Below are 72,089 nucleotides of genomic sequence, written 5' to 3' on the forward strand. Positions count from 1 at the left end.
TGCGCAGGGAATGTGAGAAGTAATAGGGGTGTAATGTGTGTAGTGTGACTGCACAGTGTGCCTGTAATGGTATAAACACACTATGTACACAGGGAATGTGAGAAGTAATAGGGGTGTAATGTGTGTAGTGTGACTGCACAGTGTGCCTGTAATGGTATAAGCACACTATGTGCACAGAGAATGTGAGAAGTAATAGGGGTGTAATGTGTGTAGTGTGACTGCACAGTGTGCCTGTAATGGCATAAGCACACTATGTGCACAGGGAATGTGAGAAGTAATAGGGGTGTAATGAGTGTAATGTGACTGCACAGTGTGCCTGTAATGGTATAAACACACTATGTACACAGGGAATGTGAGAAGTAATAGGGGTGTAATGTGTGTAGTGTGACTGCACAGTGTGCCTGTAATGGTATAAGCACACTATGTGCACAGGGAATGTGAGAAGTAATAGGGGTGTAATGTGTGTAGTGTGACTGCACAGTGTGCCTGTAATGGCATAAGCACACTATGTGCACAGGGAATGTGAGAAGTAATAGGGGTGTAATGTGTGTAGTGTGACTGCACAGTGTGCCTGTAATGGTATAAACACACTATGTACACAGGGAATGTGAGAAGTAATAGGGGTGTAATGTGTGTAGTGTGACTGCACAGTGTGCCTGTAATGGTATAAGCACACTATGTGCACAGGGAATGTGAGAAGTAATAGGGGTGTAAAGTGTGTAGTGTGACTGCACAGTGTGCCTGTAATGGTATAAGCACACTATGTACACAGGGAATGTGAGAAGTAATAGGGGTGTAATGTGTGTAGTGGGACTGCACAGTGTGCCTGTAATGGTATAAGCACACTATGTACACAGGGAATGTGAGAAGTAATAGGGGTGTAATGTGTGTAGTGTGACTGCACAGTGTGCCTGTAATGGTATAAGCACACTATGTGCACAGGGAATGTGAGAAGTAATAGGGGTGTAATGTGTGTAGTGTGACTGCACAGTGTGCCTGTAATGGTATAAACACACTATGTACACAGGGAATGTGAGAAGTAATAGGGGTGTAATGTGTGTAGTGTGACTGCACAGTGTGCCTGTAATGGCATAAGCACACTATGTGCACAGGGAATGTGAGAAGTAATAGGGGTGTAATGTGTGTAGTGTGACTGCACAGTGTGCCTGTAATGGTATAAGCACACTATGTGCACAGGGAATGTGAGAAGTAATAGGGGTGTAATGTGTGTAGTGTGACTGCACAGTGTGCCTGTAATGGTATAAGCACACTATGTGCACAGGGAATGTGAGAAGTAATAGGGGTGTAAAGTGTGTAGTGTGACTGCACAGTGTGCCTGTAATGGTATAAGCACACTATGTGCACAGAGAATGTGAGAAGTAATAGGGGTGTAATGTGTGTAGTGTGACTGCACAGTGTGCCTGTAATGGTATAAACACACTATGTACACAGGGAATGTGAGAAGTAATAGGGGTGTAATGTGTGTAGTGTGACTGCACAGTGTGCCTGTAATGGTATAAGCACACTATGTGCACAGGGAATGTGAGAAGTAATAGGGGTGTAATGTGTGTAGTGTGACTGCACAGTGTGCCTGTAATGGTATAAGCACACTATGTGCACAGAGAATGTGAGAAGTAATAGGGGTGTAATGTGTGTAGTGTGACTGCACAGTGTGCCTGTAATGGTATAAGCACACTATGTGCACAGGGAATGTGAGAAGTAATAGGGGTGTAAAGTGTGTAGTGTGACTGCACAGTGTGCCTGTAATGGTATAAGCACACTATGTGCACAGGGAATGTGAGAAGTAATAGGGGTGTAATGTGTGTAGTGTGACTGCACAGTGTGCCTGTAATGGCATAAGCATACTATGTGCACAGGGAATGTGAGAAGTAATAGGGGTGTAATGTGTGTAGTGTGACTGCACAGTGTGCCTGTAATGGTATAAGCACACTATGTGCACAGGGAATGTGAGAAGTAATAGGGGTGTAATGTGTGTAGTGTGACTGCACAGTGTGCCTGTAATGGTATAAGCACACTATGTGCACAGAGAATATGAGAAGTAATAGGGGTGTAATGTGTGTAGTGTGACTGCACAGTGTGCCTGTAATGGTATAAGCACACTATGTGCGCAGGGAATGTGAGAAGTAATAGGGGTGTAATGTGTGTAGTGTGACTGCACAGTGTGCCTGTAATGGCATAAGCACACTATGTGCACAGGGAATGTGAGAAGTAATAGGGGTGTAATGTGTGTAGTGTGACTGCACAGTGTGCCTGTAATGGTATAAACACACTATGTACACAGGGAATGTGAGAAGTAATAGGGGTGTAATGTGTGTAGTGTGACTGCACAGTGTGCCTGTAATGGTATAAACACACTATGTACACAGGGAATGTGAGAAGTAATAGGGGTGTAATGTGTGTAGTGTGACTGCACAGTGTGCCTGTAATGGTATAAGCACACTATGTGCACAGAGAATGTGAGAAGTAATAGGGGTGTAATGTGTGTAGTGGGACTGCACAGTGTGCCTGTAATGGTATAAGCACACTATGTACACAGGGAATGTGAGAAGTAATAGGGGTGTAATGTGTGTAGTGGGACTGCACAGTGTGCCTGTAATGGTATAAGCACACTATGTACACAGGGAATGTGAGAAGTAATAGGGGTGTAATGTGTGTAGTGTGACTGCACAGTGTGCCTGTAATGGTATAAGCACACTATGTGCACAGGGAATGTGAGAAGTAATAGGGGTGTAATGTGTGTAGTGTGACTGCACAGTGTGCCTGTAATGGTATAAGCACACTATGTGCACAGGGAATGTGAGAAGTAATAGGGGTGTAATGTGTGTAGTGTGACTGCACAGTGTGCCTGTAATGGTATAAGCACACTATGTGCACAGGGAATGTGAGAAGTAATAGGGGTGTAATGTGTGTAGTGTGACTGCACAGTGTGCCTGTAATGGTATAAACACACTATGTACACAGGGAATGTGAGAAGTAATAGGGGTGTAATGTGTGTAGTGTGACTGCACAGTGTGCCTGTAATGGTATAAGCACACTATGTGCACAGAGAATGTGAGAAGTAATAGGGGTGTAATGTGTGTAGTGTGACTGCACAGTGTGCCTGTAATGGTATAAGCACACTATGTACACAGGGAATGTGAGAAGTAATAGGAGTGTAATGTGTGTAGTGGGACTGCACAGTGTGCCTGTAATGGTATAAGCACACTATGTACACAGGGAATGTGAGAAGTAATAGGGGTGTAATGTGTGTAGTGTGACTGCACAGTGTGCCTGTAATGGTATAAGCACACTATGTGCACAGGGAATGTGAGAAGTAATAGGGGTGTAATGTGTGTAGTGTGACTGCACAGTGTGCCTGTAATGGTATAAGCACACTATGTGCACAGGGAATGTGAGAAGTAATAGGGGTGTAATGTGTGTAGTGTGACTGCACAGTGTGCCTGTAATGGTATAAGCACACTATGTGCACAGAGAATGTGAGAAGTAATAGGGGTGTAATGTGTGTAGTGTGACTGCACAGTGTGCCTGTAATGGTATAAGCACACTATGTGCACAGGGAATGTGAGAAGTAATAGGGGTTTGATGTGTGTATTGTGACTGCACAGTATGCCTGTAATGAGGTATAAACACACTATGTACACAGGGAATGTGACATATAATAGGTTGTGATGTGTGTAATGTGACTGCACAGTATGCCTGTAATGAGGTATAAACACACTATGTACACAGGGAATGTGACATATAATAGGTTGTGATGTGTGTAATGTGACTGCACAGTATGCCTGTAATGAGGTATAAACACACTATGTACACAGGGAATGTGACATATAATAGGTTGTGATGTGTGTAATGTGACTGCACAGTATGCCTGTAATGAGGTATAAACACACTATGGCTTGGTGCACACCAAAAAACGCTAGCAGATCCGCAAAATGCTAGCAGATTTTGAAACGCTTTTTCTTATTTTTATGTAGCGTTTCAGCTAGCATTTTGCGGTTTTGGGAAGCGTTTTTGGTGTATTAGATTTCATGTATTGTTACAGTAAAGCTGCTACTGAACAGCTACTGTAACAAAAAACGCCTGGCAAACCGCTCTGAAGTGCCGTTTTTCAGAGCGGTTTGCGTTTTTCCTATACTTAACATTGAGGCAGAAACGCATCCGCAATCCAAAATCTGCAGCAGCCCGGGAGTATGCGTTTCTGCAAAACGCCTCCCGCTCTGGTGTGCACCAGCCCATTGAAATACATTACCCAAGCGGATCCGCACCCGCAAGCGGATCGCAAACCGCAGCCGAAACGCTCTGGTGTGCACTAGGCCTATGTGCACAGGGAATGTGAGTAGCGCTGACCTAATTGGACTCTGCACTATTGGATGTAGCGAGCCACTGTGCCTGCGTCCTTGTTCCCGCTGACATCGCCGGGAGCTTCATGCCTCATTACAGGCACACCGGGTTGATGATGTCATCAAGCCGGGACCCAGAATCTAGCGGCTGTGTGAGGCTGGATGCCAGGGAGAGAGGAAGCGGGGAGAGCTGCTCTTCACTGGAGCTGGGAAGGTGAGTAATGCCTTTTACCTGTCCTGGGGACGGACACCTATCTATACTGGGGGCACCCATGCCTGGCTATCTTAACGGGAGACCTATAAATTATTCTGATGCTGGTCTTCAAGTGATTAAAATACATGTAAACCCATATAAATAAAAACACGTTTCTTCCTGAGCAAAATGAGCCATATATTACTTTTTTTCCCATGTTGCTGTCACTTACAGTTTGTAGTAGAAATCTGACAGAAATTAAATAAATAAGATGGACTCATCTCTCTCCTGGTGGACTCTGAATTCTTCCATCACGCAATACTTTTTGTAATGCCCTGGGAAGATGGATTCTCCTTTGTCCAAGTCTTTTATGTAATGCACTAATAAGGTGACCTCTACTCTGTCCTACAACCACTTATCTTCCTGTAGTGCCCTTACAAAGGAGAGGACTTTAACCTAGTATAGTTGTCTGCAGTGTTTAGGGTGAGTAGGGTCTCCTTTACTCTACAATATATTTCTTTAGTATCAACATTCACCCCTTCTGCTATACATTGGTGAAGGAAAATATGTCCCTGTTACTGTTGCCAGGTCTCTGTCATGCCACCTTCATGTCTTTTCTTATAACAGATAGTTGTCCTCAAGGATCTCACCTTGTTGCCTCTACTTCTCCAGATCTTGTGCATAGTACTTCCTGGGAGGGAAGGCTGGACTCCTAGTGGATGGGGAAAGCAAGGGGCAGACTGTAGCCTTCTACAAATAATATTTTGTTTGGTATGAGTCCTGTAAAAGATGGTATCACGTACATCATCACTATGATATGTGTCCTTTTATGGAACTTGTGATAATGAATGTGGGGCCGCTATAAAGGTGAATGGGCGAGGGAGTGGTTTGGGATTGGGCAATGTGATGCCTGCTGTTGTATTGTATTTTTAAAGAAAAAACGAATACAACTTACATGTTGAAAAAAAGAATATCTCCCTATTTTCCACAAAACCATCACTAAAGTGAGATGGACACATTTACATCCTAATGATCCAACAACTAAACGTCAGCAAAGGAACTTGGTGTATACAGTCCAGAAAGTGCAAAGATTTGTAAGATCTCCTGAATAATCCTATGGCGTAACATAGGAGGTGTAACTGCAGTTTATCTACTCATCAAAGAGAAGGGATAATCTTTTTAGGTGCAATTTTTGGACAGAGCTGAAAACTTGTTTGCATAGAGTAAAAGAGGTTACGTCAAACTAGCACAACCATCCCTAAATAACAGAGGTGGTCTCCAGAACCATATAGCATCAACATGCAGTGATGTTTATTTTGCACTCTTAGATATTTTAAGAACAATGCACTCCTTCATCCAGGCTCTTGAAAACAAATTGAATAGATACATTCATACATACATACAACATTAACCCTCAACAGCACCACTCGAATTGGAAATGCACTGTAATAATTTACGTTCAATCCCATTTTGGATAGATCAAAAAAATAACGGTATACACCATTACACATGCAATTAGAAAAAAGGCCACAAGATGGCAGTGTAAAACTGCATTACTAATAAACGGTTCCTGAAGACCTTCCATAATCCGGATGATAATTGGGAACTCAAGGAGGAAAGTCTATTTGGAACGCTAACAGTGGAAGTTATTCATTTTTGGCAAACAATGAAACAAACAGTGGAAATTCCTTCACTAGTGGACACTGGGCTTGTAGTCAGCAGACAGTTCTTCTCTGGGTATGCAGCAGTAGTAAAGACTTCAATTCCCACAATTCAAAATAATAGCCAGGCAGCACTAGAGGAACGTAGAGATTCTCTACATGAAGCTAGAGGGACAAGAATCAGGCAGAGAATGGTACTACTATCATTTATTGTACATATTATTTAACGCACTGTATTAGTTATATATATAGAGAGAAGATGCCAGAAAAGATATGGGTAGGCTCTGAGAGCAGATACATAGTACTATTTACTGCAGACATTTTTTGTCATTTATATTATTTCTATTATATTGTTGTCAGTAGGCATGAGCCTGTCTCCCTACATAGGACAATTAGGTACTGCTTATATAGGCTGTGTTATGAAAGGGAGGCTGACATATTATTTCCTTTTAAACAATGCAGATTGCCTGGCTATGCTGCTGATCCATTGCCTCTAATACTTTCAGCCATAGACTCTGAACAAGCATGCAGATTAGATGCTCTGACTGAAGTCTGATTGGAAGCTTAAAGGGTTACGCCACACTATAAGTGCTTTTCTGAGCACTTGTGATTGATTAGTGCTTTGTAAGTGTTTTTTTAAAGAATCGTTCCCTTTCATTAAAATTGTGGTAAAAAATGTTATGATCGCCGCAATTTGTACTCGAATTTTACCGCGATTTTAATGAACGTGAATGGGAGCAATTTTTAAAAAGCGATCAGAAAGGGCTAATCAATCACAAGAGCTCAGAAAAGTGCTTATAATGTTGCTGAGCCCAAAGGGCAACTGTAATGAGAGGTATATGTAGGCTGCCAAATGTACTTACTTTTAGGCAAAACCAGTTGCTTGGCAGTCCTGATCCTCTGCCTCTAATACTTTTAGCCATAGACCCTGAACAAGCATATGCAGATCAGACGTTTCTGAAATTATTGTCAGATCTTACAACATTAGCCACATGCTTGTTTCTGGTGTGATTCAGACATTACTGCAGCCAAATAGTTCAGCAGGGCTGCCAGGCAACTGGTATTGTTTAAAAAGCAGATAAATATGGTAGCCTACATATGTCTCTCACCTCTGGTTTCTTTGAAGTTAGAGCAAGATCAGCTGAATTTGACACTCTGCCTGAACAAGGTGTTTTGTATAGGCATATACAGTACATGATTATCCATTTAGGGCACTTTTTTCCCTTCAGTTACACTTTAAGAAAACACACCAAAGTACTTACCTCAGTAGTGGGAAGCCTCCCCTCCAGTGAACCAGCGCTGGGACCACTGGAACCTCATTGACAAGGGATTTGTTTAGCTATGCTTGCGGGCGCGCTCCTGTCTGTGAACAATTGCGGCTGCACTTGTTTCGGATGGCTGACGTCTGGGCAGAAACAATGAGCTGCTCAGGCTTGGCGGAAATATACTCTGTGCTACTGCGCAAGCACAAGGCATCTAGTGCCTGCGTAGTGCGGCCATGCTTGTTCACAGATATGAGTGCAGATAACTTACAGAGGGTCCAGCGCTGGATCGGTGGTCTCAAGGAGGATGAGGTAAGTATCAGACTTTTTCTTCTGTGGATTTCAGTTAGACGTAAGAAGAAACAAAGTACAAAAACTATACTTACCAACACGGTGTATAGGCTCTCCTGTCATCTTGGCCTCCCCTCCCTGTTCCTGCTGTAACCTCTCTTCACAACTCCAGTGGGGGCATGCACAGTGCATCCCTAAGCCCGCTTTGTATGCCGTCCCACAAGGCTGTTGCAAGGAGCATGTGCAGCTTCCATTCTTTCCGAGCTGTGTATGCCGGGGACACTCTCGGCCATGGCTGCAGTGCACAGTCATTTTGGAGCACGATACACAAGGGCTCGCTTAGTGGACTGCGCATGCACCGGCTGCCAACTGGTCCCAGTTGGAGCTCCAAACTGGGGCTACAGTTGCAAGACCAAGATGAGCGTGAACAAAGTAACGTATAACTATATCTTTTATACTTTGTTCCACCTCATGTACACTTTAATCACTGCCTTTGTAGCTCTGCATGTTTCACTTTGAAAAATACCTTGCGTACCTCTCAGCTGCTAACTAGAATTAATGGGGGAGATTTATCAACGCATCATCGACAATTTTTTCTTCTTAATCTTTTCTAACCAGTGGGGAGAACAGATCTGCATGGTAATAAGAAGCTTCTTATATCCTAGGTAAAAGTGGCAATTTAGCATGAATTTCTAGAGCTGCACTAAAGTTAAGAAAAGTGCAAATCCATCCCTAAACTGGCACAGATTAAGAAGTGCTTGATAGCAGTTCTACAGGTGTAGAACTGCAGGCTACACATGATTGCAGAGTGCAGGCTAGACACGATTTGTGAGGAGCTCCTCCCCTCTGCTGAATTCCTCCTCAAAGCCTGCTTCTATCAATACAGCAGATGTATTGGTTACCTCAGCAACAGCAATTCCCTTCACACACTGCACTGCTTGAGAGACCTTCCTATGTCCTCCTATTTTACAACAGTTTTAGAAGGAATCTGCACTGTCTAAAGATTTTTTAAGATGCCTGAGACAGTTCATGGATTTCTAAAAACCTACCAATGTTTTGTCTCAGACACTCTTGATACATGTCACCCAATGTTTTGCTTCAGTTCTAGATATAATACTGACACAAAGTAAAATTCAACTTGTTGATAAAAAAGCATGCCCCCTATTCAGATTAACATATTATAACTGTATTGACAAATATCATTTAAACGACAACAAAACTTGTAAAGCGCTTTTCTTCCATAAGACCCAAAGCGCATAAGCTTGTCTCGAATCAGTACAGAGATGCGGTTTGTGATGAGTTACAGGGGAAAAAGTTACATGATCATAAATGGCACACTACACAGGTGGCTTTTCAGTTTCTATTTACCCGTATATACTCGAATATGAGTCAACCTCATGTTTAAGTCGACCCAAATATTTGACCCTCTTAAAAGCGGACCTGAACGCAGAACTTCTTCTCTGTTCTAAAAGGTACGCAACGGCAAAATAGCCTTTAACTACTTAAAGCGAGGGTTCAAGGTAAAATAAAAATACTAATCCACTTACCTGGGGCTTCCTCCAGCCCGTTGCAGGCAGGACGTGCCCTTGACGCCGCTCCGCAGGCTCCCGGTCTCCTCCGGTGGCTCACCCGACCTGGCCAGGCCGGCTTCCAGGTCGGGCTCTTCTGCGCTCCAATGTGCGCCTCACACCGTCGCACTGGCGTCATCGGACGTCCTCTAGGCTCTACTGCGCAGGCGCAGAACTACTGCTATCCACTACGTCAGTGCGCCCGCGTGAGACGCACTTTGGAGCGCAGGAGAGCCCGACCTGGAACCCGGCCTGGCCAGGTCGGGTGCGCTAGTGGAGAAGACCGGTAGCCCCTGGAGCAGTGTCGAGGGCACGTCCTGCCTGCCACGGGCTGGGGGGAAGCCCCAGGTAAGTGGATTTGTATTTTTAGGTTTTTTTGTGTTGTCCGTGGATATTCCCTTTAAAGAAAAACATTTCTTTGTTACAGCTGATACAAATCGTATAATAAATCTGCAGTGTTTCTACTTCCTGCTTTCATGGAAGCAGACATATTGTTAACATCCTGTGCTTTCAAATTAGCTTACCTGCCGAAACAGCCAGCTGACACAGGGGAGAGATCAAATTAAAATTTGTGATTATACACCAATGAGAGGGAATTAGACTGGCTAAGGCCTGGTTCACATTAGCGTTCGCTGTCCGGATTCGCCTGATCGGATCCGGACCGTATACTGTACAAAAGGAACGTACGTTCCGCATAGCAATGCAAAGTCTATGCGGACGTTCACATGCGTCCATTCCGTACAGAACGGAGCCGGATCGGATCCGGACTCCGGACACTTTTCCAACATGCGCTATTTTTCGGGTCCGGATCATCCGGCCCACGCACCCGGACCGGAGCCTGACTGCACCATCCGGAAATAGAAACCAATGGGAAACGGAAAGCACAGAAAACACTGGCTACAAACACCTGACATTCTACCCCACTTCCTATGCGTATTCTAGCGGCCATTTTGGATGGGGACATGGGCCAAGCATTTCTAGAGTGGAGCAGCAGTGACTAACGTGCTGGAGCTGTTTGGCAGTATGTCGGAGGTGGAGGTGAGGCCTAAACAGCGGAGGACCTGATTCTACAGGTGCACCTTCTGCTGACCTTACAGACCCCAACAATTATATAGTTTTATTTATAACTTTTACCAAACGGATCCGGATCGCAGCCGTATACATACCTGATGCAACCGGATCCGGTCCGGTCATTCGGTCCGTTTGGCACAGAAACGCAATTGTGAATGGGGCCTAAACTCTATGAATACATACAGGGTGCATTTCTCTATGTTTTCCATCTGTCCTGTGCAAGAGTTCAGATCCACTTTAAGCTGACATTTTGATGACTCAAGTATAAGTCGACTCAGGAAAGTGTGCCATTAAAGGCTTAAGGGGTTTATTCTCTAAACAGCAGTAATATTACCGTGCTCACATTGCGCACAGAAATATTACCCTAACTTCTGCCTGCGAGTTACGCGATTAGCGTGACTAATGGTACACAAGTAGCGAGACTGTTGCTACAGTAACGCATGCTTCTAATGAGACAGTTACCATTAGTAACATGTATTAATGTAGCAACAGTCGCATTACTTGAGTACAACGGGTCATGCTAATTGTGCAACTGGCAGTACTTGCAGGTGGAAGTTAGGGCGGTATTCCTGTGCGCTGTTTGTGGTTGGTAACATTACCGCTGTTTAGAGAATCAACCCTTATTGATTGTGCTTCATGCACATTGCATCTTATGCTTTTTTGCATAATTAGGACTATTTTGCACTCCGCCCTACACACCACCAGAGCTGTGTCTGTGATTACTGTACTGAGATTTTTACAAGCAGTCATGTAGAATTTACTTGCACAATGCACCTTATTGCATTCAGGGCCCATTTCCACTATCGCGAATTCGCATGCGTTTTTCGCATGCAAATTCGCATAGCAATACAAGTGAATGGGACTGTTTCCACTTGTCAGGATTCTTTTGCGTTTTTCTGTGCAGAAAAAATTCACATGGCAGAGCCATCAGAATTCGCATACCGCATACCGCTATGCGAATCGCATACAATGCATTTAATAGGAAATTCGCATGCGGTTTGGGTATGCGGATTTCACCAGCACTGCCATGGTTAAATTCGCATACATCGTCATCGATGCGAATTCGCAGGAAAAGTCGCATGAAAATCCGCATGGACCCGCATGTGAAATTCGCATCCGCATGCGAATTTTTACCACGGCCATTCGCACCGCACAAGTGGAAATGCAGCCTCAACCTTTTTTGTCCTTCTTTCTTGTGACAGTTCAAGCACTTTTTTTGCAAACATAATATATATTTGTGCATAATCTACTTTTGATTTATCACCTCACATCATTTTTGCACAAAGCAGCTTTTATCCAATTATTATTGTAAATGTATTCACTATAGTTCATTGCTGCTTTCTAGGCTAATATATCTGTTATAAGGGGACAGCCTTTTCTTACCTTACATCAGGGGTCTCAAACTCAATTTACCTGGGGGGCCGCAGGAGGCAAAGTCAGGATGAGGCTGGGCCGCATAAGGAATTTCACAATCGCGGCGCACCGCCACCTCTGCCCGCCCCTCTCACTCTTCCTTCACAGAGAGGGGCGGGCAGAGGGGCGATCCGTGTGGCGATTGACGTCAGGAGGGGCAGAGCTGAAGCTGAAAGCTCTGCCCCTTCCAGGAAATGGACGGGCGATTTGGGGGCTCTGCAGCCCTCGTTTAGCGGCAGGGATGCGGCGGATTACTTGGGAGCACTGAAGCAAACTATAAGGAAGCTTTTGCTGGCGAGGGCCACAAAATATTGTATCGAGGGCTGCAAATGGCCCGCGGGCCGCGAGTTTGAGACCCCTGCCTTACATGGTACACATATGGGGAGATTTTAGTGTTTTTAATGTTTTTATTTTTCTGATGGACATTTCCATAATAAATCATTTTGGTTGTAAATGTATTTTGTTGTTTATGCATTTTTGTTTTTGGGCAACTTTTCTGTCTTTATTGATATGCATGACTGCCTATAGATATGACTATGATCATATTGTATTTTTTGCTCTATTTGTTTTTTGACAATAGCATTTTTTCTGTAACCTAATTGGAATATCATCTTGTAGTGGACCTGAACTGTTTCACAGGACAGAAGGAAAACACAGAGAAATCCACTTTGTATGTATTTAGAGAGTTCAGCCTGTCTAACCTCCTTTATCTGTGACTAATCACACATGTAATTTGATCTCTCAGCTGTATCAGCTGGCTGCCTTGTCAGAGCAGCTAATTTGTAAACACAGGATGTTAAGCCTATGTCTGCTTCCATGAAAGCAGGTAGTAGACACAATGTCCTCATGCCCACCGCTCACTCCGTTCACCTCTCTCCCCCTCCATTCTGGAGGCTTCGTATCGCCTTGCCCCCCGCAGTGTCACCCGAGGAATCGAGTCCCAGTCCCTGTCGGTTGACAGACCTCTTATGTGTGTATAATACTTTAGATTTAGTAAGATTGTACAATCAATATTGAGTCACTGATGGGCACCTCTAGGTCTGCATTCAATCCATCACCACACAGTTAATACATATTCTGATGTAACTTGACATTTTGTGTTTTTTTCCCCTTTGAATAGTGATGTATTTTCATTCTAACATCTATAGAGACCTGTGAGACTTAATGGCAAAAAGCTTAAAGAAGTGAGCGTTCCCTAGACCAGGGCTTTTCAACCTTTTCAGAAATCGTACCACTTTTATTGCATGAAATTTTTCAAGTACCACCTGTGATTTCGCAAGATGTTAACAACTCAATAAGTAAAAAAAAAACCAATAAAATATGTACATTTAATAATAATAATGCTATTATTATTATTATATATTGAAGCGCCAACATACTACGCAGTGCTGGACATTAGTTTAGGTTACAGACAGTATTTAGGGGTGACATACAGCAATATGACAATACATGAATACAAGAAAGACCAGATCACACAGCACAGTATGAGTACAAGGTAAACCATTCAATGAATATCTATATAAAGCTGCCAGCCCCCATCATAGTGTGAATAAATTGTTTATCCAAGCAGGAGACAGGGCAGAGAACTTCTAATCTTGTTGCTTGCTGTGCAGAGCAGTCACCCATCAGTGACTCCACTCCTAGCACTGCATATGCAAGATCTGATAAAGTGACATTGGAAGTAAAAATAAATAATAATCTATGTGTCATTACTAACTTCCTTCTGTCTATTAAAGGGGATCAGAAAAAAAGGCAAACATTGAAAATGTTCCTTTAACAGTATGTGTTGAGGATGTGGGAGGAATCTGCAGTGCACAGAGGAAACCCACACAGACACAGGGAGAACATACAAACTCTGTGCAGATAAAGCCCTGGCTGGGATTCAAACTGGGGACCACCAAATTTAACTGTTTTCCATCCATACACATATATACGTACATGCATGCATGGTTTTGCTACACCAAGTGCTGGATACTGTATATGCTGTACCAAGGTAAAACATTTTTTAAAAAAAAGCAACTTATTAAAGTACTTCTGTGCTAGCTAGTGACTATTTCAGATAATATCAAATAAACAAATTATGTAGCAAGAAGGGCTGTCTTTGCAATCTTACAATCTGAAGGGATATAAATATGCAGAACACACACACACTTGCATAGCTGTGAATTGTTTTGGGACACCCGGGCTAAGTGCTGGTTCCAGGGAAAAACCCAGGATTCCTAAGGGGGGGATACCTGAAAGGTCTCTCTCAGCAAGTTGTGCACTACTACGCATGTGCTTGCGCAGCATTTGCCAGCAAAATACACAGGGTGCCACCTTAGTAGAGGTATTCATCTTCCATACAGCCCTATATACATTATCCCCAATACACATTATCTTTTCACAGTGCATCTGCCCTTAAACTTTATACCGCAGTGCACTGACCACACTGTAGATTCTAAAGCCCTGATCTAGAACTAGGTCACAGGATAAGAATTGTTTCTATGAACATGGTGAAACACTGATCATGGTTGCCTTTTGGTTGTGCCTTGGAATCAGGTCCAACCAGGAATATAATTATGCATTTTTTAAATTTTTCCAAATATACTATATATAGAAATATACAGGGGCGTAGGAATAGGCCCTGCAGCCCCTGCAGTGACGTCAGCCGCTAGAGGGAGAAGTCTCCGATGGAACGCACGGAAGCAGGTATGTATCTGCCCGCCGCTCGCTGCCCACCACAGCCCCACAGACACTTACGAGCTGGAGGGGAGCGCAGAGGGGAGAGCCCCGAGGTGAGGGAGAGGGGGGAACTACCCCTCTCCCCGCCGACTGTGGGCAAGGCTTTCCCCTCATGCTGCCACCCCTCCAGCACCCACAAAACGGCCGCGAGCGGGCCCCGGGGGGGGGGGGGGGGCCGCTCAGAAAATCTGCAGGGGGGCCCGGTGGGGCCTAGTTACGCCCCTGGAAATATAGAACTTGTTCTCCAATCTCCATTACCTTGCAGCCTTCCTTGTTGTCGGGGCACTCACGAACGGCACGTACGAACCCCTCCTGCTGCACAATATGGCAAATAACCAGCCAGAGAAAGGAAGGAACACTCCTGGAGACCCTGCTGCTCTCCTCCTATTTCCCTCACTTTTCCTTATCTCCCCTCGACCACCCTGGCAGACACTTTATTTTTCATCTCCCTTCCCCCCAGGGGAGGACTGGGACCTTTTGGCCTGGGGGGAAAACACAAACTAGAAGCCTGTTATGAAAGCATCAGCCCAAATGACGTCACACACGCACCCCACATCGTATATGCCAGTAGTCACGTGGGGTGCCAATGTGGAAATACAGCAAGAAAATTCAAGGGATAGTGTGACAGGTAAAGTACAGACTCGGATGGAGAATAGTATTTAACGTCACCGGGGAGTTTAGTGGCAGCAGGGAGAGCCGTCATTCGGCTCACCCTGCGCCCAGCTCACTGGCGGCGTAAAAATACTTATGCAGAGAAGGGGAGAAACAGTGAGGAGAGAGGGGGGAAAAGCTGAAAAAGAGAGAAGCAGATATTTGCCTCACCAGAATTGCACTTTTATTTAGCTTTCCTGTATGACAAGAAGACACAGTCAGCACTAGGGGAAATGGGAGAAACAAAGGTGAATGAGGGAGGGCTGTGCACACCAACAGTGCTTCTGAGCATTTTTCAAATCACCAGTGATTTGAAAAGAGATTGGCTAATGTTACACTATGAGGGTGTTCTCACAGCAGCATTGTTATTTTTATCAAAATCACAAACACACTGCATGTAACATTTTTTGGAGCGATTCATTCAAAAATCGCTCTGAAAATCGCTTCACAAAATCGCACTCGCAAATTGCTAGTGATTGCTATTGCGATTTTGGCGTTGCACTAGCCCAGAAAGAGGAGGAGTGTAGGGAGACTGAGAATAGTCTGAGATGGAGCAGAGCTGTATTGCAGTCCCACATTACACAGAGGCTACTTGCCTATAATATGACTCCTGTCCCTGCCAGCCTCTCACACAAGCTACAAGTAGCCCTCCTGGAGTCTAGGGACTGTCAAAAACTTTTCAATCTGTTTAACACCTTATCCACACATGCAGTCATTATAACATTGGGAAGAGACCAGACAGATTTTTTCCCACAGACCCTCCAGGCAAACTCTGTATCATGCTGTGTAGATTTACCAGCTTGCTCTCTCATTGCTCTGTAATTGCACTTTTATTAGCTAGACTAGTGCTTTACATCCCAAATCCAAATCCAAAAAAGCTTTATTGGCAGGACCAAATACATTTAGCATTGCCAAAGCAAAATAGAACATTAACGTGGGGGGGGGGGGGGGGGGGGATTGTGGGAATAAGGGAAGGACATGGGTATACAGTCCATAGGAGGATGTACGGGATGGTATGGGGGGGATGGGGTATATAGTCCATAGGGGAGGGGGGTATAGGCATACAGTCCATAGGGGAGGGGAGTATGGGGTTATACAGTCCATGTGTTATCATGTTCCTCTCAGTTGGTGGCAGGCCGTGACATATCGGGCAGCTATTTGCACAGTTTCTTCCTCTTCCCCCAGTATGATATAGAGTTTCCTCTCCTCATCTGTGGAGGTGAAATCTGCAATGTGTGCGGAGAGTCTTTGGAAATGGGCGGTCCTCAACGGTGTATATTTGCTGCAGTGTAGCAGGAAGTGGGCCTCATCCTCCAGGACCCCCTGGTCACATTGCCTGCACAGTCTCTCCTCCCGGGGCTTCCATGTCTGTCTGTGTCGTCCTGTCTCTATCTCCAGGTTGTGGGCACTCAGACGGTACAGGCTCAAGGCCTGTCTATCTTTGTGGTGGTGTAGCCTCTCCAGATATGGGGCCATTGTGTACTCCCTCTGTAGTGATTGGTAGATAGTGAGTTTCTGGGAGTTCTTTATGTCACTTCTCCATTCCTCTATGTATCGGTCCTTGCAGCTTTCTATCATTCCTTTTTACATTGTCTTAAACAAAAACAAACCTAATTACACCAGGCACTGGACCAGCCCTAAATCACTTTTTCTTTTGATCTCCCCTCCAGCTCACACTTCATTTTAATCTCACCAGAGCATACCGCGTACCACCTGGCCAGTAAGAAAGTACCACCTCTGGTACGCGTACCACAGGTTGAAAAGCACTGCCCTAGACCACATATAATGAGGCAATCAGTGATGGAGAACGAGAGTAACTACATGACCAAAAGGATATTACAGCTCACCCTGGAAATCATCTACCTGCTGACTGGAGAGGTGAGGAGGATTCTGAGAGTGTCACATGACACAACTCATTTCCATTATTCAAACACAGACCTGAGTGGAGAGGTAAAGTAAAACATCACATGACATTCATACAGTATCTCTATTAATACAACATAGACCTGACTGGAGAGGTGAGGAGGCTTCTGGGAGAGTCACATGACATCACTCTCAACCCTATTATTAAAACCCAGACCTGAGTGGAAGGGTGAGGGGTATTCTGGAATGGTCAAATAGCATCACTCTTGTACAGTCATTCACAAAATACACACCTGAATTAGAGGTGAGGAGGAGTCTGGGAGTACTGTGTCATAAATGTATTTCTTCACAGACTTTATAAATTATGTTTTTATATCTAGGATTATGGACCTTTAAAGAAGTCTAATGATCACCACAGACCCGGCAGCCATCCACGTGTATCAGGAGGGTGGAGTAGAACCCAGAGCATGGAGCCTGCACTTCGCTGTATATCCTCTGTGACAATTTTACGACTGACCAGACAAATCACTGAGCTGCTGACAGGAGAGGTGAGCAGTGCAGGGAACCATGGGACATTATCCAGTAACACAAGAGGCCAGTGGCGTAGCTAAGGAGCTGTGGGCCCCGATGCAAGTTTTACATTGGGGCCCCCCCAAGCACTCTATACATAACAATTGATACGGCGCAACAAAACCTGCCAATGACAACTACAGTGTCAGAGGTGCAAGAAGGGGATGGGGAGCAGTGTGTTAGTGATTACTACTATTCAAAGCATCTACAGAAGTGATTATTATGAGCACAGGACCAATAGAGAGCTAATAATGTAGTTGAGGGAGAGCCCTTCGGGGCCCCTCTGGCCCAAGGGCCCCGATGCGGTCGCTACCTCTGCACCCCCTATTGCTACGCCCCTGCAAGAGGCGTGTCTATATGGTGACTGTATCATTGTGTGTGTCAGGTTCCTATAAGGTGTCAAGATGTCACCGTCTATTTCTCCACGGAGGAGTGGCAGTATGAGGAAGGAAACAAGGATCTGTACAAGGACATCATGGAGGCTCATCCAACTCTTGTGAAACTGGGTAAGATGAGTTTCTCTTATTATGTTAGATTATTGGTTTATGTCTCAGGGTAGCAGCTCAAAAAAGGTGAAACAGCGATAAAGAATAAAAAGATATTTAACAAGATTTTTCTTTTAGGAGACCTCCATGACGATGAAGTAGATGAAGATGATCTTTCAATAATTATTAAGAAGGAACCCATCTCAGCTGAGGAAGATCTCCTCCACCCTGACATCTCCTCGCAGAAACATGACACACGACTTTCACCTATTCATAATAAGGAGGAAAACTTCCCCCTCTCTGATGTTTCCTCAGACAGTTTCACCCAATCTTCACCTATTCATATTAAAGAGAGTGTTTCTGCCACTCCCTGCTGCAATCCTGGCTTGTAATTAACAGTTTTAGGCAGTGTTTACAAACAAACTAACCAGCTTCTAATAGGCTCAGCTAAGCATAGTGTATGAGTCATTCAGAGTATGCAGGGGGCCTGCAGAGGGTGTGTATCGCTTCTACCAATCACAAGCAGCCCTGCACATTCCACACAATCAATCCTTAGCCCGACAAACAGGACAGAGGAAAGATACATTGATTTATTACAGAGACAGTGCAGTTAGGAAAGACTGCAGTAAGCCAGAGCAGATTAGAACAGGCATAGGAACTTATAGGATAGAAGAACTAAGGCTGAAAAATTTGTTACAGAGTCTCTTTAAGGAGGAACCAATCTCAACTGAAGAACATCTCCCCCACCCTGACATCTCTCCACCAACACTTCATACACAGCCTTTGTCTTCTCATGTTAAGGAGAAGGCCCTTCTAGCTCAGTTTTCTCACTCAAAAACCTACAGTATGAGAAGGTCTCTGTTGATGGTAGAGAATGTTCTTTTGGGATCTGACCAACATGTTATGTCAAACTTACTTGTTGTTCAAACCCATAATGAAGATAAACCGTACGGTTGTTGTGGTTGTGGGAAGAGCTCTGAGACTAATGCAGAACTCATGAAACATCGTAGGACAGAAGCCATACTCCTGCTCCGAATGTGGGAAGTGTTTCCTCTACAAATCCCAGCTTGTAACACACCAACGCATTCATACAGGAGAGTGTCCATTTTCTTGCTCTGTGTGTGGGAAAGCCTTTATAAAAAATGCTCATCTTGTCACCTACCAGAGGTCCCACACTGGGGAGAGGCCATTTCGGTGCCCAGACTGTGGGAAATGTTTCACCACCAATTCTGTTCTTCAGACCCATTGGCGCATTCACACTGGTGATAAACCATACTACTGCGATGAGTGTGGGAAATGCTTCATCTCGAAATCCCGCCTCACCAAACACCGCAAGTACCACAGCCGGGTGAAGCCATTCTCCTGCCCTGAACGTGGCAAATCTTTCCTGAAGCAGCCTGACCTCAACCGTCACTTCAGGATTCACACGGGGGAACAGCCATACAGCTGCTCTGACTGTGGTAAACGATTTATCCAGAGATCCAACCTTCTCTTACATGAGCGTACTCACGCTGGACAGAGGCCATACTCCTGCACCCAATGTGGCAAAGGGTTCCACTGTAAGACAGCATTAGCCAAGCATGAGACCATCCACACACAAATGCAGGTCTCCTGTCCTCCTGAGACCTCGAGCTTCTCTCAGATGCAGCGTCCACCATCGGAGACAAATAAAGATGTGCACTTTTAAAGACCGTATAAACATGAATGGGTCACCTTTCACTGGCTACCGTATAGTAAGTAACCATGTGTTAATATATTATAACCCTTGCCAGTAATATCTATGTTTTTAATACGGTATGTACATAAGGAGCTTGTACTTCCTAGCAATACACAGAATAATAAATGTGCTCGGTTGCTTTTGTAGTATTTAAAACCTTTGCATGGTTCGGAAAGTAGGATTTTACTAAAAACTGTGAAAGGGACAGTTAATAAAACATTTGAACCTACTGCAGGATAATATCACCATTGTGAAAGAGGCAGAGGCACAGCCTACTGCAGGATAATATCACCATTGTGGGAGGGGCAGGGACACAGCCTACAGCAGTATAATATCACCATTGTGGGAGGGGCAGGGACACAGCCTACTGCAGGATAATATCACCATTGTGGGAGGGACAGGGAAAGCCTAGACAGGGCAACATCACCATTGTGGGATGGGCAGGGACACAGCCTAGGCAGGGTAATGTCACCATTGTGGGAGTGGCAGAGGCACAGCCTATGGCAAAAAAGTCACCATTGTGGGAGGGGCAGAGGCACAACCTACGGCAAAAGAATGTCACCATTGGGGGGGGGGGGGTCAGAGACAGCCTAGACAGGGCAATATCACCATTGTGGGAGGGGCAAGGACACAGCCTATGGCAGGATAATGTCACCATTGTGGGAGGGGCAGAGGTACAGCCTATGTCAAAAGACTGTCACCATTGTGGGAGGGGCAGAGACACAGCCTACTGCTGAATAATTTCACCATTGTGGGAGGGGCAGAGACACAGCCTACTGCAGGATAATGTCACCATTGTGAAAGAGGCAGAGGCACAGCCTACGGCAAAAAGAATGTCTTCATTGTGGGAGGGGCAGAGGCACAGCCTACGGCAAAATAATGTCACCATTTGGGGAGGGGCAGAGACAGCCTACGACAGGGCAATATCACCATTGTGGGAGGGGCAGAGACAGCCTACCCAATAGCAGCATTAAATGGCCTTTGTCTGCCCTCCCTCCTCCCACTAGCACAAGCAGCTCCTGACTCCCTCCCAAATTATCTGTATTCTCTTCTCACCCCCATAACAGTATGGGACACTTGCACACAGTAGCGAAGCAGGTTGTTGCTTTTTGTTGTTGTTATTACAGAGTACCCAATGTAGTTATAGAGCGCAAGAACCATTTGGATGTTTTTCAAAAAGACAAAAGTAACCAAAAAGCTCCACCTCCTGAGAAGCTATGCCAAGCAGTGGTGTAGAAATAGAGGATGCAAAGCAGGGCCGGATTACCGACCAGGCAACAAAAGCAGTCGCTTGGGGCCCCATTCAGAGTCAAAGGGGCCCCATTAGCACATAAACCAGCCCTTGCCATCCTGTCAGCGGTGGCTGGATGGTATAATGGTTAAAGGGACTCTAAACAGTGCAGTAACTATGGAAAGATGCATATCATTTTAAAGCTCTCTTTCTCCTCTTTCCAATGATATATAAACAGCTGCTCTATGCCTTTTAGTTTTCGATATTTTCGCGATTGAAATCGCGGCCACAGGACGACTTTTCTCCAAAGTCAGCGGTGGCTGGATGGTATAATGGTTAAAGGGACTCTGAGCAGTGCAGTAACTAATGAAAGATTCATATCATTTTAAAGCTCTTTTTCTCCTCTTTCCAATGATATATAAACGGCTGCTCTATACCTTTTAGTTTTTGATATTTTCACGATCGAAATCACGGCCACAGGATGACTTTTCTCTAAAGTTGGCAGCTTGATTCAGCACAATGCAATGAAATATAAGGAACCCAGGGGGATATAATTACAAACATCATGCTGGTAGGTGTGAGGATGTAATGAATTAGTTGTGGGTATGCTTAAAGGCATATCCACAGGCACTGCTTGGAGTCCCTTTAAGGGCTCTGCCGCTGACACAGGAGACCAGGGTTCGAATCTCAGCTCTGCCTGTTCAGTAAGCCAGCACCTATTCAGTAGGAGACCGTAGGCAAGTCTCTCTAACACTGCTACTGCCTATAGGGCGCCTCCTAGTGGCTGCAGCTCTGGCGCTTTGAGTCCACCAGGAGAAAAGCGCGATATAAATGTTATTTGTCTTGTCTTGTCAAATGATGCCGTGCGCTGCTGATTGTCTTCAGAGCCAGGCTCTCCTCCTAGGTCCCCCTCCTGCTACTGTGCGCTCTGCCGCTGCCCACTCCACCCTCCCTTCCCACAGAGAACCACAGCTGCAGCAAGAATGATAGCAGCAGATGGCAAACTCTCACTCACCTATCCATGATCCAAGCAATAGAGATCCCGTCATCTGAAACCCATCTGTCTCTTCTACAGTGCAGCCGCTCGCTCTGAACTTCCTGATTCTCAGATCAGACATGTAGTAATAGTAGTAGTAACAGAGTGGCAGCACTCTAGAGGAGACAGATGGGCTCCGGATGACGGGACCTCTATTGCTTGGATCGCAATAGGTGAATGTGATTCATCTGGTGCTGTCATTCTCCCCCACTGCGGCTGCCTTCTCTGCTGGACTATCGTATTCACTGGGATGGAGGCTGCATGGTGGCTGTCTAGTTTGGGAGGAAATTGGTTGTTCGGTGGTGGGAGTGGTTATGTAATTCTGTCTGGGGAACGGCTTCCGGTTTGGCGGTGTCCAGAGCTTTCTGCTATTGCCAGGCTGGAGATGCAGGGGGAAAGTGCTGCTGCTGTGATATCTGGCACCCTCTTCACAGGGGTGCCCCAGCCCCTGAGTGCAAATGTCCCAGCCATTCATCTCTCACTCTGCATTTTGCCGCTGCTATTCCCTGCATTGTGCACCCACAGAGGAAAGCGTGCTGTTGCCCATAGCAACCAGTAGCTCGGCTGCCCGGTGTGTGCGACATATTGCTGTGCAGCTGCATCTTCTGATTCTATTACGACATGATGGGGGGGCCCAAATCAGTTACTTTGCTTAGGGCCCCATTTAGCCTTAATCCGGCTCTGATGCAAAGGCTGCAACTGCACCAGAGCCCCTGGAACTAAGGAGTCCACATTGGGGGCCTTCTCGGGTTTCAGCATAAGCTCTTTGTTGGTTTAGTGGTGCTAATGAACGCCTCTATATGTGCTTTGAAAAGTGGTAATAATTACCAAACTATTCAATTTATTCTACTTACACGTCCCTCAGAACAGTGACTGTCATTGGAAAGCTGGTTTTGGTGGTCTGTAACATGCGAGTATTATGCATTGAAGCCAATGTTAACTGAAATTTAAAAAACAAACATACTTACCTGAGGAGAGGAAAGACTCTGGTTACTATAGAGCCTTCCTGCTCCTCTCACGGTCCACTCGTTCCAGTGCTGTCACCTCGTACCAACCTGCCGCCGCAGGAGACTTCAGCCTGAGTGCTACTGAAGACTTCCAAAGCTTCCCGCGGTGGCACAGAGCAGTACTGCTAATGGGGGAGCCAGCACTGGAACAAATAGACCCTGAGAGGAACAGGAAGGCTCTATAGGACCCAGAGCCTTCCCTCTCCATGGGTTAATAATTTTTTTTATTATTTTAGTTTACATTCATGTTAAAGCGGATCCGAGATGAAAAACGAACTATAACAAGTAACTTGTCTATATATCTTATCTAAAGTTTAGATAGTTCACACAGCATATCTAGTTGCAAACAGCTTCAACAGTTTATTATTATTTATTCCTGTGATACAATGAGGGCAGCCATGTTCTGTTTGTCACATTACACACAGGCAAGCTGATAGCATCTCCAGCCCTCAGCCTGTGATAAATTCACCCCCTCTTATCCTTCCTCCTCCCCTCTGCCTGTGAAATCTCTGGCTAGCAACACCTCCTCCTGCCCAGACTGAGCTCCCATAAGCCCTTGCTACAGTGCCAAGGCACAGGAAAAGCTGTGGGCGAGGCATGTTTAGTTTATAGCAAATTAGAGTATTAAAACAAAAACAAAAAAGTATTTGGCTTGAGGAATGCCCTATAAACTATATGAAAGGAACACAATTATGCAATGAGTAAAAGTTTATCTCGGATCCACTGGGGAGAGGGGGTCAGGGTAACATTTTGATGTCACTGATCCCAAATACAATAATAGTAATAAAACTAATATGCTAGATATTATTTAATTTACCTAAAACTGGTTTCAGGAAAGCAAAGTTAATTTAGCATATTATTAATATTTTATACCCTGTTATATATGGTGCCACATTGCTGCAATATACATATATTTTTATGTAAATGCATTGGTTGTAGTTTTCATCTTGACCACAAGATGGCAGAAATAAAGCTCAGTGCCTCATTCAGTCATGCATGAAACGCAAGCACAGGAAGCTATGTGGAATGCACAACACTGAAGTCACCCTAGTCTATAGAGAAGCAGAATACACGCAGCAATGCTTTGCATTTTGGGTCCACTGCCGATGTGGCTGGTAATATGACTGTGCACTACGATTCCCAGGATTCACCTCACTTTTCAGAGGAATAATAGCCAGGCAGCACTAGATGATCTCAGAGTATTGCTGTGACTGAAAGCAGAAAAGAGCATGGGGGTGCAAAGGATGGCACTGAGAAGAACTGCATTATTATAATCCAGAGGATGAGGAGGGGAGAGATGGTTCTATAGGTAATGAGGATTGCATGAATAGATTTAGCTGAATCTTTACTTAACATAGCAATAATCATTTTATAGACAAAGAAAATATTTTCAGTGATTAGTCAGACACCTGGTACTGTCCATCAGCACTCAGAGACAGTTCATTATGTGCTATCAGCTGGATTCTCCCAAACATCTGTTGTAAAACTGCTATATGCACAAATTACATAATAATAATTTACCATAGCTTCTAGCTGTCCCTCTTTTGTAGAGACAGCCCCTCTGTCCCTCTTCCACATTTGTCCCTCTCTCAGGACTGATGTAGACAGTGGCGTAGCTAAGGAGCTATGGGCCCTGGTGCGAGTTTTACATGCCTCGCAGCCCCCCCCCCCCCCCCCTCCCCAAGCACTTTATACAAAACAATTGATATGGCGCACCAAAACCTGCCAAAGACAACAACAGTGAGGTGCAAGAAGGGGATGGGGCACAGTGTGTTAATGATTACTACTATTCAAAGCATATTTAGAAGTGATCATTACAAGTACAGAACCAATAAAGAGCTAATACTGCAGTTCAGAGAGGATCCTATGGAGCCCCTCTGGCCCAAGGGCCCTGGTGCAGGTGAGACCTCTGCAAACCCTATGCCACTGGATGTAGAGATCTATATGTACATATAAGTATTTTTCTACTGAAAATGTGTTTAGCTTTATTTCCACCATTTACATTTATATACTGGTATTTCTTAATTTCATATGTTAAAATGAAATAAAAGGAATTATGATACAAAGGATCAGTGCAGTTTGAATGATAAAATGACATCTTTTGCTCCTGAATTCTTAGTGGTATGCATGACAACGGGGTGTGGTGGGGGCGTGGTTAGAGGTGTGGCAGAGGCATGTCTTATGCCTGGTACACACCATGCAATTTCCCATCAGATAGATAGGTCGATAGATAATTTCCGACAGATCCGATCGGATTTTTGATAAATTTTCTGCTTACATCTATGCAAATCGATCAGAAAAATGATCGGAAATCAGATCGGTCCTGTCGGAAATTATCTGTTCGACCCATCTATCTGATGGGGAAATTGCATGGTGTGTACCACGCTTTAAAATGTCCCTCTTTCTTATCACAAAATGTTGGGAGGTATGATAATAATAAGTATTAAGGGTACTTTCCACTACTGCTGCGCGCTTTCTGCGTGAAAATCGCAGCAACTAATCCGCATGCGGTTGCGGTTTCGTTGCCGTTTCTATGCGGATTTTCACGCGGAACCGCTCACAGTTTTCACAACTCGATTTTAACCATGTCAATGCCGGCAAGCATTGACATAGGTTTTTAGTTAAAAACGCGCACAGAAACGCCAGGAAAACCGCAAGACTAAAACGCTTGCGGTTTTCCTATTTAGTTACATTACCGACGAATCGCGTGCGGCGTGCGAATTCTGATGGTTCTGCCGTGCAGATTTTTTCTGCACGACAAACCGCACAGAATACCGCACAAATGGAAACAGTCCCATTATTTTGAATGGGTTATGCGAATCTGCATGCAGAAAACGCATGCAGATTCGCTGTAGTGGAAACGTACCCTGAAAGTTAGTCTTTCCATTTCAATCTGTAGTCTGCTAAGCATTGACTTAACAAATTTTGACAAACCTATTTGCCAGGTTCTGCTAAAAACCCTGTGGACTGGATGCATTTTATACTCACAAAGACAAAGCAATGAATTAGAAATTTTTGCCATCAGTGCGTTGCAATTCCTTTGGATTGTAAGCTTGCAAGGGCAGAGCTCTTTCACCCCTTTGTGTCTTGAAATGTTGTTACACATTTTATTCATCACTTTTGTCACTGTAATGACCAATTTTTTTTTTAATTTTTTTTGGGGGGGGGGATGTATTGTACTGTCCATGTTTTGATTTCAGTCAAATTTATATATTAAATAAAGAGAATTCCTTTTCTGGACAGGGGCCATCTTGGCTCCCACAGGATTGAACCTATAAAGAGAATTCCTTTTCTAGACAGGGGCCATCTTGGCTCCCACAGGATTGAAGCCATAAAGAGAATTCCTTTTCTAGACAAGGGCCATCTTGGCTCCCTCAGGATTGAAGCCATAAAGAGAATTCCTTTTCTAGACAAGGGCCATCTTGGCTCCCTCAGGATTGAAGCCATAAAGAGAATTCCTTTTCTAGACAAGGGCCATCTTGGCTCCCACAGGATTGAAGCCATAAAGAGAATTCCTTTTCTGGACAGGGGCCATCTTGGCTCCCTCAGGATTGAAGCCATAAAGAGAATTCCTTTTCTAGACAAGGGCCATCTTGGCTCCCACAGGATTGAAGCCAATCCTGATGTCATTTCCTCCCTTACTCCCCCGGCATTCCCCCTCCTCCCTGTGGCATCTCCCCTCCTCCCCGCACTATCACAGAGCGCAGCGGGGAGGAATAATGGTAGCGCACAGTGGTACTTTACAATTATTTTACTATTGCTAATAGCACTGCAAGAGTAGAATATAGGTACATTTACTTCATCACCTTCATCCATCTCCTCCCTCTGCTGCTGAAGATTAACTGTTTGTGACCAGCACAGCAGATCAGCTGTGTCACTTCCCACACTCTCCCATTGTGTTTATAAAAGCCTTGTATGCCTCTCATCACTACACTGGCTGCAATGAGAGACCACTTCTCATTGCCTTTTTATTTAACCCTTTCATAAAGAAAAGGGAGCAGGTGTTATTACACACCATGCAGGTAAGAGAGCAGGAAAAGAAGATTGTACATTTTCAGTAACATTGCTGGCCACAAAGAGTCAATCACTGAGCAGCAGAGGGAGGAGATGGGTGGGGTCAGGTGATCTGTGCTCACAAAGGAAGTCTGGTTGTTGCCACCACCAGTTTCTCTCCATTTACTTCATGTGGGTGATGATGGGACCGGATGACCGGATGGGGGATGGAGTGTGGATGCTTCACTGAGCGCTGTTCAGTTCAGCCATGTAACATCTTAATTTGACAACAATTTTACTGGTATTTAAGCAAGTAATATAGCATGTGTGGTGCACATAGTACAGTGCCTCTGGGTTCCCTGCTTCAAATCTGTGCCAGGATACTACCTGCATGGAGTTTGTATGCTCTCCCCGTGTTTACTTGGGCTTGCTCCAGGGACTTTAGTTTCTTCCCACATCCCAAAAACATACTGATAATTAATTGGTTTCCAACCAATATTAGCCTTAGACTATGGTAGGAACATCAGAACATGACTACAGTAGGGATTAGATTGTAAGATCCTCTAATGGGCAGTTGGTGACAGGGCTGTGGAGTCGGTACAAAAATCTTCTGACTCCAACTCAGACTCCAAGTCCTCAGTTTATGAAACCACGACTCCAACTCCGACTCCGGGTACCCAAAATGGCTCAGACTCCGACTCCTCGACTCCAACTCCTTAGTCTAATACTTAACGACTCCTGACTCCGACTCCTCAGTTTATGAAATCAACGACTCCAACTCCGGGTGCCAAAAATTGCCCCGACTCCTCGACACCACAGCCCTGGTTGGTGACATGACTATGTACTCTGTAACGTACCGCTGAAGATGGCTTCTACAAATGTATTTAGTGGAATACATTATAAGAGGATGTTGCAGGAATGAAGGCGAGAGATAATGAAAGCATGTGCTAGGAATCTTATGGTCTCTGGGGACAGGAAGGGTATATGGTGAGATTTTGTGTACAGGTGGATGTGGCATATACTGAAGAGAAGACAGTTGGCAGAAGCAGAGAGGTCAGTTATAAATCTCACAGAAGATCTATTATTAATAATAATACTAATCTAAATAAGAATTGTTCAGTGGACCTGAACTCTTGCACAGGACAGAAGGAAAACAGAGAAATGCACCCTGTAGGTATTTAGAGAGTTTAGCCTGTTTAATTCCCCCTCATTTGTTTCTAATCACAACTGTAATTTGATTTCTCAGCTTTGTCAACTGGCTGCCCCGGCAGAGAAGCTAATTTGTGCATACAGGATGTTAACCCTATGTCTGCTTCCGTGAAAGCAGAAAGTAGACAAACTGCAGATTTATTGCAGGATTTGTATCAGCTGTAACAAAGAAATGTTTTTTTTCCTTTAGGATTATTATGCTGTTGCTTATCTTTTAGAGCAGAGAGGAAGTTCTGAGTTCAGGTCCGCTGTAATGTCAAACAGAGCTTTGTTGCTTTTCTCTAATGTATGTATTCTTTTCTGCTTCATAGAGCAGCAAGGTCTAGCCACCAAAATGACTCAATCCACAATGCAGAAGGACTGGACTCACGTGACTGAGAAAATATTAAAGCTTACCTTGGAGATCATCTACCTGCTGACTGGAGAGGTGAGGAGGATCATGGGAGTTTCACACGCTATCACTCTTATGTCTACTACTTAAACACACACACAAAGCCCTGTGCAGATTACAATAATTGGTTTGCTGCCTCTTTAAATCTTAGAAATGTTTGCACAGCGGAAGCGCTACATAATTAAGTCCAAATGTATGACAATGGATGTCAACTGAGTCCCAATGATCTTCCCCTCAACTGAGTGCAACATAAATGGCACCTCCCCTTCTTAAAGTGAATCTCCAGACTAAAAATCTACTCAGCAGCACTGAAAAGGCTTGGTGTTTCTTTAACAGTTTCACAGCATCAGAACTTTGTTTTTCAAGCCTCATTTTTAGCTGCACAGAAGCTAAGCTTCGCCCCATCAAAGAAAACTGCCTGGGCATTTTTCCCCTGATGCTGTGCAAAGCATGATGGAATTTCTGATGTTGTTGTTTCTCATTGCCTAGCAGCTGGGAGGGGTTATCAGGACACAGGACGGTTGCAACTGTGTCTCATGCTCCCTGTCACCTCCTTTTAACCAAAAAGATGGCTGCCCCCATGAAATCACAAACATTTGCCTGTTCTTTTAAAACAGGGTGGGTAAGAGATTATATTACCTATCTATTTCAATTAACATAACTAATGTAACTTAATGACAGTATGTTTGTTTAGGCTGAAGTTCCTCTTTAAAGAGAGCTCCCACCACACTTGTAGTATGACACTTACCATCCCCTAACACTTTCTGTTGGGTCAGTTGGGAGCGTTATCAGATCATCCCCCACCTCCCTGACAATTGCTGGTCCTCTACTTCATAGTGTGCTAATGTTCATAGCATGTACATAGCATGTCATGGGTGACGAAACATGTTGGGCGGAGCTTGGATGCAGAAGTAGACCCACATGTCACCTGACCGGCTCGGAGTGAGAGTGTGTGTGGATGGAGCTGTACGCGTGGCAACGGATCAGTCTGGAGTGAGACCAGGATAACGGGGACACTTCTCTGCGCCAGGGGCGCCGCCAGGCACCAAGCAGACCAAGCGGCTGCTTGGGGCCTCATGTTTTTAGGGGCCTCGGAGTCTCCGTGACGTCGTTATGACGTCACACCGTCACTGTCCTGCCGCAGCGGCTTCTTGGTACGGGCTCAGGGGGCGGGCAGACTCCGGCGAGGGGAAGGCTCTGTCCCTGCCCACCCACCAATAGAGCGGCTGCTTGGCCGCTTTAGTTCCGCCCCCGCCCACTGCTCTGCCCACCCTCCCTGAAGCCGGGTGTATGCGCCGCATACTTCCGGTTCTGCGTTCCACATGGACTGCAGGAACCGGAAGTACAAATGGTGCATGACTCCCGGCAAAGCCACCAATCTCCTTGCCCGCCTGTCTGCCTTCTACCCCTGCTCCCTGCCCGCTCGCTATCTATGGGGGCACCTACTTATGCCTAGCTATCTACCTATGGGGGCACCTAGCTACCTTTAGGGGCACCTAGCTATGCCTAGCTACCTATGGGGCACCTACCTACACCTAGCTACCTATTGGGCACCTACCTACACCTAGCTACCTATGGGGCACCTACCTACGCCTAGCTACCTATGGGGCACCAACCTACACCTAGCTACCTATAGTGGCACCTAGCTACCTATACTGGGACTCCTACCTACCTATGGAGCACCTACCTACACCTAGCTACCTACAGGGGGCACCTACCTATGCCTAGCTACCTATGGGGCACCTACCTACCTATGGGGGAACCTACCTACGCCTAGCTACCTATGGGGCACCTCCCTACGCCTAGCTACCTACAGGGGGCACCTACCGACGCCTAGCTACCTATGGGGCACCTACCTATACCTAGCTGCCTATGGAGCACCTACCTATGGGGCACCTACCTACCTATGGGGGAACCTACCTATGCCTAGCTACCTATAGGGGCACCTAGCTACACCTAGATACCTATGGGGGCACCTAGCTACACCTAGCTACCTATGGGGGCACCTACCTATGCCTAGCTACCTACAGGGGGCACCTACTGATGCCTAGCTACCTATGGGGCACCTACCTACGCCTAGCTGCCTATGGGGGCACCTACCTACGCCTAGCTACCTATAGGGGCACCTAGCTATGCCTAGCTACCTATGGGGCACCTACCCACGCCTAGCTACCTATGGGGCACCTACCTATGCCTAGCTACCTATGGGGCACCTACCTACGCCTAGCTACCTATAGTGGCACCTAGCTACCTATACTGGGACTCCTACCTACCTATGGAGCACCTACCTACGCCTAGCTACCTACAGGGGGCACCTACCTATGACTAGCTACCTATGGGGCACCTACCTACCTATGGGGGAACCTACCTACACCTAGCTACCTATGGGGCACCTCCCTACGCCTAGCTACCTACAGGGGGCACCTACCGACGCCTAGCTACCTATGGGGCACCTACCTACACCTAGCTGCCTATGGAGCACCTACCTATGGGGCACCTACCTACCTATGGGGGAACCTACCTATGCCTAGCTACCTATAGGGGCACCTAGCTACACCTAGCTACCTATAGGGGCACCTAGCTACCTATGGGGGCACCTACCTATGCCTAGCTACCTACAGGGGGCACCTACCTACGCCTAGCTACCTATGGGGCACCTACCTACGCCTAGCTACCTATAGGGGCACCTACCTACGCCTAGCTACTTACGGGGGTGCCTATTTACGCCTAGCTACCTTTACTGGGACACCTACCTATTACACTCCTCCCCACTTAGTGTCTGTCACCCTCCTCCACACCCCATTAGTATCACCCACCTCCCAACCCAGTCAGTGTCACCCTCTCCCCACCCAGTGTTATCCTCCTCCCCACCTAGTGTCATCCTCCTCTCCAACTAGTGTCATCCTCCTCCCCTTCCAGGCAATGTCACCCTCCTTCCGCCCAGTGTCGCCCTCTCAGCCGCATCCAGTTTCACTATCCCACCCTACTCAGCAGCTCCATCCCGCCAGCACCCAGTGGGCCAGAACATTTAATTAAATTATGTCTAAGGTAACATTTGCTGCATTTTTATATGTGTATTTTTCATGTGTGGGTGGATAATGCTTACTGAATTTTAACGTGTGGGAGGTAATATTTTCCTAATTTCCGATTTGATGCATTTCATATGTCAAAAGTAACGTTTGCTGTATTCCATGTGTTAGGGAAATCATTTGCTGCATTCATTTGTCGGAAGTTGGGGTTGTTGCATATCATGTTTCAGATGTAATGGTTCTTGCATTTCATGCATTGGAGGTAATAGTTGTTGCTTATTATGTGTCGGAAGTAAGGTTTTTGCATACCATGTGTGAGAAGTAGGGGTTGTTGCCAGGGCTATGGAGTCGGAGTCGAGGAGTCGGGGCAATTTTGGGCACCTGGAGTTGGAGTCGTTGATTTCATAAACTGAGGAGTCGGAGTCAGGAGTCGGATGATTTTTGTACAAAATCCACAGCCCTGTTAAGTATTAGACTAAGGAGTCGGAGTCAGAGCCATTTTGGGTACCCGGAGTCGGAGTTGGAGTCGGGAGTCGTGGTTTCATAAACTGAGGAGTCTGAATCGGAAGATTTTTGTACCGACTCCACAGCCCTGGTTGTTGCATATCATGTGTCAGAGGTAATGGTTCTTGCATTTGATGTGTCGGAGGTAACGGTTGTTGCAGTTTATATGTCAGAGGTAATGGTTGCTGCATTTATTACTTGATGGTCATAGTTGGCTACATTTGCTGCTTTGGGATCATTGTTGCAGCATTTGACATTCTTTTGTCATCTCATGATTACTAAATGGTATGCTAATAAATAGCAGTTTCTGCTGATTTATCATCTGCGCATCCATGATGCAAATCTTCTTTCTCACCACATCATGGCAGAAACACTGCTTCCTTATAGTTTGTGGCATGTCTAATTACTCTTAGGCTCCCTGCACACTGCATGTGATTCCGATTTTTAATCGTTACTGCATGCTGTTTTTTCTGCGTTATTCTGTTGCTAGCATTCAGGGAAAATTGGAATCGCAAATCGGATTTGCAGTGTGCAGGGAGCCTTATGCTGGGTACACACTATGAGATTTTCTGGTCGACTTACTGTCAGATGGATTATTTCCAACATGTCCGATTTGCTTTTCGATTGTTTTCCGAGCATTTTCCGATCGATTTCCGTGCACTTTAATATGAAATCGATCGGAAAGCAAATCGAACATGTTGGAAATAATCCATCTGACAGTAAATCGACCAGAAAATCTCAGTGTGTACCCATCATTAGAGTAACTTTGCCTAACTGTTGTGGGAGGAAACTCTGGCCTGCCGCCTCACTGTTATGCGTTACCTATGTTAGCCCCGCTCACATGATGTCATGACCATGCCCATTTTTTTGCAGCGGCGCGCTACGCGCGCCGCACTGACGTACCTTAGCACCTATACTGTTGGCTGCGATCATGCTTGGGGCTGGTGTACCGGGCTGGCTGTGTGCTCTGTTGTGCATGCTTGGCCGTGTTTGCTCCTGCATATCACAGCGTTCTGTGCTAGTGCATTACTACCGCCGTGACCTCTTGTGCAGCACTTTACAAAGTACATAGCCATGTCACTGACTGCTCTCAGAGGAGCTCCCCATTTAATCCCTACCATAGTCTAATGTCCTACTTATGTATTTTTTGTTTATGTATTTTTTTTTCTTTTTTAGGGGGGGGGGGGGGGTAAAGTCTACCGCTTTCTACATTGAAATGTTTGTTTTGTTTTTTTGGTCCATATTGACATGTAAGCATCATGCAGTTGGCTCCACTCACATGTCATGGCCACACCCTGGCTCCACCCACATGTCATGTCACGCCCACTTTCCCGCGCAATGAACACACCCCTTTTTTCGGCGCGGCGCGCTTCGCGCGCCGCAGGTTGTGGGCCTCGGCCTGCAGTCCGCTTGGGGCCACAAAAACCTTAGCTGCACCCCTGCTCTGCGCCCACCACTGGCCCACAAATGGTGGAGAGCCTGCAGCTAAATAACGCTGTGTTTTCTATCAAGACACGTTAGTGCAATAGCTTTTTATTAATAATAAATGCTTTTGGTTTTACACCATGCAAGGCTTTTAATTTGATGTACATTGTGGATGCTATGATATTGGAGCATTGGAGGAAAGGATCTGTGGAAGGAGAGGGCCAGCAATTACCTTGGAGGTGGGGGATGACCCGATAATGCTACCAAGGTACCAAATGACCCAACAGAGGGTCTTAGTGGATGGTGAGTGTAATACTATGGGGTGGTAATGGCTCTCTCTATCCTGGAAAATGTAATATATTCCTGTTGCAAGCTGGTTGGGATCTCCATAGAGACTACTTAAGAAGGGGAGGTGCCATTTATGTCATCCTGCTGAGGGGGAGATCATTGGGGCTGTTACAATCATTTGACATTTATTGTGGTACATTAAAACACTGGCCTGACTGCAGAGGTAAGGAGCATTCTTGGAGTGTCACATGACATCACTCATATCTCTAGGCATAAAACACAGATCTGATTGGATGGTAGAGGAGAATTCTGGGAATGTCACATGACTAGTTTCAGGAACTGGCCCCACGGCAAGCCTGCAGAGACTATTCCTGAGCAGAGGGAGCAGCCTGATTCAAACTAACACAAGACTGTCGCTCTCAACCACACTCTGCATGACGCCAGATGTCACATGACATCAATCCAGATCCTCCGCATACCGGAAGATATGCGGAGCTGTGCAGGGAGGATGGAACGATTGCTGGAACGAAGCTTGGTATGTATAGCGCTGGAACGAAGCTTGGTATGTATAGCGGCTGCATCAGGGGGATTTGGGGGGTGGGGGGTGCTATGACTAACATACCTAATGCTGCTTAGAATGTACAGGAGCCCCTACACCTAGCTAACTTATATTGTGGCGCTCCTGTAGCTAAGGAAACCTTCTGAGCGGCATTCCCAACACTGTGTCGGGCATAGAGCTTTCTGCAAAAATTCCTTGCCCAACACAGTGTTGGGCATACCGCTCAGGAGGTTAACTGTCATTGCAGGTAGACTTCAAAGAAGTGTATATGTTTGCTTCTGACATGATACAGACAGTTGCCTACACACCACTCTATTCATGTAATTTGCCTATGGCAATGGCTGGCAAATTAACAGTTTCCTTATTTTCTACTGGCTAGCTAAACATCCCCTTACTGCAGTTTACAGGAAATGGAATGTAAATGAACACTGCTTACATACCATGGTATTTTACACAAACAACAGAAAGACAAAATGGAGGCTCCCACAAGATACGAGTTAAGAAAAATGGCTACCATGTCCTGTATACTTTCCCACTGCGTATATCCTGACACAACTAGCATTATAAAACAAATATGTTTGGATTACTTAAGAATAATCAGACATTATATAATTTATCCATGTACTGTTTTGTCACCATATAGGATTACACCATAATAAACAGGACATCTGGAGTTATTTTGACGCCCACAATGTGTCCTGGTATCTCAGGAGGCTGGAGCAGAGCCCAGAGACCCATCACTGCGCCTCCATCTTCCCCCTTAAAATCTGACAGAAACAACAGTGAGAAGATTCTAGAAGTCACCAGCAGGATTACTGAGCTGCTGACCGAAGAGGTGAGCAGGGGTGGGAATTCTGGGACATTTTTCAGTTTCATCAGTCATGTGTCTGGAGGGTGACTATCATTATGTGTGGCAGGTTCCTATAAGGTGTCAGGATGTCACCGTCTTTTTCTCCATGGGAGAGTGGGAGTATATAGAAGGGCATAAAGATGTCTACAAAAACGTCATGATGGAGAAACAACTGCCTCTTCCATCACCAACAGGTAAGAGGAGAATTTCAGCCTACTTTTATGATGGCGTAGAAGCAGTTGTGCTGATCCTAAACTTGATTCTACTTATTCTTGTCTGCCATTATAACACTCCGCTACAAATTGCCTCTTCAAAGAATCTTTCTCTGTTAGCATTGATGTCTTATCATCTTACGATAGTCCTGTAGTGTCACCATAATGCCTTTTTTTAATAGGCTTAGTCTCTGGACCTTCTCAACCAGATGTTTCTCCATCTCTGCATTGCGAAGATGAAGACCCTGGCGTTGCCACCGATGACCCGCCTGCCATAGTCTCTTCACTTGTGGAACAAGATTCAGCGTATGTATTGGAGAACACTACTGAGACACCAACGTCTTGTGATGAAGAAGATAATCGATCCCACACTGATGACTCTGCAGATCCAATAGAATATACATCGTTTCTGATTAAGGAGGAACCCCTCTCTTGTGAACAAGACTCTATGAGCACAGATCAAGATCATTCCATGTCCCATATCTACAAGGATTTTGACCACGAAGTGGCCTCTTCTGACCAGTTTCATAGCTATGATGGATTGGAGCAACAGCCATTCTTTTTGGAAGACCACTTCCCTTTACAAAGGCAGATTTCTTGTCCTCCTTCCAGGATACAACCATTTGGGGGATACCAGAGGAAAATCTTGAGACAGAAGGCCTATGCCTGCTTGGAATGTGGCAAATGTTTTCGTTGTAAATCTGACCTGGAGGTCCACCACAGAGGCCACACCGGTGAGAAGCCATATTCCTGTAACCAGTGTGACAAGCGCTTCAGCAGGAAGTCAAACTTGGTCATCCATCAAAGAACTCACACAGGGGAACGGCCTTTCTCTTGCGCTATCTGTGGCAAAGGTTTTAAAAATAACTCTGATTGCGTTATTCACCAGCGTATCCACACAGGAGAAAAGCCTTATCCTTGTTTTATGTGTGGCCGATCCTTCGTCAGCAATTCCCATCGCGTATCTCATCAGCGGAGTCACATGGGAGAGAAGCCGCATGCCTGTTCCCGCTGCAGCAAGTGTTTCAGAAACCGATCTGACCTCCTCATCCATGAAAGAACACATACCGGGGAGAGGCCCTTCCCCTGTCCGAAGTGTGGGAAAGCCTTTATGTGTAGGTCATCTCTAGTGAGACATCTGAAGCGCAAGAGGCATCGAGATCACGAGAATGACACTGGTGGCATCTGAGGTTTTCTTTGTTGTTGTTTTTTTATGCTAGACAAAGTGAAAAATAATTTCAACTCATTTTGGGGTTGATTCGTGTAGCGCTGTTAATATTGGTGTGTGCAGACTAACCACAGTTATCGAGCTACAGTACATAAGTTGTTATGGTAACACACAACATTACTGTAGCAATACCCGTGTTACCCATGTACTGCAGGTCCCGCTTATTGAGCAACGTACTTTGCTGGCGTTTGTACTGGTATTCGGCAGACATCGAACGGCAATATTAAGGGCGTAAATCAACCCCAAAATGTGTTGATATTCCACTTATGTTAAAAAATTGCAGGCTACTTACGTATTATCTTGTTACCCATGAAAGTTGATGCAGATCCTGCCTGTACACCACTTGCAGACTGGAGGACACCTGCATTTAGTACCCTGTGGTGGAAGCCCACCTGCTCATAGGCCCGCAGGGCAGCAGCAGTGGCAGGCTGGCAGCAGGAGAGTTGTGCATAAAGGCAGCAAAGATAGTCTGGCCTTTGGTTGAGATAGGCAGAGATGATGACAGTGATGGTCACTTTGAACTGCCGGCGCTCAGCATGGCAGATCACTGGGCCTCTCAGGCTGGCGTCAAGTTTAATGTTCCTGGTGCTCTAACCGTAGCCAAGAAATCTAAAAAGCAGAAAGCCCTGAGGCTGAACATCAGCGCCAGAGAGAGAAGATGCATGTACGACCTGACCAATGCCCTGGATGAGCTGCTGCCCATCATCCCCTATTCCCAAAGCCCCTCAGTGAGGAAATACTCCAAGATTGCCACTTTGCTCCTGGCCAAAAACTACAGGTACTTGTGTATTACCTCAACTAAGTCCAGGCTATCTCTGCTGCTGCGGCCCTGCACCCTGCCCTGGGCACCTATGAGCAGGCAATTGCCACCGCAGGGTATCCATTCAGCACCAGGCTGCCAGCTTCTGCCCTGGAGGCTGCCTGGATAGACGCTTCCAGTCTGTGCAAGCAGCGTGTAGGCAGGATCTGCACCAGCTTTCATGGTGGACAGGATAATACATAAGCAGCCATATCTACTACACACATCAGTATTAAAACAAGTGATTCTGTAATGCAATGTTCTTAAAGACGATCCATGTTCATTTGCAGTCAGCAATACATGTCTAAAACGGACAGATATTCAAACAGCAATATTTTCCATTACAAATGGCTATTTCCTCACAGAGTCAGACTCGGCTCTCTTCCCCTGGCCTCTCTTTTCCCCCATTCCATGAGGAGCGTCAGTGTGGCCCATGTCACAGGAAAACAGGAACGTGAAGAAGCAGGAAGAGGATTGAGAGGAGGCTGCAGTATGTCAGGCAGTGAGAAGGTGGCCAACAGTCATACATTGCAAATGTAAGTTGTGTATTTACTTTGCAGGGGGTGGAGGACCGGGCACGCTGTTGGCAATGTGGACCAGGCCACTACTGACAATTTGCAGCCTTACCTTTGTATCTTTAGAGAATCTTTTTTTCAATATGATTTATAATACACTTTTATTATTATTAACTATTTCAGCCCGCAGGTATTTTTTACCTTATGGACAAGAGGAATTTTTACATTTTAGCGCTCCTCCCTTTCATTCCCCAATAACTTTATCACTACTTATCACAATGATCCCAGAGACCGCTCTTCAGTGACAGCTCTCCCAGTGATAGCCCTTCAGGGACAGCTCTCCCAGTGACAGCCCCCCAGGGACAGCTCTCCCAGTGACAGCCCCTCATGGACAGCTCACCTGGGGACAGCCCCTCAGCGACAGCTCTCCCAGGGACAGATCAAATCTGGAAGTGGATGGCTGCCGGCACTTTGGGGTTCACAGCCGTATCACTGGGGGTGAGGATCGACAATATTATCACCTTGACCATATTACAGACACAGCGTGCTCATGATAAATTAGCGAAATTAGACCTTAAGGATCGGCATCAAAAATAAAAAAGACTGTTGGATCAGGCACTGCAGTTAATTCTGTTTTAATAGTGTTTTCAGTGTGAATGAAATCACCACTTGTATAAAAAATTCTTGCATTCAAAGAGGCAGGTACAAAAAGTCATGTGCAAACATCTTGTGCATTCAAACAACTGCATGAAGAGAATGTCCTACCATATCAGATGGTAGCAGTGGTGGGTGCAGGGCAAAAACGATAGCCTAACAGCCGTTTCGCACGGCGGTGCTTTTTCCGAGGCTGATCTACGATACTTATCACAATGATCCCAGAGACCGCTCCTCAGTGACAGCTCTCCCAGTGACAGCCCCTCAGGGACAGCTCTCCCAGCGACAGCCCCCCAGAGACAACTATCCCGGTGACAGCCCCTCATGGACAGCTCACCTGGGAACAGCCCCTCAGCGACTTCTTTTCCAGTGACAGCCCCTTAGTGACAGCTCTCCCAGGGACAGCTCTCCCAGGGACAGCCCCTCAGGGACAGCTCTCCCAGTGACAGCCCCCCAGGGACAGCTATCCCGGTGACAGCCCCTCATGGACAGCCCCTCAGCGACTTCTTTTCCAGTGACAGCCCCTTAGTGACAGCTCTCCCAGGGACAGCCCCTCAGTGACAGCTTTCCCAGTGACAGCCCCTCAGTGACAGCTCTCCCAGTGACAGCCCCTCAGTGACTTCTCCTCCAGTGACAGCTCTCCCAGGGTCAGCCCCTCAGTGACAGCTCTTTCAATGATAGTTCTCCCAGGGACAGCCCCTTACTGACAGATACGCCAGTGACAGCTGTCCCAGTGACAGCTCTTCCAGGGACAGACGCTCAGTGACAGCTCTCCCAGGGACAGCCCCTCAGTGACAGCTCTCCCAGGGACAGCCCCTCAGTGACAGCTCTTCAAGTGACCGCTCCTCAATGACAGCTCTCTCAGGGACAGCTCTCCCAGTGACAGCCCCTCAGTGACAGCCCCTCAATGACAGCTCTCCCAGTGACAGCCCATCAGTGACAGCTCTCCCAGAGACAGCCCCTCAGTGACAGCTCACCCAGTGACAGCCCCCCAGTGACAGCTTGCCCAGCAACAGCCCCTCAGTGACAGCTCTCCCAGGGACAGCCCCTCAGTGACAGCTCCCCCAATAACAGTCCCTCAGTGACCGCTCTCTCAGTGACAGCTCTCTAGGGACAACACCTCAATGACAGCTCTCACACTGAAAGGCCCTTGGTGACCGCCCTTCCAGTGATCCCCTCAGTGACACCCCTCCCAGTTTCAGCTCTCTTAGTGACAGCCCCTCAGTGACAGCCCTTACATTGACAACTCTCCCAGTTACAGCTCTCTTAGTGACAGCCCCTCAGTGACAGCCCCCCCCAGTGACCGCTCTCCCAGGGAAAGCCGCTCAGTGGCAAATCTCACAGTGACAGCTCTCCCTGTGACAGCCCCTCAGTGATGGCTCTCCAAGTGACAGCTCTTCCAGTGACATCTCTTCCAGTGACCGCCCCTCATAGACAGGTCTTCCAGTGATCGCCCCTCAGTGACAGCTCTTCCAGTGACCGCCCCTCATAGACAGGTCTTCCAGTGACAGCCCCTCAGTGACATCTCTTCCTGTGACTGCCCCTCAGTGACAGCTCTCCCAGGGACAGCCCCTCAGTGACAGCTCACCCAGTGACCGCCCCTCAGTGTTAGTTCTTTCAGTGACCGCCCCTCAGTGACAACTCTTCCAGTGATCACCCCTCAGTGACAGCTCTCCCAGGGACAGCCACTCAGTGACAGCTCTCCCAGTTACCGCTCCTCGGTGACAGCTCTCCCAGTGACCGCCCCTCAGTGACAGCTTTTCCAGTGATCAACCCTCTGTGACAGCTGTCCCAGTGACCAATCCTTAGTGACAGCTCTTCCAGTGATCGCCCCTCAGTAACAGCTCTTCAGTGATAGCCTCCTCTGGCAGACCTCCAGTCAGGCAGCTCAAATGAATTACCTTGTGTTTTCCTGCTGACTCCCTTCTCTCCTTTTACGCAGCCACCATTGCCAATGCATCTTTCAGCTTTGCCTCTGCTGCCCTGACCAGCATCCAATCAGAGTGGACCCTCCTTGTTATTGGCTTGTTGGCAGGTGAGGCACTCATGGGAGACGGGGATGAAGAGTCACATTCTGCTGTTAGTGCGCTGTGAAAGCAAGGGACAGGAGATAAGCGGCACATTTAACGGGGTTAAGGGTGGCAGGAGGGTGTAGCACTGAGACACTTGTGTGTTGTTGGGAACCACTGCAAACAGCAATAAAAAAACTGATCGACATCCTAACACTTAACATAGAAATGTAAGGCCTAACATGTGTGAAGTACCGTATGTAAATAAAGAAAATAAAGCACTTTCATATTTGACCATGTGGAAGCAAATACAACATAAGCTCGTTGTAGTAAACTCCAAAGAACAGGGAAAAGTGGTTCACTATATCAGAAGTTAACTATATCAGAAATCGGCCCAGCATGCCCCGGTACATTCTCTGCTGCAGAGAAGCAACTCTATCCTCCCATTGGGGGTACAGTACAAGCACTTGCACATTTGGTAGACTACAAGGTAAAGTACACCTTAGGGCCAGGTTGAAAAACTGCTAGTACAGTATCCAGTGCTCCTTAGAAATTGCAGCCGTCACTGAATAGAGGCAGCCACTTGCTTCCTGTGAGTGGCTCCTATACCTCCGCAGGTGGGACTTACAGCACATGTCCTGCCAAACCTTCTGCTCACACTTGAGCCAGTCATGAAGCCTCTCTTCAAAATGCAGCCAATCATGATAAGCCACTCGCATCTGTAATACGAGTGGCTCCGATACCTCTGCTGGCTGAACTTAGCACTCTCCTCTTCACTCTCCTTAGTTTTGCAGCGAGTAGGCCCGCTCTGATCTGCACTACAAGTGAAAGTAGCCTGTACTGTGCTCCACACGCTACCAGGAGTATCATCGCTAACAAGGGAAGAGATACCCGGGAGTGCATACAATCCTGTGGGAGGACTGTGATGATACTTTAATCAGTGATTGTAAAGTGGAAGTGGTAACGCTGCATCCTCTTTTGTTTACATTCACATTATTTCTCATTTTCCCCAGGCTGCTTATCTGTACAGTACTGTATATCCAGCGCCAGTGCCATTCTTCTTGTCTTACAAATATTATCAGGCATCAGCTCACCTGCAACCAGCCTGAAGAGAGCAGCTGACCTTGGGTTTCACACTGACATATAACGCATGCCCTGCCCACTGTTTACTATATCCTGGGTCAGCGTCACATAGGGGCTAAAAAACATGTTTACTATAACAGAAGTTTTATTATATCAGAGTTTACTATACCAGGCGTTGCACCCATAGACTTATAATGGAGACTGGCCAGGACCTGGAGAGGTAGTTTACTATACCTGATTGTTTACTATACCTGAGTTTATTATAACGAGATTATACTGTATGTAAATTTAAAATATTCTTGTAAATGTGAGCTAGGCCCCACCCCATCTCCCTACTAAACCTCAATCGTTTCAAAGACCCAGTTGGTGCACAGTTTTATGTATGCATTTACTAAATTATTTGTAATGAAGAAATTGTGCATTAAAATGTCTATGAAAAATGTAATATGTTTTGCCAAATAAAAAAAGAAAAATACATGCTGTTGACAATCAGTGTATTTGTAAACAAAAGGTATAACAATGTCCTTCCAATACCTGCAAAAACGTCATCAGCTTTCCCACTAAGAGCTTCTGCTTCATGGAAATCTCCATTGAGGGCTGGGGCCCACTAGAGCAATTTTGGAGCATTTAGAGAGTGATTAGGGAGTGATTAAAAATGCTAGTGATTTCTCTAAACGCTCAGCTAATGTTAATGGATGGGCCAAATTCCACTGGAGTGATTGCGATTAGCAAAATCGCTATCGCAGGACATGCAGCATTTTGGTGGCATTAGCGTTTGTGTTTATGCAATGTAAAGTATATAAACGCTGGTGTAATCGCTCATGAATCGTTACACATAGCGATTTGAGTGCAATTTTAAATTAATTCAAACTGTTAATAAAATTATGATATATTGAAAAGACCAATCTGACCGCAAGACGCACCTAATTTTAGAGGACAAAACCAGGGGAAAATGTATATACTAAACCTGGTGAATCCATGGTGAAGGGGCATCTTGTGGATTATGCCCCCTTTGTACCTCATGCCCCCTTGTACCTCTTGTGTATCCCTGTGTCCTCTGTCCCCCTTGTGTCCTCCTCTATGCCCAGTTGTCCTCCGTTTGTCCCCCTGTGTCCTCCTCTGCATGAGCAAAGTACATGGAGTCCCTGACATTGTGGTGGGTTGGAGGTTCGTATCGGCAGGTGTTCACAAGTCAGGAACTCCCTGTATTTGGACTATAAGACGCAGTGACCTTTTTACCCCACTTTTGAGTGGGGTAAAAGTGAGTCTTAAAGTCCAAAAAATACAGTAAATTGCAAAATCGCTACACAATCGCTGGCAAAAAGCTTACACTTTTTAAAATCGCTACAAAAATCACCAGAAAACACTCAAGAAATCGCTTACATAACGCTCATTAAAATACTTGCGATTTGTAGTGGGTTCCAGGCCTAAAGCAAACCAGAAGTGAAAATAAACTTATGATATAATGAATTGTATGTGTAATACAGCTAAGAAATAGAACATCAGTAGCACAGATATGAGTCTCATATTGTTTCCAGTACAAGAAGACTTCAGCTATGCAAAAGAGCTTCTCTGAACTAATATAGTCCTGTTTTCTGAAGCACTTAAAGTGAACCCGAGGTGAGAGTGATACGTAGGCTGCCATATTTATTTCCTGTTAAACAATACTAGTTGCCTGACATCTCTGCTGATCTATTTGGCTGCAGTAGTGGCTAAATTACGCCAGAAACAAGCATGCAGCTAATCTTGTCAGTTCTGACAATATTGTCAGAAACACAAGAATTGCATATGCTTGTTCAGGGTCTATGGTTAAAAGTATTAGAGGCAGAGCATCAGCAGGACAGCCAAGAAACTGGTATTGCTTAAGGCTTCTTGCACACAGGGACGTTACAGGCGCACGTTAGTGCAGCCTGTAACACTCCCCCAACACACAGCAATGTAACACAAGTGGGCTGTTCACACTGCCCATGTTGCGTTACATTGTAACGCAGCAAAGTGCTGCATGCTGTGTGTTCTACGCGGCTAAGCCGCGTTAGACTGTTTGCACATGCTCAGTCATGTTGGGGAGGAGCGGAGAGCGGCCAGGCACATGGCTAATTAATATTCACTGCACTCAGTGACGTGCAGTGTTTACTTCCTGGAGCGGCCGCGCGGGACCACATGATGCCGCATGCGTCCAAGAGTACGCATCACGGACGCCAGAGTGAGCTGCACAACGCGGCTCACTCCGACGTCCACACTAGAGAGCACCAGGCCTTGCGTTAGGGGCACGTTATGTGCCCTATAACGTTCCCTAAACGCAACGTCCTGGTGTGTAACTAGCCTAAAAGGAAATAAATATGGCAGCCTCCATATATCTCTACCCTCGGGTTCACTTTAACCAGCCAAGAAACAGTGAGAGACAGCTTGACAGAAGGTTTTACTGCAGGAAAGTTCAAAGGGTCGTTATTTCTGCTCTGTTTGATAGCTTAAGACAGAGTGTACTTTCTAAACTGCAAATATGAGAGAATGATGCAATGTTATAAAAAAGCCATATAACTGAAAATAAAAATATGAGACTCTTTTCATTGCTACTAATAGTTACATAGTTATTTTGGTTGAAAAAAGACATACGTCCATCGAGTTCAACCAGTACAAAGTACAACTCCAGCCCGTCCCCCACATACCCCTGTTGATCCAGAGGAAGGCGAAAAAAAACTCACAAGGCATGGTCCAATTAGCCCCAAAAGGGAAAAATTCCTTCCTGACTCCAGATGGCAATCAGATAAAATGCCTGGATCAACATCATTAGGCATAACCTAGTAATTGTAGCCATGGATGTCTTTCAACGCAAGGAAAGCATCTAAGCCCCCTTTAAATGCAGGTATAGAGTTTGCCATAACGACTTCCTGTGGCAATGCATTCCACATCTTAATCACTCTTACTGTAAAGAACCCTTTCCTAAATAAATGGCTAAAACGGTTTTCCTCCATGTGCAGATCATGTCCTCCAGTCCTTTATCCGCACTACACCTACAATCCATTAAATCATAGGTTTATTTCCGCTTCAGGCTTGCTTTAAGGCCTACATCCTGAAACATCCATGAATCTTCATCTCCTCAGGGACCTTCAGCTGCCTGCTCACTCCTAGCCAATATAGAACCCCAAAACACACAGTTTGGCCATGTGAGAAACGGGAGTGATTGTTCTATGAGGGATACATAATGATCATCTGTAATTGTGTACCACCAAGGAAGTAGTATCAGGCAGGCCCTTTGTGACTCCAATTCCCACATCACTGATCACATCAGAGACACGTATGCCCCAGTGCAGTCAGATCTGAGCACATGATCTGCACATGCTTTGTGGATCTAAGTCAGAAAGTAAAGTGAGGGACCACTGTTATGTAGCCAGGCAGGTACAGATTGTCAAATGCCATTTTACTATTACTTCAGTCTTCCTGTTCACCACACAAGCCAGGCCTAGTTTTTTATTGACCGTGATTTACACTGAAGTCCAGGTCCTCCCCAAGTTTGTCCAATTCCTTTTTCTGTTTGCCATCCATCTCTTTCTCAATGCCTGGATTGGCCTTGCTCTCTCATGCTGATCACTCAGGGCTGGCGGATTAACTTGCAGAGCAGACCATCATAAAGATCAACAGAAGAGCTTCTGGCCAGTGAGTCTGCTGCAGAGTGAAGAGCTGCCACCTTATGATAATACAGCATGCATAGTGTATACGGAGGCACTACCTAATACTGGGGGCATCAGATTTGAGAGCAGCAGGTGCCACCATAGTCCGTAATAGGAATTACGGCTATACCAGCGCATGGTGAGTAACTTCGGCGTCGGCAGAAGATTGAGCTTAAGCGGAACTGACACTTTTTTTTTTTTTTAAGATTTTAACTTACCTGGGGCTTCTGCCAGCCCCCTGCAGCCTCCCTGTCCCGCACCGCGCGCATCTGAGATCCCATTCCACTCGCCGGCAGCATCCTGCGCAGGCGCAGTACGAGTATACCTCTTACTGCGCCTACGCAGGACGCTCTCTGCGAGGAGAATGGGAACGAGGACGCGTGCGGCCAGGATCGACTTCTAAGACAAACAAACTGAAAGTGAGCCGCGGTGCGGGAAAGGAGAATTGTTCAGAGACACAGGATAGGTAGGCTGCAGGAGGCTGGCAGAAGCCCCAGGTAAGTGAAAATCTGTTGTTTTTTTTTTTTTTTTTAAACGTTTCTGTTTCGCTTTAAGTTACTTTTACAACACTGTAATTCGGCCGCCAGCAATAGTTGGCAGCCAAATTACATCATTCCCTGCCATCCACGTTGACTTGGGGGGGGGGGGGGGAATAGTATTTAACGCTGCTGGGACTTTTGCAGGAGCAGGGTAAGCCGTATATTGACTGTATCCTGCACCCAAGACTCCCGGTGGCGTATTCATAGATATGGGGGGAACAGGGCTGCCCAATACTGGGGGCACATCCTGCTGTCTATACTGGGGAGGAGGTTACCTAGGGGCATATCTGGCTACATATACTGGGGAGGGGGCTGCCTAATACTGGGGGCACATCTAGCTATCTGTACAGGGGAGGGGGATGCCTAATACTGGGGGCACATCTAGCTATCTGTACTGGGGAAGGGGACTACCTAATACTGAGGGAACATCTAGCTATCTGTACTAGGGAAGAGGGTGGCTAATACTGGGGGCACATCTAGCTATCTGTACTGGGGAAGGGGGTGCCTAATACTGTGAGCACATCTAGCTATCTGTACTAGGGAAGGGGGTGCCTAATACTGTGGGCACATCTAGCTATCTGTACTAGGGAAGGGGGTGCCTAATACTGTGGGCACATCTAGCTATCTGTACTAGGGAAGGGGGTGCCTAATACTGGGGGCACATCTAGCTATCTGTACTGGGAAAGGGGGGGGGGCTATTGCTGGGGGCACATCTGGCTATCTGTACTGGGGAAGGGGACTTCCTAATACTGGGGGCACATATAGCTATCTATACTGAGGAAGAGGCTGCCTAATACTGGGGGCACATCTAGCTATCTGTTATTGCAGGTAACACCGCGCACTCTGTACACAAAACAATATAGTCCTCTGACCAGGCAGTGCGCTGAGATTTTAAAATGTATGACAGTTTATCAGTGACCCCTAGCGCAGCACAGTCCTTCTGTTTCCCAATTGTTTTTTTCTTGCTAAACAGTCCTTATTCGGGTTCTGTCACCACCACCACACCCAACTAGAATACGACTCACCCTCTTACAATATGGTCTATTCGTGCCTTGGGGTTATTCCCTGGCCACCCCCGACCAATCGACCTGAGTTGCCTTTTATGGATATTGGGACTTCCAGCACAGGGTTAATGGATCTCCAGTTCTCCCACTTTTTGTTTTCCTCTTCATATAAACTTATATACAGACCTCCAAAGAGAGGCACAACATAGCATAATACTGTTTTAAAAAGTTTAATACTAAAAAATATTGCACTTACACGTTAAAAATAGTTTTTCAGCACATGAGTTTTTTGACGGGCTCTCCCCCGTTTGTGTGGGCCACCGAGGGCTGTCCTGGTTTCCGAGGCTGGTATCTGCTGCCGCGCGCACAGCCGTCCACTCCTCACCGACCGCTCAGATCCTTGCACTCTGCCGCCACTTCCGGGTACCGCCCTACCGGTTTCGTCAATTGACTCATCAGGAGCTGGCACCCGGAGTGGCTGTGAGTGCATAAGAAGTGCTAAACCCCTCCCCTCCGCATCCGCCCACCCCGTGACGACTGCGGCTTCCGCTCCTCTGTAACCATTCCGAGGGCTCCAGTCTCACGCATATTAAGCAGCCACTCTAAGGTTACGCCTACTTGTCGTTCCCTGCCGCCCCATTAAAGCCGATCAAGCGCCTCAAGCTAACACCGCCGTACCACCGCTTTGAAGCCTACACGTGCATATCAGTCTCCATGGCCGCACCATCAAAGCAACCGTGCTACACGTGCATATCAGTCTCCATTGCCGCACCATTAAAGCAACAGTACTGCATAACTCTCTCCACATTAACCTACTCCATTCCTTGCCCTCCTCACACTTACAATTAACATTGGCTCGGCCATAGAGAATATGCACCTTTTTAGATCCACATCATCCTGGTGAGAGCCCGTTTCACATCTGTACATGCAAAAACGTCAAAGCAGAGAACATATAAAATCCCACATATTCAAAAATAATATTAAAATGACAGTATTAACTTCCAATTGTCCTCATTCACCCAAGAAGCACACCAGATCGATATCAATATTTAATCCTCCCGGTCTAATGCTGGGAATACACGGTTCGTTTTTGCCTTCGTTTAAACCTTCGTTTCGATTGTGCCTTTTGTCCTTTTCGATCCCGAAATAATCGGTCATATAGTTAATATCACCACCCAGGGTTTCGTTTTTTTTTTCGATTCTGATGGTTTCGTTTTTCCAATGATCGAAGGCTGCAAAGAAACGAAACGAAAATCCCTTTTTACAGGGACGGACTAGCATAAACGAATATATAATCGATCTGAACAGCCATCAAGCCTACCAATGGCTCGATTAGATGGATAAAGAGAGATAATATCAAACATGTTCGATCACTAGTCGTTCGTTTTTGGGGTCTATTAATCGAAACTATAATGAGATTATGACTATTTTCACATACGTTTTCAACACTCGATTCGTTTACCGAACGAATCGAAGGTTTAAACGAAGGCAAAAACGAACCGTGTATTCCCAGCATAAGTGTTCCCATTTCATAAATGAGTTTAGTTTCTTCCTGTGATATCTTTCTGGTCATATCAGTTCCCCTCCACATTGGTTTGATTTTCTTTAGTGCACAGAATGACATTAGTTTGGGATCACATGCATGTGCCTGGGCAAAATGCACAGGCACACTGTGATTGTGCTTCCCTTTTTGCACATTCCTAGTGTGTTCCCAGGGCCGGCCCTAGACTTTTTGCCGCCTGAGGCAAATTTAGAAAAAAATTGCCGCTGCCGCATAGCGCCCCCCGACCGCCCCCCGGCTGCCGAGCCGGAGGGGTAGCGGGCAGGACGGGGGTATTGGGCCTAGCGGTGGGGTCCTCCCTCGCCTGGGTCCCCCGATCTGCGCTCCCCTCCGGCTTAAATAGGAAGCAGTGGATGCCCAATAGTAAGAGGCACAAGCGGGGAGGACTCACCTTTTCCGCGTTCCAGCGTGCGCTCCACTGACGTCACTTCCTGCATCGCCGCCCACTGTATTCTAAGTGGACGGCGATGCAGGAAGTGACGTCAGTGGAGCGCACGCTGGAACGCGGATAAGGTGAGTCCTCCCCGCCCGTGCCTCTCACTATTGGGCATCCACTGCTGCTTCCTATTTAAGCTGGAGGGGAGCGGAGATCGGGGGACCCAAGCGAGGGAGGGGGGGCCGACCCCCCTCCCCACCGCTAGGCCCAATACCCCCGTCCTGCCCGCTACCCCTCCGGCTCGGCAGCCGCTTCCCCCCCCCCCCAGCACCCACGGACGGGCGGGTGCCGCCCCTAGAAGTTTGCCGCCTGAGGCAAACGTTTCACCCCGCCTCATGAGCGGGCCGGCCCTGTGTGTTCCCCTATTCTTTCCTTCATCTGCCTAGTGGTTCTACCGATGTATTGGTACCCGCATGGGCACCATAGCATATTGACGAATTTGTCATTACATGTTATAAATTGCCTTATGTTATATGTTTTTCCATTCCAGAATGATGTTACTGACCTAGTTTTAATTGGGTTACTCTCCCTACATGCCTTACACTTCCTGCACGGAAAAAAAACATCCTCCTGCCATCCCTGTCTGTCCCTGGGTCTCTTTGGGGGCTCTACGCAGCTAGGGACCAATATATCTCGCAAGTTAGGGGCCCTGCGGTATATAAAATTTGGTTGGTCAGGTATTATACCCCTTAATATTCTATCAGTGCCCAATATGCCCCAATGACGTCGTGCCAGTTCATTGCCCGCATTGCGTTTCTTTTCTGGTGAAATGTTTGCCCGCATTGCGTTTTTTTTTCCAGGTGAAACGTTTGCCCGCATTGCGTTTCTTTTCTGGTGAAATGTTTGCCCGCATTGCGTTTCTTTTTCAGGTGAAATGTTTGCCCGCATTGCGTTTATTTTCTGGTGAAATGTTTGCACGCATTGCGTTTCTTTTCTGGTGAAATGTTTGCCCACATTGCGTTTATTTTCTGGTGAAATGTTTGCCCGCATTGCATTAATTTTCTGGTGAAATGTTTGCCCGCATTGCATTAATTTTCTGGTGAAATGTTTGCCCGCATTGCGTTTATTTTGTACTGACAGGTTTGCCCGCATTGTGTTTATTTTGTACTGACATGTTGCCCGCATTGCGTTTATTTTCTGGTGAAATGTTTGCCCGCATTGCGTTAATTTTCTGGTGAAATGTTTGCCCGCATTGCGTTTATTTTGTACTGACATTTTGCCCGCATTGCGTTTATTTTGTACTGACATGTTGCCCGCATTGCGTTTATTTTGTACTGACATGTTTGCCCGCATTGCATTTATTTTGTGCTGACATGTTGCCCATTGCGTTTATTTTCTGGTGTCCGGGGTAACTGTTACTGCATTTATTATTTAATGGTCATAGATGGCTATGTTTGCTGCTTGTGGTTACTGTATACTATTAGCATCACACAGTTTCTGCACACCCATGATGCAAAGTCTCGTTTGTCTTATGCCTCGCTGTTACATCATTACGTTAGCTCCGCCCATACAATGTCATGGCCACGCCCATATTTCGCCACAGTGCGCTGCGCGTGCCGCCCCCCCCCCCCCCCCCCCCAGTCTTCGTTGCTGCGCGCTCCTCAGCCCTCCCCACTTTTCTACCCCACGCCCCGTCCCAGGTTGGACCCACAAAAATCTGGTCACTCTACCTAATACTGGGGGCACATCTAGCTATCTGAACTGGAAAAGGGGGGTGCCTAATACTGGGGGCACATCTAGCTATCTGTACTGGGGAAGGAGACTGCCTAATACTGGGGGCACATCTAGTAATCTGTACTGGGGAAGGGGACTGCCTAATACTGGGGGCGTATTTACCTATCTGTACTGTGAAAAGGGACTGCCTAATACTGGGGGCACATTTAGCTATCTGTACTGGGGAAGGGGACTGCCTAATACTGGGGGCACATCTAGTAATCTGTACTAGGGAAGGGGGGTGCCTAATACTGGGGGCACATCTAGCTATCTGTACTGGGAAAGGGAGGTGCCTAATACTGGGGGCACATCTAGCTATCTGTACTGGGGAAGGGGGCTGCCTAATACTGGGGGTACATCCTGCAGTCTATACTGGGGAGGGGGCTGCCTAATACTGGGGGCACATCCTGCAGTCTATACTGGGGAGGGGGGCGGCTGCCTAATACTAGGGGCACATTCTGCAGTCTATACTGGGGAGGGGGTGGCCTAATACTAGGGGCACATCCTGCAGTCTATATTGGGTAGGGGCTGCCTAATACTGGGGGCACATCCTGTTGTCAATACAGGGCGGGGGCTGCCTAATACTGGGGGCACATCCTGAAGTCTATACTGGGGAGGGGGCTGCCTAATACTGGGGACACATCCTGCAGTCTATACTGGGTAGGGGCTGCCTAATACTGGGGGCACATCCTGCAGTCTATACTGGGGAGTGGGCTGCCTAATACTAGCGGCACATCCTGCAGTCTATACTGGGTAGGGGCTGCCTAATACTGGGGGCACATCCTGAAGTCTATACTGGGGAGGGGGGCGGCTGCCTAATACTGGGGACACATCCTGCAGTCTATACTGGGGAGGGGGCTGCCTAATACTAGGGGCACATCCTGCAGTCTATACTGGGAAGGGGGATGCCTAAAACTAGGGGCACATTCTGCTGTCTATACAGGGCAGGGGGCTGCCTAATACTGGGGGCACATTCTGCTGTCTATACAGGGCAGGGGGCTGCCTAATACTGGGGGCACATTCTGCTGTCTATACTGGGGAGGGGGCTGCCTAATACTGGGGGCACATTCTGCTGTCTATACAGGGCAGGGGGCTGCCTAATACTGGGGGCACATCCTGCTGTCAATACAGGGCAGGGGGCTGCCTAATACTGGTGACACATCTAGCTATCTATAACGGGGAGGGGGCTGCCTAATACTGGGGGCACATCCTGCTGTCTATACTGAGAAGTTGGGCTACCTAATGCTTGGGGTACATCTGGCTACCTTTACTGGGGGGAAGGCAACTCACCGAATACTGGGTGCACATTTGCTACCTATACTGGGCCGGGCACATTGAGGTGCGGAAGGGGGGGGGGGGGGGAGGGAGAGACACACTTTGGAAACTCTGCCTCTAGTGTTGGAGAACCTTGTCCATGCCCTAGTGAGTTGCTGGAAAAAGCTGACAATTTGGATGCAGGGAACATGGACGGACTGAAGATTGATGGTACTGAGCAGTCAGAAATAACCAAGGATGGAAATGACATAGATGTGCAAAGATGAGTTACAGCCCATCACACGAAGAGGTAGAGCAGGAAAATCAATGATGGATTGTGAGAATTGGACTGTAAGGGCTGGTTCACTCATAGGCGTTTGAGGAATGTCAGGCATTGAAAGGCTAGTGCGTGCTTCAGCATTTAGAATAAGCTTCATATTGCCTCCCACTGTCTCTGCAAATGTTATCGGAATGCTTCTGGTTTAGCGACGATTTCCACTAGTGCAGAATTTGTCACACATTCGCAGCATTTCCCCGGCCCGCAGGTGAGAGGGGTGGAGAAAAGCCTATATTTTCAATGGCTTTGCCATCCAGATTGCATTGCAGCACGCACCTGAATCCCTATAGCGTGCATGGTAACGTTTAGCGATTTGGGCTGCATCTTCGCAGCACAATGGGAGCCGCGGCCGGTTCCTATTGGAAAACGGGCCTTCTGTGGCTCTGATTTACTGATTTGCTTATCTGGCTCTTCACAACGTTGCCAGTCACAGATGCCTGACATTTTGTAATGTCCATGTATGAACAAGCATGCCCAGAGCTTACAGTACCTGAAAACTAAAGGTGCCCACTAATGAGGGCAGTTTCTAGGCTACACAGCCCCCAGGGGGACAGTGTGAAAATCGCATCTCCCCTTTTCATTATAGACTCAAGCACACTGTTGCAATGTGGTAGAGAGACCCCCCTTTCGTTATAGGTAGCTAGAGATACTCTTCCCTCCTTTATTATAGAGAGCCAGAGAGCTGCCCCTCTCCTCAGTATAGGTAGCCGGAGAGCCTCCCCTCGGTATAGGTAGCCAGGGAGTCCCCTCCCTCTGTATTAGTGGCCAGTATAGGTAGCCAGAGAGCCCCCCTTCTTGGTATAGGTAGCCAGAGATCCCCCTCCCTCAGTATAAGTGGCCAGAAATCCCCCTCCCTCAGTATAAGTGGCCAGTATAGATAGCCAGAAAGACCCCTCCCTCAGTATATGTAGCCACAGAGCCCCCTCCCTCAGTATAGGTAGCCGGAGAGCCCCCCTCCTCAGTATAGGAAGCCACAGAGCCCCCTCCCTTAGTATAAGTGGCCGGTATAGGTTACCAGAGAGCAGCCCCTCTCCTTGGTATAGGTAGACAGAGAACCCCTCCTATAGGTTACCGGAGAGCCGCCCCTCTCCTTGGTGTAGGTCAGTGATGGCTAACCTTGGCACTCCAGCTGTGGTGGAACTACAAGTCCCATGAGGCATTGCAATACTCTGGCAGCTCTAAGGTACGGTGACCATACGTCCCGCTTTACCCGGGACGCGTCCGCCCTTGGGGGGCGCTGTCCCAGGCTGCATGAGGTCCTGGGAAACGTCCCGCTTTTAGCAGCGGGACGTCCCGACCTCGGGACTCTGGCCACCGTACTGAATGAACTAGCCGCAGCGTCTCATAGACGCTGCGCTAGTTCATTCCCCGCAGCCCCGCTCCAGCAGCCTGCATTGTCCTCCGGCAGGCACAGGCAGAGCAAGGCAACGGCAAGATGGTGTCCAGAGGCGGAGCCCTGTACTGGAGACTATTTGTGTCTCCAGTACAGGGCTCCGCCTCCGGACGCCATCTTGCCGTAGCCCTGCTCTGTCTGTGAGAGTGGGCGATTGAAGGAGGATCGTCCGGGGGGAGCTGCACACACACCAGAGGCCAGCTGCGTGAGGGGACTTCTGCCAGGTGAGTAAATGCTTTTTTTTCCAGGTGAAATGTGCCTACATTGCGTTCATTTTGTGCTGACATGTTTGCCCCCATTGCTTTTATTTTGTGCTGATATGTTGCCCGCAATGCGTTTATTTTGTGCTGAAATGTTGCCCGCAATGCGTTTATTTCGTGCTGACATGTTTGCCCCCATTGCGTTTATTTTGTGCTGAAATGTTGCCCACGATGCGTTCATTTTGAGCTGACATGTTCGCCCCCATTGTGTTTATTTTGTGCTGAAATGTTGCCCGCGATGCGTTTATTTTGTGCTGACTGTCACAGGAGCCCTGGTGGCTGGAACGCGAAATGCCTTCCAAACGGTTCCAGCGCACAAATTGTGCAAACTGTGGTCACAGTCAGTGCAAAGGAATGGTTGGGAATTGGCCGCAGACAAACCAGAAGGGAGCCTGTGGGTTACGGAAATACACTTTACACACTATTTCAGGGTATAAATGCCACCACTTCTGCTTTCCTGGGCCAGAAGCACCCACTGACTAGCTATTTCTTGACCTGCAAATAAACGGTTAAACACACTCTATTCTGTCTAGCTAGCAACAAAAAAAAAATAGTAGCGTCTCTTCAGAAGTCTGGGTTCAGTTTCTGTGTATGGCTGTATAGCAGGTGTAGCGGAACAGTAAACGACTTTGATAAAGTCTTTATTTATGGGCAATATAAATAATAAATATATACAGAAACATATATATATATAGAAACATTAATAGCCACTATGAAATAAAAGGGAAGGAAATACTTAGGATTTGTGGAAATATGTCCGTTCTGGGAAAAACTTGTAAAGTTCCTTTTGTTTCAGTTCAAAGTTCAGAGTTCAAACCAGGTGGATGCCAGCATATCCTCAAGCTGGCACAGATGTGATCAAGATGGAGTTTCAAGGTGGAGGACACTTGCGTTTCAGCCTGTCACTAGTTTTTTCACCCATCGCTGTGGGGAGTGGCTATGACAGGCACAAGTCCAGCCTCGGGAGGATGGAGCAGGGGCTGTCCCATCCTTACAGACCCTCAGACTGGCAGAATTCTAGTTCGGCCCGTCTTGGGGTGCACGTGGGGGCAGTTAAAACCATTACCGCATATTCACACTCAGCATGATTTTACGAATCCTAGGACATGAAATATGACAGGTCTATCATGGGAATTTACCCCCCGTCTCTTCAAACCCATATTGCTATGAGAGTTTAGGGGACAGAGTTCTGGGAATTTCACAGAACCAGCACCGGGACTCATGCTACACTTTCCCCACATTTGGCGAAGCTGCCATCTCAGGGACCCCAGAAATATGACAGATCTGGGAAGTTATGGATTATGCTATGAGCCTCAGGTCATTCAGGGTGTGTGCTGGCAACTGGCTTCCCTTTGATCCTTACCAGGGAGCAAGGTGTCAAGACCTCCCGGGGATTCGTAGCCTGCCTGGCTGAATCTAGGCCTCCTTATCAGAGCTGAAACAGCTGGCATATCCTCTGAGAGGGGCCATTAGCTCTCCAGGGGGCCGGGGAACCAGCTTGTTACAGCTATGTGTTAAACGCAATTAACTTCCTTTCCCAGAACTGTCTATCTTAAAACTAAAGTTTGTCATTCTGAGCCCTGCAATAGATGTGAGATTGATTGCGGTGATCAGAAACGACTGCTGGATCTGCGATTTTTGTGCGTTTTGGATGACTAGGCGTCGCCTGGCGTCACACTGACATGTTGCCCGCAATGCGTTTATTTTGTGCTGACATGTTGCCCGCAATGCGTTTATTTTGTGCTGACTTTTTGCCCCCATTGCGTTTATTTTGTACTGACATGTTTGCCCCATTGCGTTTATTTTGTGCTGAAATGTTGCCCGCAATGCGTTTATTTAGTGCTGAAATGTTGCCCGCAATGCGTTCATTTTGTGCTGACATGTTTGCCCCCATTGCGTTTATTTAGTGCTGAAATGTTGCCCGCAATGCGTTTATTTTGTGCTGACATGTTGCCCGCTATGCGTTTATTTTGTGCCGATATGTTATCCGCAATGCGTTTATTTTGTGCTGACATGTTTGCCCCCATTGCGTTTATTTTGTACTGACATGTTTGCCCCATTGCGTTTATTGTGCTAAAATGTTGCCCGCAATGCGTTTATTTTGTGCTGACATGTTGCCCGCAATGCGTTTATTTTGTGCTGACATGTTGGCCGCAATGCGTTTATTTTGTGCTGAAATGTTGCCCGCAATGCGTTTATTTTGTGCTGACATGTTGCCCGCAATACGTTTATTTTGTGCTGACATGTTGCCCATTGCGTTTATTTTGTGGTGTCTGGGGTAACTGTTGCTGCATTTATTATTTAATGGTCATAGTTGGCTATGTTTACTGCTTTGGGGTTACGGTATACTAGTAAATAGCATCACACAGTTTCTGCACACCCATGATGCGAATCCTCGTTTGACCACATCACAGAGTAAACACTGCTTTCTTATGCCTCGCCGTTACGTCATTACATTAGCTCCGCCCATAGAATGTCATGGCCACGCCCATTTTTTTGCGCAGCCACCAAATTTTTCAGCGCACCCTCCTCCCCATTTTCGGCCCACTACCCCCCCTCCCCCCCGCCGCCCTGTCCCAGGTTGAGCCTACAAAAATCTGGTCACTGTATCTAGGGATAACTCGGGGAGGCAGAGGCATGATAGAATTTGTAGTTTTGTCAAAGCTGGAGTGCCAAAGTTAGCCATCACTGGTATAGATAGTCAGAGAGCCTCTCCTATAGGTTACCAGAGAACAGCCCCTCTCCTTGGTATAGGTAGTCAGAGAGCCCCTCCTATAGGTTACCAGAGAGCCACCCCTCTCCTTGGTATAGGTAGCCAAGTAGCAAAAGTTTTTAAAATTCAGACCACACTGGTCCTCTCTATCATCACTAGTTCTCCTTCATTTTAACACTTAAAGAGAAACTCCGACCAAGAATTTAACTTTATCCCAATCAGTAGCTGATACCCCCTTTTACATGACAAATCTATTGCATTTCACAAACAGACCATCAGGGGGCGCTGTATGACTGATATTGTGGTGAAACCCCTCCCACAAGAAGCTCTGGGACTGCGGTACTCTGGGCAAACTGCCACAATGTAACAATGTTCACAGACATGAAATAGCTGCTTACAGCTGTCTGTAACAGCCAGAACAGCTAGAAGCAGCTACATAACATGCCCACAGTAACAATGTCACCATGTAATAATACATGTCAGAATGTGAATCTGGGAGAGGAAAGATTTTACAATGAGCAAACACTGACTAAATCATTTATACATAATTATTGTAAAAATGAAGCACTTTTTTTATTACGTTATTTTCACTGGAGTTCCTCTTTAAAGCAAATCTGAAGTAAAAAAACAAATAAAAAACAGACTTCCAGCTCCTCTCACTGTCCCAGCCTTCCAGTGCTGGCTCCCCCATTCGAATCTAATACCACAGGAGGCTTGGGTAGGCTTCAGGAGCCCGAGTGCTCCTGAAGACCGGCGGCTCTGTACTGTGCAGGTGCTCGTGCAAGTGCGGTATGGAGCCTGTCTTCAGGACCACTCGGGCTTCCAAAGCCTTCCGAAGCCTCCCGTGGTGAAACACAGCAGTATTCCACCAATCGGTTGTATACTGCTAATGGGGGTAACTCCTAGGGTTGCCAGGTCGGCTGATGGAGAAAACCGGACAGGGGGTGGAGTTAGGGGCGGAGTCAGAAGCGCACTTTTATGTAGAGTGGGGCTAAGCAATGGGCTTTTTAAAAAATGTTTTTTACAGTATTTATATCGCACTGACATCTTCTGCAGCACATTACAGAGTACATAGCCATGTCACTAACTGTCCTCACCAGTACATGCACATAAGAGACCACTTTTCACCAGTAAATGCACATAATAAGAGACCGCTTTTCACCAGTAAATGCACAAGCATTACACGTAGCAACGTCGGGAAGCGCGGGCTCGGGGGCGGTACTTAAGCTGGCGTAACTTACGCCGCGTTAGCTGGCTGGCTGTGCCTTTGACTGACAGCCAGGCAGCGAATCAGCGGTCGCGCAGCGCTGGCGGATGGGTGGCGGGCCTGTTACCCAAAACGGGCTACACTGACTTTATAATCAAACTGTATTTCAATTGCTGTAATCGTGTTGAGAGACAGCAGTAACATAAGGTTTGACAAGCATGATGTGTGACAGCGTGCTGCTTCTATACAACCCCCCCCGAGCTTTGTGTCCCCATCTCTCACTATCTTCCTACCTGTTAGTGCTGGCCCCTGTAGCAGATCCGAAGTTTAGCGCCATACTGTCTGCTGGTGACGAGTCCTGCACAGTTTTGCCGAATTACAAACTGCAGGAAAACCCCGCTCCCACCATCAGGAGACAGCCTCACTACAGACACTGCGCATGCGCACACAAGTTAGCGCGGCATGTCGTACATCACCATGTCGCAACTTCGGAGCCGTACAGGCCGCCATGTTGGAGGCGGATCTCAGTATTGTGATGTAATGACAAACAGGGGCGGTGCCATATCCACAGTAGTGCTTCCCGAATCCCTATTGCTAATCGGGCAGAATGATCTCTGTGACTCCGAAACGGCTGATGAACGGATGTTTCGGAGTTACTGGCGGCAAGTGGCAAAAGGCATAAAACCGGACATCTTAATTGTCCGGTTTAACATGCCTTTTTGGACAGGACACAGCGGCCAAAAACCGGACTGTCCGGTCTAAAACCGGACACCTGGCAACCCTAGTAACTCCTAATGGGAAGGGGGGGGTTAACGCTAGAACGTGGGGACCCAGAGCCTTCCCTCTCAATAGGTAACTATTTCTTGTTTTTATTCACTTCAGTATTGCTTTGAAAGTAAGAAATATATCAGTTAAAATGATAGAAATAATGTTTACAGTACATTCAGTAGTAGTAGAAAAATACAGTTATTTTTATAGATCTGTACATCAACCCTGAAAGGGGACAAATGAGGAAAAAAGGTGGACAGAGGGATTTGGTTTCCAGAGGGGGAATTAGGAGCTATGAGCACATGCTAGCACTAGGTGTCACTGTAGGAGCTATGAGCACATGCTAGCACTAGGTGTCACTGTAGGAGCTATGAGCACATGCTAGCACTAGGTGTCACTGTTCTGTTTGCTGAGAAGATCTCCAATAGAAGAGCCGCAGGCTGGTTTTCTGCCTTTTCCTATCAAAGCTTATGTGTCCTGCATTGTTATTGGTAATAAAGTTTATTGACTGACAGGGGAAAAAAAAGTTTGAGACGCATAAGCAGGAACAACAGTGGAACGCATACAGAGGAAATTGTGCATTTCTTTATTGACAACTTCCCCTTCACACGTACAATAAGAAACATATCTAAATTTGAACAGAGATGGCTAAGTGGGAGAAGTGACAGCAGGTAAGGGTTGTGTGTGATCCCTGCATGAGTGTCAAAACAATTATTTGTAACTTATTAATGCAAGTGAATAATATTAGACTCATGTGTTTTGTATTATTTTAGTAATATTATTTTTTAATTAATATCTTTTATCAATATGGATACTCCAAATACAGGTTTATTATTACAAATCATTGTTGTGCCCCTCCCCCCATCACTATCTCTCCTTGGTGATCCCACAGCCAGGGACCATATAATAAGTGTGGCCACCATGAGCCGCCAGAATGATGCAGACCCTCAATCCCCTTCGGCGCATAGATGAGAGATCCATCTTGTAGATCGACTCGACCGAGGGCATTACTCTCCTGGAGAGAGACTAGCGTCACGTCTGGACAGTCTCAGCACCGTACTGTCGCCTGAGGGATCATGTCCATATCATTGCTGTGCAACTTGCCCCGAATGTGTGTCTGATGCTTTAATTCCCCCCCCCCCCCCTTGCTTGTTTAGTTTCTTGTGGTCCCCTCCTGTCCCCAGTGTGCCCTCTTTTGTCTCCAGTGTGTCCCCTTTTGTCTCCAGTGTGTCCCCCATGTGCCCCCTTAATAGAAGTGGCAGCTCTTTCACAGCACACAATAAAAAGTCTATTCCACATTTAGTTAGTGAAGAAATTCACTGCTCTGTGTTCTGTGTTTGTTTAGCCAGATCAAACACTCCAATTAGTTCTTATCAGCAGCTGTGAATAGACTGCAGGATCTCTGCCTACAGCTCTGTTGAAGCAGCTCTCCCCATACAGTAAACACAGAGGCTTAACCCTTTCAGTGCTCCCTGCAAATTGAAACCAAGTTAAAACTTGAGTCTTTTCTTTAGGATTGCCATAACTTGTAATGAAGAAATGTTTCTTTTTCCTGAAGATTATCATGCTGTGGCTAATATTTTAGAGCAGGAAGGAAGTCGCTTCTCTCCGAGTCATCTTCTCTTAAGAGAGAATTCATAAAAAGCTAATCAGTGGTTTGTGTTTGCTGCTATAGAGTCTTTACAAAGTGCTTTCATGTCTGAAAAATAAAGAACAAAATGCTATGTTTTATGAGATTGCACTTTTATGAGATTCTTCATATTGCCTAACGTGAAGTTCCCCCATGGTATGGTGTTTGCACTGCCGGCTAATCAGTTCTTTCTTTTTGTATGTCAGATGACCAACTTAGATCACATGATAAACAAGCATAGCATGATTTCTTACGACAGTCACCTAACTGCAAGAATATTAGACCTCACCCTCGAGATAATCTACCTGCTAACTGGAGAGGTGAGGATAATTGTAAGAGTAGAACATGACATTAAGTGTATCTTTATTCATAACATGCCCTTTCGACTAAACGGGTGAGTAGAATTCTTGGAGTGTCACAAGACAAGTAATTAACAGACTTGACTAAAAGGTGATAAAATGTCGGGAACAGTGAAGTGAACATTATGAAATGGTCATGTTTTTCCTAATTAGGTGTATGGACCCATAAAGAAGGAGTCCAGTGAGCATGGGACCACCACCAACCATTCCTGTGTTTCAACAGGATGGAGCACAGGCCAGAGCTCCATTGTGGAACTGCTATCCTCCAACAACAAGAAGGTCCTGGAGGTCACCAACAACATTCTTGAGCTACTGACTGGAGAGGTGAGCGGTGCCGGGAATTATGGGACATTATCCAGTAACACAAGGGATTTATGTGAACGATGACTATATCATTGTGTGTTTCAGGTACCTGTGAGGTTTCATGATGTCACTGTCTATTTCTCTATGGAGGAGTGGCAGTATTTAGAAGGACACAAGGATTTCTATGGAAAGGTCATGATGGAGAATGAGCCGGCCCTCACATCACCGGGTAAGAGGAGACTTCCATTTCTTGTAAAGGGTAGAGCAATATGGAATCTCCACCTAGGTTCTCCAGAGATCTGGGGAACCTAGGTTCTCTCTTCAGAGATCTCCAGCTGAGGTATTGTAAATGATCCAGCAAACCTAGACTGAAATTCTCTTTGGAAAGTCAATACCGTGACCCAGAAACCTATGCACAAAGTATAGAGCAGCTAGAAGAAAGTGAGTTCCTTCCTCTGTACAGAGCCATCACATGACCACACCCACCTCCTCCCTCTGCTCCATCCTGAGGAGTACAGGGAGGAGGTGGGCAGGGTCAACTCTGTGACCATAGGAAAAGATCTCCTCTCCCAGCTACTCTTTGACTACCTCTTGTGGGTAAGGATGGGATACTGCAGGAGATTGGACTGTTTATAGTCTGGTGTTCAGTCTAGCCAAGCTTCATCTGACATTCACACAGGAAGAAAGCATTACAAACCAAGTCAGTCAGATAAGAAAAAAAATGATTGCTGCCAAAATGGTTAATATGCAATTCACAAAGCTTTGTGCATTGCAAATAATGATGTATTTGACATAATATGCATTAAAACAGAAGCATGAACTAGGCCTTTAAGGTTAGTAAATACGCAGTTGTGTGATGTGGTTTTATGTTGAGGCCTTCAATAAACTCAGGGTGTCCAAAATATGCATAAAAGATTTTTAATTAAATACTTAGGTTTGGTTCACACATAAATCTGCACATTTCCGGTCCTGTCAGTTTTGCATCAGTTTTCTATCAGTTTTACAATACCAGATCAGAAATGTACACCTTTTATTTGTGAACACAGCCACAGAAACACCTACAAAACTGACGCCAACTGCCGAAAACTGACAGGATAGGACTGGACACATTTTTATGTGTGAACCAAGCCCTGTGATTTCCCCATTGGAGCTCTGTAGAGATGTCTTCGTAAATCAGTTCCAATGTATTTAGTCAGTGTTTAATTTCAACAGATGGATTCAATGACCTGAAGCCACCAGAGAGATGTACAGGTCCTCTTTGTTCCCAGGATTGTACAGAGGAACATCAGAACCTTTCACAGGTAGGAGGACGCAAGAGTCTCAAGAAGTGACAGGATAACTGATTGGTAGAGAGAACTTCAAAATGACTTCTTGTTACGTCTCTTTATTTGGCTATACATATTTCGATTTGCCACCAGATCGACCATCAGATCCCTCTCTGATCAAAATCTGTGTTGGAGGCTCATCTGTCATGCAACTCCTCGTCTCTTCCTGTGTCCAGTGTCTTCCTAAATTGCCACTGCGAGCGCCTGTGCCACTTGATACCGCCTCATATAGTGACGTCAGTACATGTGCCTGGGTCACATAGTACAGGCCCCCGCGGTGGCAATTCATGAAGACGCTGGACATAGGGAGGTGAGAACTCATGCCAGTGGACAAGTGAGCCTGCAACACTCACCACCACAGGCCCGGGGTGTACATCTACATTTGGGGGGAGACTGGCCAGGAGTCCATTGGTCTTCAGGATATTGAACGTTGTTACTGCCGTGCACCTGCTTGAGCCCTTGTGACTTTGATTTTCTTATCCAGCATGCCCAATCAATCCTTTCGGGTGGCCATGTTGCAGCATTGATATCTGTCAGATTCAATGACTATGATCGAATTGGCCTGACATCAATGCTGAATATCGAATAATATTTGGACACCCTTAGAGATTCACTGAACTTCGTAGGTCATGTTTTCTAGGATGGTTCCATGGGGAACATTAAAGTGGAGGTGAAGGAGGAGGAAGCCAAAGAGACATGTATGGAGGACCACAAGCCAAGTAAGGAGGAGGAAGCCACGGAGACATGTGTGGATGGCCACAAGCCATGTAAGGAGGAGGAAGCCACGGAGACATGTGTGGAGGGCCACAAGCCATGTAAGGAGGAGGAAGCCACGGAGACATGTGTGGAGGGCCACAAGCCATGTACGGAGGAGGAAGCCAAGGAGACATTTGTGGAAGGCCATAAGTCATGTAAGGAGGAGGAAATTCCTTCACAGATCAGCACAGGTGAGGATGGAAGAGCTCTGCACTTTTCACCTGTGTCATGCATGGCTAGGAATCTTGTAAGACAAAAAGGGAGACAATCGAGGGCTCCAGTACAGTATGTTGAGTAAGTCAATCTCACATAATCCGTATCGGACTGGGAGGTGGAAAAGCTGAGGAAATCCATCTGCTGGCCAAGCAGCAGAAACCCTGTGTTATCACTCCCAATAGAAGCCTTTAGCAAGTCTTCACTGTGAGCAGCAGCACATGATTACTGCTGCTTGGTCAGCAAGTGGATTTCCTAAGCTTTTCCAGCTCCCAGTCCGACACAGTACATAGTACTCACAAAGGTGGATTACCATCTAGGTAACCACTGTATAGACAGGTAGAGAGCAGAGCTGTGGAGTCAAGGAGTCAGAGTAATTTTGGGTACCTGGGGTCAGAGTTGGAGTCGGTGGTTTCATAAACTCAGGAGTCTGAGTCAAATGATTTTTGTACCAAATTCATAGCCCTAATAATTATTAGACTAAGGAGTCGGAGCCATTTTGGTTACTTGGAGTCGGATGATTTCCTCCACAGCTCTGTTGGGGAGATTAGACCAGACCCCACTAGGGTTAAGATGTGGCTTTCCAATGAAAGGGGTAACACCCCTCCTTCTCTGGGTGGACTACTGATAAGTAAACAGGTAGAAACAGAAGAGCCAAAATAAAATATGCTAAAACCAGTTTAAAAAGGGAGGGAGGTAGTGGTGGACTTACCTCTACAATATAGACTCAGAAAGTCGAGATTCAGCACAAATCAGACTTTAAACAAAAAGCACCAAACAGGCATTACGTTTCTCAGGTATCCACCCACTTCTTTGCTGAACTTCTTCAAGCCAAAAGTAGCCACTAGTTTTGGCTTGAAGTTCAGCAAAGTTGCTCCTTTTATTGCCTGAAGAAGTGGGTTGATACCTGCAAAACGTGTTGCCTGTTTGGAGCTTTTTTGATTAAGGTCTGATTTATGTGGAATCTCGACTTTCTGAGCCTATGTTTGGGGAGGTAAGTCCACCACTACCTCCCTTTTAAAATAGTTTTTAGCATATTTTATTCTATTTTGTAGCCTCTGTCTCTACTGTTTAATGAATAGGAATCTTCCTACCTGATGCCACAGTGAAAAAAGTATAGCATTTGTCTCAGGGTTAGTTTTATTTCCTTGCCACGGTGATTATAGCTGTCAGTAAGGCTAGGTCCACACTAGACACAGTTGCAGGACGGACACTGCAGTCCGGATCAGGGGAAGTACCCACCGTACTGCAAACTGATGAAATTGCATCAGTTTTGCATCAGTTTCCGTTCAGTTTTTCCCTGACAGAAAACGTCTCCATCATTAGGAAGGAGTGGGAGGATTTTTTTGGGCCAATCATAAAGCTCAGGCTATCCGTTTTCACATCAGTTTTTTGCCTGTGGAGCTGGAGATGCGTTTTCTCATTGCTTTTCACTACCCCTGCGTGTATCCGTGGTCCTGATCCGTTGCGTGAAAATGCAGCAGATCCGGACCTTCCGTTCAGATTTTGAAAACGGGTCCCCGCAAACGCAGACGGATCCGTTTTTTACTTGGGTGAGGCTGGCTGCTATTTTGAACATTAGTATCCGGGACTCCGTTTTTCATCAGGTTTGAAAAACGCAGCCACGGATACATTTCCGGACCTAGTGTGGACCAGGTCTAAGTGCCACAGTCATTCAGTCAGTGCCACAGTCAAGGATACATTCCTTTGCTTGTGACATTGCATACAGTCTTCCCAGGCATAGGTGCAGAGTACAGGAAATACCATTTCTAGTACTGTACTCTGCTGGTTTAGAAATGTGATGCTGCTTTTGTTAGTGTAATATACAGGTTTTGGACGCACTCCCACTATTGTAATCATGTGCAGGTGGTCAGTCCAGCAGAGCCCAGGCAGACAAAAGTACAATAGTGCAGAATGGACCAGCATACTTCACAAAAAATCCTCCGAAGTAATCCTTAAAGGGAATCTGAAGTGAAAATAAACTTATGGTATAATGATTGGTATGTCTAGTACAGCTAACAAATAAAACATTAGCAGCAGAGATTTGAGTCTAATATTGTTTCCAGTACAGGAAGAGTTAAGAAACTCCAGTTGTTATCTATGCAAAAAAGCTTCATTGAGCTCCACGACTTTCAAAGTCGCATAGAGCTCTGTCTTCTGAAGCTTATTATCTCAACTGTCATTGTAATTTGTTTTTTTCTGCAGAGGAGAGTTCAAAAGTTTATTATCCTGCTCGGTAAAGAATGCTGAGTGTAATGTGTAAACTGCAAATATTAGAGAATGATGTGATGCAATGTTATAAAAAAGCTACATAACTGGAAATAAAAATATGAGACTAATTTATTTGCTACTAATGCTCTATTATTTATCCATACAAAACAACCAATTCATTATATCATATTTTTTTTTCGCTTCATTGTCACTCTAATACAAAATTCATACAGGTAGCATAGCTCCCAGCTGTTCCTGTTTCGAAGGAACAGTCCCTCTTTAGGAACCCAATCTCCCTGACCCTCTTTTTTCCTCATTTGCCCCTCTTTCAGGACTGATGTACAGATCTATGCAAATATATGTATTTTTCTACTGTAAAATGTATTTGACTCTAAACTTTATCCCCATCCAAACCTGTAACAAAAAAAAACGTCCCCTGGGGGTACTTACCACGGGTGGGTGAAGCCTCCGGATACTATTGAGGCTTCCCCCGTCCTCCTCGGTCCCACGGTGGTAGTGATAAAGCTCCCAGAACAACGGGGATGTAAATATTTACCTTCTCGGCTCCAGCACAGGCGCAGTATCGGCTCTCCGCTCAGAGATAGGCGGAAATAGCCGATCGCTGTCGGCCCGCTCTACTGCGCAGGTGCAAGTCTCCTGTGCCTGCGCAATAGAGCTGACCCGACAGAGATCGGCTATTTCCGCCCATCTCCGTGCAGAGCCAGGAAAGGTAAATAAATCAGCGCTTATCAGGCTTGTCAAGGGAGGATTGCCGGACACTTTGGGGGAGACAGTGCTGGATTGCCTGCAGCTACAGGGGAGGGGGAAGCCTCATTGGGACCCTGAGGCTTCCCCCTCCCGAGGTGAGTACCCACCAGGGGAACTTTCTTTTTTGTTACAGGTTCTCTTTAGATTGATATATTTCTAAAAACTAACCAGGATAGAAAGAACCAGTATGGTTTGAAGTACAAAACAACATATTTTTCTTATGAAATTTTTATGGTGTGTGTGACTAAGTGTTTTGTCATAGGCATTATTAGAGGTGTCTCAGGGCGTGATTAGGGGTGTGACAGGGGTATGGCTTAAGTGTCCCTCTTTCTTATCTCAAGAAGTTGGGAGGTTCCAATTTTTGCTCTTCCTGTTCAGTAAGCCAGCACCTGTTCAGTGAGGAGACCTTGGACAAGACTCCCTAACACTGCTACTGCCTATAGAGGGAACTCTAGGTGCTGCAGCTCTAGTGCTTTGAGTCTGCCAGTAGAAAAGTGTGATATAAATGTTCTGTGTCATGTCTTGTCTGGTTACATAAATGGCACAGTGGTTGTGTCCATCTGTAGATGCTGTGTCCACTGGGGTTATACTGAGATAATGTAATAAGACCTCACCTAACCTAGCTACAGTAAATAAAATGCTATGTTAGTGTATGGGGAGGTGTGTGGTCTCTTACTGCCCTTGTGGCTGAGTCCCCCTCCATTGGCCTATAACGGCTCTGGTATCCGCCCTTTGACCCAGTCTCCACACCGGCTCTGTGACTGCACTCCCCTCTGTCATAATCAATCTGTGCGCATGCTGATGTGCTGCCAGCGCACAAGGGAGGTGCGGTATGACAGAGGGGAGCTCGGTCACAGAGCTTGTGCGGAGACTGGAGCTATTATAGGCCAATGGAGGGGGACGCAGCCACAAGGGAGGTGCAGTAAGAGACCACACACCTCCCCATACACTATTATAGCGTCTACCCCTCCCAGAAATATAAGCTTCCCCTTGAAAATAAGCCCTAGCACAACTTTAGGGGAGGAAACTAATATAAGACAGTGTCTTATATTCAAGGAAACGCTGTATTTACTGATGCCAAAGTGAATACTGTAGCCATTGATGTTCCCTCCCCCTTATGGTAATACTGTCCTTGATCTGTAATTATCTATACCAGGCATGGGCAAACTTGGCCCTCCAGCTGTTAAGGAACTACAAGTCCCACAATGCATTGCAGGAGTCTGACAGCCACAGTCATGACTCATAAAGGCAAATGCATTGTGGAACTTGTAGTTCTGTAACAGCTGGAGGGCCGAGTTTTCCCATGCCTGATCTATACTGTCTGTCCTTGTATAATATTCAAAGCAAGGGAAACCGAGAGCCCAATATTGTGTAGTATGTATTGGAATAGGGAGGAGAAATGAATAGTAAGCAATTTATACTCACAAACCAGGGTTACCGCACAGGCAACCACTGTAAAGGCAGGTGGGGATATTAGGCCCGTCCCCACTCAGGACTAAGATGTCGCTCTCTGTAGATCAGGAAAAAAGGGTACAAACACCCCTCCACCTTGCGGTGGACACAAGTATAGTAGAAGGTGAACAGAGGTGTCAAAAGGATAAAATATGCTAAAGGTGTTAAAACGTTAGGGAGGCGATGGTGGTCTCACCCTCCCCAAACAGACACAAAAGCTGTCAATTTTTCAGCACGAAAAATGTTTTCACATACTCCGATAAAACAGGCAACGCGTTTCACATTTATATTCCTGCTTCCTCAGGCAACAACAGAAGGAGTATCACACAGCAAGAAGTCTAGTACAATACAATATATACAATACAATAACATTTCTATAGCGCTTTTCTCCCATAGGACTCAAAGCGCTTAGGCTCTCTCAGATTCAGTAATTGGTAGTAGGATGAAGTATTCACACAACAAAAGTTATATTTCTGCAAATGCCAAACTAAACAGGTGGGTTTTCAGTCTGGATTTAAACACGTCCAGGGATGGAGCTGTCCTGATCTGTTGAGGTAAGGATTTCCAAAACGTAGGGGCAGCATGACAGAAGGCTCTGGGACCAAAAGTTTCCAAATGGACTCTGGGTATGACTAGATTACTAGACCCTGCGGATCTGAGATTACGGGGATTGCTACGCAGCTGCAACATATCTTTCATGTATCCAGGACCTAGATTATTCAGGGGTTTAAATGTCAGTAGGCCATCTTGAATAGGACCCTCCATTCTGTAGGTAGCCAGTGAAGGGAGTGCAGGACTGGCGTTATGTGGCAGTGACGGGGGTTGGTTGGTTAGCAGTCTGGCAGCAGTATTCTGTATCAGCTGTAGGCGGTACAAGACCTTTTTTGGAAGGCCAGTGTAGAGAGCATTACAGTAGTCCAGTCGGGAGGTAATGAAGGCATGAACTAAGGTTGGCAGATCTTCTGGGGGGATGAGGTGCTTGATTTTTGCGATGTTCTTCAGGTGAAAACAGGATGATTTCACCACAGCAGAGATTTGAGTTCTGAAGTTTAAGTCTCCATCAATTAGAACTCCCAGGCTACGCACATGATTATAGCTGCGTAGATCCGTGCCTCCTATTCCCAGTGGTGAAGACTGCAAGTTAAGTTGTTTTGTTATCATGCTCTGCCCTCCAATCAGAAGGACTTCAGTTTTGTCTGCATTTAGTTTCAGCCAGTTGTCATTCAACCATTGCTGTAGTTCATGTAAGCAGGCGTTTATAGTTCGAGTTGGGTCTGTCACACCAGGCTTGAAGGAAAGATATAGTTGGGTGTCGTCTGCATAGCAGTGGTATGTCAGGCCATGTTTTTGGATTAGTTTTCCAAGCGGTATCATGTGAATCGTGAAAAGCAGGGGAGAGAGGATTGAGCCCTGGGGCACCACATATTTAAGTGATACAGGGGTGGACAGGAAGGGCCCCATAGATACTTTGTGGGTTCTGCCACTCAAGAAGGATTGGAACCACTGAAGAACAATGCCATCAATGCCGCAGTATTCCTGTAGCCTGTTTATCAAGATGTCATGGTCAACTGTATCAAAGGCTGCAGAAAGGTCTAGCAGTATGAGGATCGAGCACTCTCCTCTGTCTCTTGCCATGAGCAGGTGGTTGCATATTTGGATGAGGGCAGTTTCAGTGCTGTGGTGTTTCCTGAAGCCAGACTGGAAGGGGTCATAACTGTTGTTTTGTAGGATTTTGGCTTCTAGCTGGAGGTAGACAGCTTTTTCAATTAGATTGCCCAGAAAGGGGAGGTTAGAGACAGGTCTGTAGCTGGTCATTGCATCAGGGTCCAGGGAGGGTTTTTTGAGGAGAGGCCTGATGATTGCTTCCTTCAGTAAAGCAGGAAATATCCCTGATTGTAAGGAACAGTTAACAATTTTGAGGAATACCGGTACGAACAGGTCGGGGCAGTTCAACATGAACTGTGTTGAGCCAGGATCCAGGTCACAGGTAGTTAGGCGGAGGTGAAGGAGGATGCTTGATGTGACTTCTTCATCAATTTCTTTGAAGTTTGACCAAGGTGTTATGTTGTCTCTGCTAATGGTTTTCGGCTCTATATTAGGCTCAGATGCTGTAAGTTGGATGGCGGACCTTATAGCGGAGACTTTGTGAAGAAATGGGCAAATTGGTCACAGAGGTCCTTTGAAGACTCGATATTAAGTTTTTGACATGCCGGGTTGCAGAGTTTTTCCACTGTGCGGAACAGTTGGGCTGGTTTGTTAACTACATTTGCAATCTCTTGTGATAGAAAGGATGATTTTTTTTCCTGTGATTACCTTTTGGTAGTTCTTCTAGTGGAGGATTAAGGCATGTTTGTCTTCTGGGGACTGATATTTGCGCCACAGTCTCTCAAGTTTTCGGCCTTGTCTTTTCAGCTCTTTTATAGAGTTATCAAACCACTGTGCATGATGGTGTGGAGTAAGATATTTGGTGCACAGGGGAGAAATGGTCTCAAAGGTGGAGGACACACATTTGTTGTATTTAAACACCAGAGTATCAGGGTCCAAACTGGATTCAGTCAATTCATCAAAGCTAAGGTTATCTCGGATATCTTGAGGTGTTAGCCCTTTTAATCGGCGATATTTTATTTGATTCTTGACCTGGTGTTTGACAGCCTCACTGTGCCTGAGGAAGCAGGAATATACCTGCGAAACGTGTTGCCTGTTTTATTGGAGTATGTAAATACATTTTTTCATGCAGAAAAATTTGACAGCTTTTGTGTCTGTTTGGGGAGGGTGAGTCCACCACCGCCTCCCTAACGTTTTAACAATTGTAGCATATTTTATCCTTTTGGCACCTCTGTTCACCTTCTACTATACTTGTATAATATTGCCTGTGTCCCTTAAGAAACTGCCAAACCCAAATTCCTTGTAAGTGCAAAATTATTTGGCTAAAATAAAAATTATTCTGATTTCATTTTATTAACACAGTAATTTTATGATAATAATTATTAGAATTGTATCTTCTGTGCAGCATACAAAGCGAATGGTAATATTACTCCAGAGGGGAGTACAGAACCTCTGCAATGTAGTGTAGAAGATATTGTAAACACAACAGCAGGAGAAACCATCATGAATCCAAATCTCCATCTACAAAGATCTCTTTCATCACTGGACCCCTCTCTACACACCGTAAGGCTTCCCGATCCCACTGATATTGTTACCAGCACTTTACCTCAAAGAGGTGGTTCACATCTTTCACACTTTCACTCAGAAGACTCTGTTCCCCATGAGTTAAGCCTTAAGGTGAGTCAGACCTTTGGGCAGGATCCCAAGTCACTTGCCTGCTCTGAATGTGGTCAGGTCTTCTTAAACCAAGTTATGTTTCTTGCCCATCACAAAACTCACATATGTGGCAAGCCGTATAAGTGCTCTTACTGCGGGAAAGGTTTTGCGCACAAATCGGACTTTAGTAAACATCAACGAGTTCATACTGGAGAGAAGCCCTTCTCCTGCTTGGAGTGTGGGAAGAGTTTCACCCAGAAATCCAACCACATGCGCCACCAGAGGATCCACCTGACGGAAAAGCCATATTCTTGTTCCAAGTGTGCTAAGAGCTTCACACAGAAGCCCAACTACGAGAGGCATGTCCAGAGTCACTGTGAGGAGAAGAGTTACTCCTGCCGCCTGTGTGGAAAACACTTCTCACTGAAGGCCCACCTCCTGCAGCATCAGAGCACTCATGGAGGACAAAAGCCATTCTGTTGTACACAGTGTGGAAAATGCTTTGCGCATCAGTCCAGCTTTGTCAGACATCAGAAAAACCACACAGGTGATAAACCCTACTTCTGTCCCCACTGTGGAGACCGCTTCACACAGAGCTCCAGTTTGGCCAGACATCAACAGCGCCACCTACAGCTACTCCATTAAAACTGGATTTCTATGACTGCACTTGAAGCCAGCTTTATCTGATATAGAAATCTAAATAAACACATTTTATAAATGACCTTGTAAGTTTGTGATCTTACTGTTTCACTGCTTTTAAAGGATACCCGAAGTGACATGTGACATGATGAGATAGACATGAGTATGTACAGTGCCTAGCACACAAATAACTATGTTGCTTTTTTTTCACACTGAAGTGACTACAGTGTGACCCTCACTGATAAGAAATTCCAACTATAAAACGCTTTCCTAGCAGAAAATGGCTTCTGAGAGCAAGAAAGAGATAAAAAGGGGGATTTCTTATTAGTATGGGTCACACTGTAGTCACTTCCTGTCTGAGTCAGGACTGAGTCAGACACTTACATACCTGATATTTAACTCTTTCAGGCAGAGAAAGAAAAAAAGGAACACAGCATAGTTATTTGTATGCTAGGCACTGTACATACTCA

General features: G+C 46.1%; 2 protein-coding genes across 3 annotated transcripts; both read left to right on the forward strand.

Annotated features, from left to right (window-relative positions):
• Positions 1 to 19,007: 19,007 nt before the first annotated feature.
• On the forward strand, positions 19,008 to 42,326 carry LOC137534586 (oocyte zinc finger protein XlCOF8.4-like). 2 transcript variants are annotated; one of them, XM_068256153.1, is made up of 5 exons: positions 19,008 to 19,843; positions 28,615 to 28,730; positions 35,143 to 35,334; positions 35,417 to 35,543; positions 35,744 to 42,326. In XM_068256153.1, exons 2-5 carry the CDS (start codon positions 28,638 to 28,640, stop codon positions 36,748 to 36,750), a joined length of 1,419 nt encoding a protein of 472 aa, XP_068112254.1. In that variant the 5' UTR covers positions 19,008 to 19,843; positions 28,615 to 28,637; the 3' UTR covers positions 36,751 to 42,326. The 2 variants fall into 2 exon arrangements, with proteins under 2 accessions (XP_068112254.1, XP_068112253.1); XM_068256152.1 differs by lacking the exon at positions 19,008 to 19,843 and adding an exon at positions 24,203 to 24,410.
• A 16,899-nt stretch (positions 42,327 to 59,225) lies between these two features.
• On the forward strand, positions 59,226 to 71,701 carry LOC137536348 (oocyte zinc finger protein XlCOF7.1-like). Its single transcript, XM_068258527.1, has 7 exons — positions 59,226 to 59,373; positions 60,539 to 60,652; positions 60,845 to 61,015; positions 61,100 to 61,223; positions 62,207 to 62,295; positions 62,960 to 63,266; positions 70,730 to 71,701. Exons 2-7 carry the CDS (start codon positions 60,539 to 60,541, stop codon positions 71,623 to 71,625), a joined length of 1,701 nt encoding a protein of 566 aa, XP_068114628.1. The 5' UTR covers positions 59,226 to 59,373; the 3' UTR covers positions 71,626 to 71,701.
• Positions 71,702 to 72,089: the final 388 nt, after the last annotated feature.

Source organism: Hyperolius riggenbachi, chromosome 10 (assembly GCF_040937935.1).
Source record: "Hyperolius riggenbachi isolate aHypRig1 chromosome 10, aHypRig1.pri, whole genome shotgun sequence".
NCBI classification, from domain to species: domain Eukaryota; kingdom Metazoa; phylum Chordata; class Amphibia; order Anura; family Hyperoliidae; genus Hyperolius; species Hyperolius riggenbachi.

Bases quoted from the DNA above. Each gene is read 5' to 3' on its own strand.
- LOC137534586 (XM_068256153.1), top strand. From the start codon at position 28,638: ATGACTCAATCCACAATGCAGAAGGACTGGACTCACGTGACTGAGAAA. The intron at 28,731-35,142 runs GTGAGGAGGATC...GTCACCATATAG, and splicing joins TCTACCTGCTGACTGGAGAG to GATTACACCATAATAAACAG. The intron at 35,335-35,416 runs GTGAGCAGGGGT...TATGTGTGGCAG, and splicing joins CTGAGCTGCTGACCGAAGAG to GTTCCTATAAGGTGTCAGGA.
- LOC137536348 (XM_068258527.1), top strand. From the start codon at position 60,539: ATGACCAACTTAGATCACATGATAAACAAGCATAGCATGATTTCTTAC. The intron at 60,653-60,844 runs GTGAGGATAATT...TTTCCTAATTAG, and splicing joins TCTACCTGCTAACTGGAGAG to GTGTATGGACCCATAAAGAA. The intron at 63,267-70,729 runs GTGAGGATGGAA...TCTTCTGTGCAG, and splicing joins TCCTTCACAGATCAGCACAG to CATACAAAGCGAATGGTAAT.